The following is a 72,089-nucleotide window of genomic DNA, read 5'->3' on the forward strand; positions in this document are numbered from 1 at the left end:
GAAAATAGTGCAGATAGCCAAAATGGTGGTGATGCAGCAAACTATGCAGCAGAGTATATGTGTGTACATGCCCACACAGTCCAACCACACCCTTTGAGTACTTAACGGATATACATGGACTCAAATGTGTTAACATTATAAGAAAAGGAGTATCCAGTGGATTAAATGTGATCAAACGAGTGCTTACCGTATTAACCAAATATATACATCTTCTATAATTCTTAAATACAGTTAGAAAAGTTTGAGTTCAAAACTAAGAAAAACCTAGAACAAGCACAGGCTACTAATCTATACAATCAACACGGCATAACTTTTCAAAATATGTAAATACAAAATACTACACAATAGCAGACTTCAGGAAAACTTAGAAGACAGATAAATGAATTTATCCAATACATTGCTCCCACACCCAACCGGTTGTACCTGCAGGGGTATTAAGAAGATAACTAATGGGGGGGAAAATGACCGTTCGTTCTTACCGTGCAGTGCTGCGAAGGTGGTCGGCAGAGGAGAGGTGGGAATGTTCAGAGGTCGTGAAAAAGTGCAGCAGAAGTTTTATAGCCCGGTCACGCCCTAGTCGCTATGAGTCAACCTGTGGTTTGGACACTGCACCCTGTATAAGAAGTGAGGCAGGGCAGGCGCTGGTTGGCGGTAACACCATAATAAACTTGATGACATGGTATGAGGGTTGTTGGATTGACTTCCGTTAATTTTTTAATCACGAGTTTAGAGGGAAACTGTGAATTAAGTAAATACATAGATACATATGATTTACCACTATATATAGAGACTGATGAGAACATGCGACTATAGCATGATCAATAATCGTCTTACAAATAAAATGTTCATGTTCTATAAATCCGTTTTTGACACTGCTGGTCTTTTGCAGCTATTTGTCAATCCTGTGTGTAGACTAATGCTGAATTACATCATTGCAGAAAACTAATAGGCTAAAGAGCAAGTAGAGGATTTCTTACAAGCAAAGAAGCCTGCTGATGTCAACAACAAAAAAACATGATGGAGTTAATGAATGTAATCAGCTGCTCATCCAGCCAGTAGCATTTCACCAAACACTCTCTACTGTCCCTCCTCAGTGACCGACAACAATGCAACCAAGTGACTGGATTTAGGCTAAATGAGCAAACTCAAAATGTTAAATTAAAAGTTGAGAAACTTACAAAAATCAGTACTGAGTGTGCAGTCTTCTATCGTGCTGCTCTGTATGAACTGCTTCAGTAGCTTTAGGAATGTCATAATTTAACTAAACAAACATATTACATTCCAGCACATACTCCTTCATTTCAAAGTCGTGTTTTCTTTGGTGTTCATTTTTGTTATTATTGCATGCTCTTCATTATTGTATTCATCCTAATAGCAGTGTACATTCACTCTAGCCTAAACTATTTCCATTGTCTGCTTCTTTATACTTCTAGCTCTACTCCAATACAATTCAGAGGCAAATATTATACTTTTGACTCCACTACATTTACTTGATAACTTTAGTTACTTTCCAGATTCAGGTTGATTCTACAAAATGTAATCAACAAATAAATTATGATTCTATTATACTAACGAGGCCTCTTTGATATCCAGGGGGAATTCACACGCTCCCCAGTATATATAGGCCTGCTGTATATACAATTAAATAAAAAATGTGCCCCCCTTTTACCAGCTGCAATATTAAAGTGATGTACCCATTAATGCATCAATAATCATTATACAATAAAATAATTAGCAATTATCTGAAAGGAGCTTTTCTGCTAAATTAATTATTTTACTTTTGGTACTACATTTTGATCCCAGTACTGAAGTACACTATTAAAATCATGACTTTTACTTCTAACAGTATTAATATTTCTGCCCACTGTTATTGCTAATTTTACTGAAGTAAAAGCTCGACTGTTTTGGTACGCTCGCTTTAATAAATGAATTGTGCGCCCTCTTGTGGTCGCAATCTGGTATTACAGGCTGACACTTCGTCACCTGGGGATACTGATTTGGTGTGTCTGTTTTTGCTTAATGTTCCCGTCTCATGCTCATGAACTGACTTTGCAGTGGATGATTAAAACAAATTATTTAATTAAAATGTAACTGTAACATTTGGACCTTAACAGTGATGAAAAAGTACCCAGATACTTTACTTAAGAAAAAGTAGCAATCAATACTGCAATATAGAAATCATCCATTACAAATAAAAGTCCTGCATTCAAAAAAGTAAAAGTACATACGTTATCATTTACAGTCATTTAACTATTCCATACAGATAATGTAGAGGAGTAGTAAAAGTTTACATTTCTGATGCAATGGATTGAGCAGATGCCTGACAAGAGCTCTATGTCTACAGTATGTACATCTTGTGGATTTAACTGGTAATGCGCCTGAGGGGCTGCATAATATTTAGTTTCTACTGTAGCTAATCATCATGGTTAATGGATAAGTTTATATATTTATGTGAGAAATGATTTCTTTCTTGGCAGGAAAACACAAATACCCAGAGCTGTTGTTCCTTCTCTGCTATATAAACTCCAGTATTTGAAAGTATTTAAGTACTCAAACCCTGCATTTGGAGGTAGGCCTACCTATTTGATGCTACTTAATACTTCTACTCTAAAGTTCATAGGGAAAATGTACTTTTTATTGCACCACATTCATCTGACAGCAGATTCTTTGTGGATTTAAATGTACGTACAAAACACATGATCAATTTATTGTATTAGTATTCCTTGCTCAAAATATGCCTGTGCTTTTTCCAAGAACAGTTCTGAATGTCAGGAGTCTTGTGATTCTCCTCCTCACTGTGTGCACTTGTCTTGATGCTTGAACTCTTTAAGAATGTATTCCTATACTTGAAGAATTCTTAGCAATTATGTGTTAAACTGCTGCCCGCAGAGTTTTGATTAAAAACCCTGTAGTTGTATGATTTCTGATTTCAGGTACTTGCTTCAGTACGGCTGCTTTACCATCTGAGAGGAGCGTAAAACATTCTTTAAGAGACCTTTTTACATCCAGACATTTTACAATTGTGTTTGTGGTCAATTCAGTTGGTCTGCATTCTTCTTCATCTCATAATTATGACGATAATGATTATCATTGTTATTGATGTTATTATCATCTGTCTAGATCCTCTACAGTCTACACTCTGAAAATGGACGATATAGTTCCAGGCATGAGCGATTTGGAAGTGTCTGTGAGTGCCATGCTCCGAATCTTCGAGTCGATTGAAAAGGATGGAAGACTGAGCAGAGAGACGTTTATCAAAGTGCTGAAGGAACAATTGTCTGATTATTATGCGGTGAGGAGAATTATTGTACTTTGTAACACTGCATCGTTCTGCAAAGTTTATCTCTAGAATGAATTAAATATAGACATTCATTACAACATTTCTCATATTTACTTTGAGATATCTGCAAAGCACCCTACACTAAACGCTTCTGGTAAATAATTCATACAGAAATCATTTAAACTTTTGGCACATAGCAAGAGCAACGTTTCAAACTGATTATTTGATTAACTTCTTTAGGCTTTGAGAAAACAAACAAACACCAAGTCATTATCAATTAGTCATTGTATCTCATTTAAACCATAATGGCTTAATAACAAATAAATAACTCAATTCATTCATTACTTTGTGCATTATGTCACTGTCTGTTAATATGTTCCTTCTTTTCATTCTCGAATGCAACACCTGAAATAGAAGACAGAATAATCAGCATTGCGGACGTTAACAGGGACGAGTCTGTAAACTTTTCTTCATTACCAATACTAACTATTACATTACAGGTCGGCAGACGCTCGTATCCAGAGCGACTTGCACACTAAGTACAGGGACAGTCTCCCTGGTGGCAGCTTGCTATTGAACTCTCGACCTTCTAGTGTTTTGTTTAGAAGGCGTACCACTAGACCATTAGGCCATCACCACCATGGCCTAAACTATGACAGTGTCCATAGGCCCTACACTGGTATGATGTAATTATAGCATTATAATTACCTGTAATAAATATGTAAAACACTATTGAGTACAATCTGACCTATGTAGTTTTACATCACAATAACAAAAGTCCTTTTGATCCAAACTTGCTTGATTGTTGTTTTTGTTTTACATTAGGTTTGTAAATGAGTGTTTCCATTTTATGTTACTCAATCCTGTGTCTCTACTACATCAGAAAGACATTGATTTAACTTTTTACTCCACTACATTTATTTAACAGCGTCAGTTACTTTGCAGATAAGGAGTTTAAATACAAACCCTGTCATCATTTTATACTATATGATGCAATGTTATAAAATAACTGCTTAAACCTTTTTTTAAAGTATCTCCACATCCACCATGTGCAACATTTAAAAGTTGTTTGTTGCATCAGTAGTGAATATTACACTTTCAAAAAGGAGCCATTCTGCATAACAGCTGCTTTTAGGTTTTATATTTTAAGCTGATGGACCTGAATACTTCTTCCACGGCTGTTGAAACATCACAGGTTAATGTTGGCAGTGACATTCTGTGTTCACAACCCAGGGAACAGCGCAACCTAGTGGCCAAAATGTATTTCTTACAAACTCACCTGGTTGTATAGGGTTACCATACTTTTCTGAGGAACCTGAAAAACGTTTATCACAGCTTGTAGATTACTGTAAATGGTCTAAGGTGTTGGTCCACATCATTGAGGAAACAATAAAGCTTGGTTTGAAAACTGCTTTTGTTTTATAATAGAGGATTCAGACCGTTTCCCCCTCCTATGACATCAAGCCTCCACCCTGCTGTGTGCCACATCATTGGAAGGCATCCGGTGCGGGATGGTAAGGGTGGGGGGCGGGATGTCTGGGTGAAGAATAAAGCCACAGGCATCTGTTAGTGTGGATATACATTGACGTTAACAAGAAATATAGAAATCGTTGTGTTTAATTTTGTACTATTGTTTTATTAAATCAGAAAGTTGTTGCTTTTCAGCATTTTTCTTTTTGCGTGCGTAAAAATGTCTAGATCGAGTGTCTTTTGAAAAATCCAAAGAAAACGAAGGAATTACCACCGGCAAATATTTCATTATCCAGAAAGGTTGCACATATTTGAGTTGTTGATATGTACCGTGTGGTGTGTGGCCTAGATACATCGGGATTTATATCCAGATGATGAAATCAGGAGGTAGCTATTTTCTTAAAATGGCAGAGATGGATTTAAAAACAGCCACATCAACGATGGAAGCATTGGTTCGTATCAGTGTGAGTATATGTCTGTGCTTGTGTTGTCACTGGATGCATTTTCATATCAAATAAATGTATTTTTAAATGGAGAACTGAATTAACGGCTTGTACATCTTCATGTTTCACCTGCGGACCATTTCTGTAAAATAGGCCTTCATATCTTTTTTTCCAGCCATATTAAAGGCTGTTGAGCTGCAATGAAATACATGCTAAAATAATCAGAAACATTTGCCATATTAAGATCCTTGCTGTAGAAAATCGTTCGTTATGTATTCTTGATGCTGTTAATGGAGGTCCTAACATGCCTCGGTAAAACAGCAGCGCTAAATGTCCTCCTCAGAAATGGAAGAAAACAATGCTCTTTCTTTAATTAGACACGAGGGTGTTTCTAACATTATCAAATGTCAAAACACTGTGGGGGCAGCCTGAAATTACACATTTATTTTTGGGGGCTTCACGGGATGGTGGTTTCCATGGAGACGGGATGCAGGACTTTCGGTTGCTGCTGAGGCAAGGGAGTGACAAGTGTGTGTGGGTGCAGCTGGTAGTATCGGCCAATATACGGTTAAAACACACACTTTTGCGGAGACAGTTACAATAGGCCATGCTGTGCTGACTAGATGTTTGCGCACTGAGCCTAGCACGTTACAACAGTTCAGGAAATAACATGCAGCATCTTTTGCTGCTGTCGAATCAGCCACCAGTCTTTCCTCCAGACCCCATCTTACCGGCGCGGAGGGCTCATTCCTCGCGATGTAATGCCCCTCCCCTCTTTTGAAGAGACATCGCTCCCTTGATGCTGGAAAAATACACGTAGTCTACTGCCATGGCGCCTAGATTCCAGGTGAAGGTAAGGATGCGCTGTCGCATCGCCTGTTTTACGCCTTCACCACGCCGGGCACATCCTTAGCAATGCGCACTATCCATTTAAGATGGACACAACAGGCCCACAGGCTGTCGTGGTGTAAATAACAAGCTGGAATGGCAATAGCCTGAAAATGCGACAGGCTAAATTGCTCGTGGATGAGAGAAAGGCAGGCCGGAGTTGACATTGGAGAATGACACAGAGAGACTGAGGTGGGCTGATGGAGAAAGTAGGTTATTTAGATTAATCCAATTAATCCAATGTAATTTTCGGTATGGGTCTACTATTTCTTTCCCCCAGCGGCAGCCTAATTCTGTCTCATCTGCAAACGTGTCTGTAGCTATGTTATTTAATTTGACTATATTGCTTTTATCAATCATCTTGTATGTGTGAATCTTCATCCAGCTGCATTAACACTGCGTGAGTTCTTATTACAATTAAGTGGACATGCAGGAATGTACTGATCCCTTGTATATAATCCCTACTGATTCTGCATCCACATCCCCAGAATCAGTGATTTTAACAGTGGTTTCTGGTGTGCTAAACTGTCCTGATGCTGCATCTCATCACACCACGGTGACAAAATCCCCAAAGCCCCTATGCAGCAGTCTTATCTTGACCTGCTTTTGAAGTTAACTCACAGTGTCAGTGATGTAGATGTACTGCCCGCTTGCCCTGCAACAGTTTTAGGTTGAGGTTGTGTGTCAAAGGCATCCATGAAGCAGAAGAGAGCAGGCCATTCTATAGCAAAATGACCAAAAATTTTAATATACTCCTTCTGTGTGCTGCATAAACACATACTGACTGAACACACAGACTGAGCAATTATCACACATACCAGTGTAAAGGAACAGGTCCCTTTGATTATCTCATTGAGGCAGGGTAGTGTTGTGGTTGGACTGTAGCTGTGAAATCTGTGCAGGTTTCTGCAACAGCCAGTGTGTCCTTTTCTGTCAAATCCATGTCCTTGAGCAGCAGGACTATGACACGCTAACTGCTTCAGAGGTGCAGCTTCTCACACCCCCACCATCCGCAGCTCTGGCCCATGTGCTTACAATGAAGGTGCTGGTTCAGCAGAGAAGTATACTTGTGTAGCACTCCTCTAAATACAAGGAAACAAATAATCTGTAGATTATGTGGTGAAACTGATTAAAGAGACTAAAGAGCTCGTGTTCATATGCAGGGCTTCAATTTAAGGGATGCACACTGTGCAGTGGTTGAATAATTAATGGCAATAATGGTCTTTATCCATATTTAATATGAATGATGCCCTATGGCACATGTCTTGGACATCTTTTCACATTACCCTGTTTCTCTCTCAATTCAGTCTCTTTATCTCCTATGATGCTACCGTCTGAAGTGTGTCCATAGTACAGAAAACTGGCTCTGAATACCTGATCCTAATCATTTCCTTATTCTGTTATCAGATAGTTTCTGATTTAAATCAAAATGTCGCAAAATGTGTGTGTTAAGACACCATTTTCAGTTTGAAAGCTTTGGCTACTTTTGTTAAATATGAAGGTTTTAAAAAAGAAAAAGTTTATATTTATTTTTGTCTTGTTTTGCTATCAGAAAACTAAACTCAAGTATTGTATCAGCATTCGTATTCAAAAACTTCAAATGCAAGTTTTACATTTCTTCAATCCCCTTAAAGAATAAATGTGCACGCTTGTTCCTCTCTGTGTGTTACTTGCTCTTACGCAGATCATAACCCCTCCCCCTACTTTGCCTCTGACAGTCTAACATGAAGAGCCTGGAGCATGAGTTGCATTGCACTGTGTGTAAGGACATAGTCAAACAGCCCGTGGTCCTGCCATGCCAGCACAGCGTCTGCCTCATGTGTGCCTCAGAGGTCTTGGTGGCAAACGGCTACCCGCCTCCAGATCTTCCCCCAGAGCCAAACTCCCCGGCCTCCACCCCCAACACCCGCTCACCCCGGCAGGCGCGAAGGCCTACACCTAAAGCAGAGCAGCGTCCTATTGACCGCGTGCTGCGGGCAGGTTTGACATACTTCTTCATCTGCCATACACCTAAACCTTCCCTTGACTCCACTGTCAGATCAATATGCAATATTTAAGTTGGGAGAAGAGATCCTCCTCATGCCCTCTGCTCATAACTGTCTTTCCTTCTTGGTTTGAGGTCCCCACCCGCCTTCGCCATCCATGCCCCGGTCTCCAGGATATGGGACGTATCCAGGGCGGAGGCGTAAGGAGGGCCCACCCCTGGTGATGATGTTCCCCTGTATCCCCTGCGGCCAAGATGTGGAGCTTGGAGAGAAGGGCCTTACTGATTGTCTGCGCAATCTCACCTTGGAGCGCATAGTGGAGAGGTACGTACTACGTGCACACACACACACCCGCACACATTATGTTTGAGGCCAAATGCACACACAGTGATGACTTGGGTGTGAAAAAAGGGGGTGTGGGAACATGTCCAACTCTGATTGTAATTATTCAGCAGCAACTGAGCTGTTGAAGAATCCTGCAGAGCGTGTACTGCATACTGTAGCTACCCAGGCTGACTGTGTGCTTCCATAGTCTAGTAGTTTTGTGCTTACTTTATCACCTATCCGATACTGCTTAGCTCACTCTCTCACAGTAAACCTTTTCTGCTGTCATTTTAAAGGTTTTCACAACCTTTCACTTCTTCTTTGAGTAGAATTTTGCCGTGTTTGTTGGCAGATCCGTCTTGATAAAAAGTCATTCAACCACAATGGAACAAGCCCCATATTAAGGCTAACAACATCTTTCTATTCTTCCTACCCTTGCTGCTCTGCCACCACACCCCCACCAGGTACAGACACACAGTGAGTCTGGGCAGTGTGGCTGTGATGTGTCAGTTTTGTAAGCCTCCTCAAACTCTGGAGGCCACCAAGGGCTGTGCTGACTGCAGGTCCAATTTCTGTAACGAGTGTTTCAAGCTGTATCACCCGTGGGGGACGCCACGGGCACAACATGAACATATCCCGCCTACACTCAACTTCAGACCAAAGGTACAAAAGCACAATTACTATTGATCTTTATAATAAGATATAATAAAGTTCCTCATACTGGATTTACAGAGATTAAACCAATTATTTTAAAAAATCACAACATTTAAAAAATGTTGGAGCAACTCTTTATATAAAATGTATAAGTCGTAACTAATGGCTTCATTAATGGTCAATACATCCTTAATTAATGCTTTATAGTCTAGTTATTAGCCAATCATAATGTTTTCGGGTTGCTAGGTTATGAAAACAACTCATGGATATCTCACTTTCTAATAAACCATTAAGCCTGAAGTATTAAAGGTAATAAGTTAATAATAAAGTGTATTTACAAGAGAGAATTAACTTCTAAGTGATTCATAAATTGAGCTCTTAATAAATGTTCCAGTTCTGTGGAGAGTCTCACTGATTAATTAAAGAGATGAAACAACAAACAGTAACAGACATATGTGTGTGTTTATGCATTTAAAATAAAGAAGTAAAACTTGCCTTTACATTTGCTTCATAACTGTTTTTCTGGAGCTTCTGACTGCTGTTGGATAAAGATCAGCAGACTATGTGGCACTGTGATGTTTCATAAATATACACACATCCTCATAATGATCCACTCCCTCTCCCTTGAGGTAAAATGTGCTTCAGATAAATGAGTTTATTTAATTTGGCTCTCATTCTCAGGTTCTGACCTGTCCGGAGCACGACCAGGAGAAACTACAGTTCTATTGTCGGTCCTGTCAGCGGCTGCTCTGCCCTCTCTGCAAACTGCGCCGCATCCACACCGGACACAAAATCCTGCCAGTGGCCCACGCATACCAAGCCCTGAAGGTACGAGTCTGAATCTGACATAGGATGGACTGGTCGTCTCTAAATGTCAGGCAAAATAAAGGTTTAATACACAGGATAGTTCTGAAAAACACACGTTTACATATCAATAAACCTGGAAGATTGAGAATAGTTTTCGTATGAATGAAATGAAGGCTTTGAGATTCATACATTACTGCGTTTATATTGGAACACTTTAATATCAGTATTTTTATTGCAAGTAATATTGTTATCGCGATTTTGACGCATATTTTCCTCATATCGTGCAGCCCTTAGTTTACATTGTTTAAAATGAAAATGTTATGTTAGTAAAGGACGGTATAACAATTTCGTTATAAAAGTATGCATGCTTGATGTTTGTTTCTTTAGTATTAAAAGATGAATTACTCAGTGAATGAACTTTAATATTTAGTAAACACAGTTGCATTATTTAGAAATGTTAAAAAGAAGCAGCTTTCACTGAGACTAGCACAACATACAGTCGTATAGAGCAGTACAGTAAACGAGTTAATGTCCGGCTGTGTGTAACAGTTAAGCTGTCTGGTGTGTGTTTGTTGTCTGTATGTTGTGTTTCTGCTGTTTATTTGACAGGAGAAGATTACGAAGGAGATGAACTACATTCTGTCCAACCAGGACACAGTTCTGTCTCAGGTTACCCAGCTGGAGAGTTCCATCACTCAGACTGAGGTGATTAATACTTTGTTGATAATAAAATGAACACCAGTCAACAGCTAAACATCATAAAACTGTCGATGTTCCTGTCAACAGTGTTGTTTTTACAAGCTGCGCTCACACTAAAAACTAAAAATATTGCTGTTAACAATTCATTTCATGCATCCCAATATTAACCATTTAAAAGCAGAATATACAGGATTGTAATGCAGTTGTAATCACATATATTATCTTTATTATTGTATTAATCGACAGCTATGCTATAACTCCTGTAAATCATCCATAACTGGTGTATAAACAGTTAACAAATGATTGATAACACCATATTTACCAATTTGCAAAAACATTATAGGCCGTTTAATACTTTTTATAAAAGTTTGCAAAACTCAAGAAGACATTAACAAGATTCTGATAAAGTCACATTTATTTAACATTTAGTCCATGCAGATGAAGAATATTATGTTCAAGTGTTATTGAGTCCAATAACACTTTAATCCATTATAACATTCTCGTTTGTAAACTGCCACATGCACACGCACACACAGTCTTGTTTTCCTTATTTTAATCTGTAAAACTGTTTCTATAAAAGGCTTTCTGAATTGAACATAACTTAAAGGCTAGTATCAGCTGGGTGTTTCCAAATATTTGAAATTGCCCACCTGTGTTTCACTCATCACCAGGTAAACAGTGTGTCTGCCAGAGAGCAGCTGGCTCAGAGCATCAGGGATCTGACGGTTGCTCTGGCCGAGCGCCACGCTTCGCTCACCCACGCTCTAGAGGCGGCACGGAAGAAACGAGGCGAGGCGTTGTCAGCTCAAGTAGCGGAGAGACGGGGTTTGATGGAACACGCAGGGCTCATGGCGTTTACACAGGAACTGCTGAAAGAGACAGACCAGCCCTGCTTTGTGCAAGCTGCGCGCCAGACTCATAACAGGTTTTCTATTTGTTTATTTTTGGTTTCTTCATGTTTCTTCTCTCAGTAGAACTGGCTTTAGTTTTAATTAGATGCTGTTCTTTCTGCATTCATAACAAGAGTGAGAATTTGATTAGTCCTTAGCAAGTGGATCTGTGGGAAGGAATGTGAATATTTTTCCTTTGAAAATGTGTAGCCAAAGAGTCATGTAGCTTATATACCTCTCCATTATTGTCCAAAAACACATCAATGAGTCACATGGTGACATGTTCCTTTATTAAGATGCAATCCCACATAGAGTGCATTGTCCTGGTCCCATAATGACTTCCTAGTGCACCAAAGGTGTATTCACCCGCAGCTAAAAGTAGTCCCCAAGAAATGCACAATTTACTTCTGTTTGAGTAACAATTGCTAAAAACTACAGTGCTGAGCTGTGTGTAGCGTTTTTACAAATAAAACAATATATTTGTAGTAGAATTGAACGGCTTGGGGCCGAGTGACAAAGTAGGGAAGTCTGAAAGTATTGTCAGACCAATGGTTGTTTTTTGTCCTTTCATGTGATTTGTTGAAAATAAGAAAAAAAACACAGAATGACGGCAGCATTATCTTTTAACGATGACTATACACTCCTCCCCCCTCATCAGTCTGTCTCACCCTCCCACCCGTCTTGATGGAGACATCACGTAAACACTGTTCCTCTTTCACTCTCACACGGTTTTCCCTGTTTTCCTCTGCTCAAGGTTCAGCAAAGCAATTGAGAATCTCCAGCATTTCACTCTGGCTGCTGATCCATCCTTCAGACACTTCCAGCTGGACGTCTCCAAAGAACTCAAACTCCTGACAGATTTGAACTTTATCCAGGGTGAGAAGGGGAGTGATGGAAGAAAAGGGGAAGGAAGGGAAAGGGTGGAGATAGTGGAAGGGAACACGATAAGGGAGTGAGGAGGAGGAGAAAAAAGAAGACAGGAGCATTTTGATGACTTTCTTATCTCCCTTATACTGTCTTATGAAGCAGAAATGCCATGAAACACAGAAAGTGAATGTTAGCCAGTGATAGAAGTGAAGGTGGTAGTAAATAAAAGGTGGATGTTACACTTCTAGATTTGAGTTATTCATGTACATTAAAACCTTTTCTGTCACAGCTCCACTGGCTCCAGTGATTGATACCCAGCATACCCTGGCCTATGACCAGCTCTTCCTGTGCTGGCGACTGCCCCTGGACTCTGCCCCCGCCTGGCACTTCTCCGTCGAGTATCGCCGTCGGGGTGTGGTACCAGGAGGAGCGTCTAGAGGTGGGAATCAGAGGAGGATTGGCTGCCGCCCGCTGGGGCTGGCAGCGAATGGATGAAGTGAGTGGGACCAGCGCTGTGATTGACAGGTTGGAGATGGACAGCGTGTACGTGCTGCGGGTGAGAGGCTGCAACAAGGCGGGCTACGGGGAGTACAGCGAGGAGGTGTACCTGCACACCCCGCCTGCACCAGGTGAGAGTAAACACGGTCTCCTCATTAACAAGTGACTTTGACTTTGCAACAGGGAAACCACACCCAAACAACAGAGGTGTAAAAAAGTGTCCAACTCTGTGCTCGTAAAGTTTCATTATACTTAGACACATGGTTCATGGATTGTAGGAAAACACACCTTGATTCATGATCATGAATCATACATGCAATACATGAAAGAGCGTCACAATTACGACTCAGTAAATGCAGTTTACAGCCAGTGGCTGGGATAATGCTGTGGGACTCCGGGTCGATATTACAAAGTCACAGAGTAGCTCTTTGAACAAAAAACACAAAAAAGGGGTCAGGTGTGTTGGAGCATTACCAAGATTGTAGAGTTTCTGAGGTTTACGAGGGTGGTGATCACAAACATGTACAATCAATGCACCCCAACTGCAATCCTCTCATCAAAACATTCTCCCTCTGGAGGCCGACCTTGGTAGATGAACATGAGGTAACTCATAACAATAGCAACTTTCAACAAGACAGATATAAACACTACAATTATACACAAGTACAAAATATATAAAAAGAGTAAAATGGAAGATAAAAATAAGCTAAAATAGTTGAAAAAAACTGGACAATATGGACGATGTCTGTTCTTCATGTACTGAAAATGTGTCAGTGCCAGTCTTGTTGTTGCACACTGGCATAATTTACTGGCACAAAGTCGGCATTTCCATTGTGTGATCGTAACAGACATTTTCAATTTATGTCTGGATGTAGAGCGTAGTTTGTAATGCACATACATAATGATCTGGCCAAGACTCGAGAGAAAAACACTTTGTAAACACTGTCAACACAGATTATCTGCAGCACCTTGTTCGGAGGCCAAACCGAAAATGAGTTCACCAAAAATGTTGCTGATTTTACAGAACATCTGACAGCTATGGTAAGTACAGTAGGACAAAGATGCTTTGTTTTGATGACAGTTTGCCTTCTTCCAAATCACTTTTGCTAACCTGAGGGTATTATTTAAAACTTGTACGGTTCTCTGAATGCACACGTTTCTCGCCTCATTGGACTTCATTGCATTCCCAGATCTCAGCAGTTAACTCTGAAAATAAGACCTAACTAGCAGTAAACGTGAGGATGTCAGAAGGATCATCCCCCACCTGCACAAAGTGTCCAGAATGTGTCTCTTTCATACATTTATTTTTGTTTCTCCCACTCAACTATGCAAGCTTCATTCTACTATTTTTGGCTAATGACTTATGCCACTTAAATCAGTGACAAGTGTATGACAGCTACAAAAGAATCTCATTATATCCACACAGCAAGCGGTAGTTGCTGTCACCCAGGAGCCATTCATCACTTCACACCTACTATTATTTAAAAGCATGTGGGATGGTTTCCATGAGCAGTTAATAATTCAGTCTCTGTCTTTTTTGCCCATTCCCTTCCACTTTCATCACATCCTCACTTTCTTTCTGTCATTTATTATTTCCTTTTCACAGCTGTGCACTCATCTTCTGCGCTCCTTCCAAGCCGCCAAACTACTTGCCTCCTACGGAACGTAAGAAGTGCATTCATATCTCTTGAACACCCCTCTTTACCCCCATACTATTCTCCTCTTTCTCTTTGTGCTCATCCCATCCTCTGTTCTTCCACCCCCATCTAGACATGCACTCACCCCTCTGCCTCCCACTCTTCCTCCTATAACAAGATCTGTCCGAGCGCTGATGAGGTTTGCAGTTTGTTAAGACGTGAAGCTTAACAACATGGATCGGATTCAGATCTGAGACTTTAAATGGTTGAGTTGAGTGATTGATGAATTCCTTGTGTCCCTGTAGGCTGTCTTTCCTTCCTGCTATTGCGTATGTTCCCTCAGTGAATTGTACTTCCTTTGGAAAAATGTGCACTCCCCACAGCCAGAGCTTCTTTGTGATCATACCTTCAGTATTTTTCTCCCTGAGTCATCAGTTTATATACGAGTGTCCTTTTTTTCTTCCAGTGCTGCGGGGAGGAGGTGCATGACTGCTCTCTGTTCCTCTCCCGCTGGTCTCTCCTCTCTCGTATTCTCCTGATTTCTCTTCTCCTTGCTGCTTTCTGACTGTAAATCTGAACCACTTTCCCTCTGTTGCCTCCCAAACCTGTCCTGCTGCGACTAAAACCCCTATATGTCATTTTTGAATGCACCTGTCTCTTTGTCCTCCCTTCTCTTTCTGCTTTTCGCCTCCTTTTCCCTTTCTCCGCTGTGTCCTCTCTCCCTGTCTACTCATAGTTCTCAATTTCTACCTGGACTCTCGCTGGGGTCTCCATGCCGACCGGCTGGTGGTCAGTAAAGAGCAGCGCTGTGCTCGCAGTGTCCCTGGTCTCTCTCTGCTGCAGGCCGCTGACCAAGCCCTCACTTCCTGTCACCTGACCTCAGACCTCTTGGTGGGGGATGTGGCTATTACGCAGGGACGGCACTACTGGGCATGCTCAGTAGAGCCTGGGTCTTACCTGGTGAAGGTTAGTAAAGTCTAGTAAAAGATCTGCATTCAAAATGTTATTTAAGTAAAAGTACTAGCATCAAAATGTAATAAAAGTATCAAAAAGTAAAAGTACTCATTCTGCACAAAGGCGCATTTCAGAAAAATATATATTATATTATTGAATTATTATTAATATTATTATTGATGCATTATGTGTGCATCACTTTAATGTTGCAGCTGGTAAAGGAGGAGTAGTTTTTTACGATATATATATATATATATATATATATATATATATATATTGGCAGGTAGCTTGTGAATTTCACCAATGGAGCAATAACCTTTATATAATATAATATATATAATAACACATGACTAATTATTTGTTGATTATATCTTGTATTATTAATCTGAATTTGAATCCTCTAAGTTACTAAACCTGTTAGATAAATGTAATGGAGTAGAAGTATGATGTAGGAAATTGCACCTCAAAACTTTACAGTACAGTACTAAGGTAAATGTACTTAGTTACTGTCCACCACTGAATACTACATACTATTAGTGCATACTGCCCAGTATGTGGAATGCTTGGTTTTGTGTCTCGATTATGATCAATATTTCTGACTGAAGCAACAATCATTGTTAGCCTTTTAAACAAAACATCCTTTGATATTAGAATTAGAATAAAATGGATGTGCTTCATCAGGGCTGTGTGGTTGTAGTTAGATCACATTTGATTGACAGGATCATTACAACACATACAGCCTGCATTGTAATACTACACATTCTACACACATAAAATCTGTGGTTGTATTACTATGTATTATGAAACGTTTGGACTTAGTGATTACAGATGACCACAATTCTTTTTCATGAGATTGCATCAGAAATGATGACCAGAGAAAGGACTTTACAAATGTGTTGTTTTTTTTCTACAGGTGGGAGTTGGTCTGGAATCTAAACTGCAGGAGTGGTTTCACCTTCCACAAGACATGGCCAGTCCCCGGTGAGTAGCTAGAATATGAAATGGAAACGATCTGTTTGGTTATATCTATTCCTCCACCATATTAGTTACTTTTCAAATTACGGAACGCAAACATTGGATGAAATACAAGTTTTTGTACAGCAAGCAGCTCGGGGATCTATTTACCAGATTAAGCAAACAAGAGCCAGGCAACGTCAAAACTAGAAAGGCAAGTCCAAACAGAAAGCAATTCCAAGGGGGGGGTTTAAAAACGGTAAGATAACAAGTCTTAGGTAAAAGATTACAGATGACAGAGGCTGGCAAGCAAAGGCACAAAGCACATGACTACTTTGATGATCTGGCAGCATGCTGGTGGAAATGAAGCGGTATATAAGTACTACTGGGAGAAGGAATGGCAATGAATGGGTTTGAGGAAGTGGGAATACGACTGGAGGGAGGGGCAGAATGTGAAACAAATTATTGTTATTTAAACAATATAAAACAATAATTATTGTTATGAAACCAGCGCTTCCTAACCCCTGTGGCTTGTGACTCCTTGTCACATTTCAGATGTCTAGAAGTTGTAATTAAAAGTGTTACTTTTATTTGGACTATTTTTACTTTGTTGTATCTGCATATTTCATCTGTTACTATATGTAAAATTAGATAAAGAAAATTAATCAGAGCAAAATCCTCGTTTTTTCAAACTGCGCTTTCACTCCAGCTACGACCCCGACAGTGGTCATGACAGTGGAGCAGAGGATGCTCTGGACTCTGCTCCACCCTTCTGCTTCCTCACTATGGGGATGGGCAAGATCTACTTGCCCCAGCACAACTACAACCACAACCACCACCACAGTAGCCATGGGAACGGTATCCGAGACCCCATCACCAACGGCAACGGCTCCTCCTCACCCACGGGCCTCACCTACCCGCTGCCGCCCCGGCTCGGCGTGTGCCTTGACTTTGAGAAGGGTCGCGTCACCTTCTACGATGCCCACTCTTTGCGACCTTTGTGGGAAGGTCATGTGGATTGCTCCGGCCCCGTGTGCCCAGCTTTCTGTTTTATTGGTGGAGGGGCTCTGCAGCTGCAGGAGCTGGTAGCCAATCGAAATGCAGATCAGACTCCGGTCAGAAGGGTAACCATCCAAGCCCGTGTCTCTAATTGAAATAACAACTGACGGCTGATCTGAGGTCTTATGGTAATTTGGAATGTATTGGTAATTGTGAAGTATTTACTCAGCTAGAGCGAAAAGTTAGACATCTCAGCGATTTTGTTTTGTATTTAATTTTCTTTGTATAAGAAAAATGTTTCTATAGCAACAAATATGCAATGTAATTAAGTTTCTTACATTTTTGTTATATGCAGTTTTGCAAGAGTTATTGCTTAAGTAGTGTTTGGTGTATCCAGCACTTAATATGTAATTATATCTTTGATGCTTGCACTTGTAGCCAGGCTATATTGCATACATTTATAAAGCTATTGTAGATACAGCGCCACACAACGTCGTCCTTCCTGTAGAAGCTTTTACTCTGTTATTTCATGGCTTTAATGTTAAAAGGTTTACAACCTTTGTGTTTTAGAGATATGCGAGTAAAATAAAATAAAAAATGGCCTCGTCTATTTAATTGCATCTATAACTGAACTTGTGTTTATCCACATAGATTTATTTGCTAGCGGTAAACACTTTGCAGTCATTCGCCCATTATGATCCCAACCAAAGTTGTTGTTTTTCTGGGATGTAAATGTGGTAATTTAGAGATAGAGAGGAACAATGAGGCAATACTGTAATTAGGACCTCCAATTATACCTCTGCTGCACAGCTAATCACTAGTTTCCACGGTTCTGTTTGTGCATCGCTGTTTTGTATTTCAAATACATGAGTCTGATGTCTGTGCGTGTGCGTGTGCGTGTGTGTGTGTGTGTGTGTGGTCTGACTGATAACAGCATTGATTCATTGGCTGACGGTAAAAAGTTGTTTTCTCACAAACAATTATTTTTTTTCTTTTAACCTTGCCTGATTGTACGTTAATGAGCAGTGCTTCTTATGAAACTATTAGCAGATTAAATCCATGTAAACGTCACCTGCAGTCAGAATATTTGCAAAAGAAAAATGGATTAAGGAAATAAAAACTGAATAAATACAAATTGTTTGAATTAAAAAAATACTTTCTGCTTCCTTTCTTTTAATCTGTTTAATTCGAATTCTGCTCCATCCTTTTTTTCAACCGTTCATAATTACCTACTTCTCTGAGAGGATGACTCTTTACTGTTTCGCCACTAGAGTGCAGCAAGACATAGTAGAACACCAGATATCTCCGACCTCATCTCAACACACTGCAGCTATAGAAATGGTCAGAATATTTTTTTTTTTGGAAAGGAGAATAATTGGACCCATTTTCCATACAAATAGCCGTTCTTTATAGGATAATGGGAAGCACAGATTCTGAAATGTGTCTGTTGAAAATTGGAAACTGGAAAAATTGGCATCATTTTCAAAACTCTCCTCCTAAAACTCTCACAGATTTGCTTTTAATGGATTTCTTACATTTATAGAATCTCACCTGACTTTCTTTGTTAGTATGTTCCCAATTAACAGTGCAGTTTCTGGCTTTGCTTTTGAAAGGTACTGTGTATGATTTACAAGGTGCTATGAGACAATTTAAAATAGAGAATTTAGAATCATCGACAAAATATGTTTTTAACCATAACCATATTTGCATTGACACACTGATTGATTGTCATTGATCGCCATGATAATAAATTACTCGTATTACAGCACACAAACCCTTACACATGTTGGCCCATAAAATAAAATATGTCATGCCAAGTTTTGTTCTCTCCATTAAAGCATGGTCTTTTATATGCATGTATGAATTTATGTGTAGTAATAACTATGAAGTTATTGTTTACACACATGCAATAAAAACTTCACCTGATAACAGCCATAATATATGTGTCATTCAGTCCTTCATGACCTCTGATACACCGAATATGACATGACTTTAGTTCTATTGCACAAAGGGCGCCACCTATTGGCACATCACAATTTAAAATGAATGAAACACCCTGGATAAGAATAATAAATAGTGATGACCATCTGCTTTTGATAGAGATATTAACACCTCACATGTGTAGGTACTTAGCATTCCTTATGTAAATGTAATGTAAATCGCTGGTGTTTACCTTTTATGAGCTTCAATATGAAAATCCACATGTGTGTTTAATTGGACCAACATCCAAGGGGAAACTGAAGGGGGATTTGGGTTTGCCTCAACCACAAAGGGAAAATAAAAATGTAGAAAAAAAGAGAATCTAGGGGAAAAAAATGATAAAGCGCACAGCCTTGACACAAGCCAAGGTTCTTTTTTAACGTTTTAATACACATAGATAAAAATACTGCCTCTAAAGGGAGGTTTAGCTCTGATCCCCCATGATATAGAAGAAGTGGAATGTACTGTAAAGCACGGATACATCACGGCACAGCCCTCCACCTTCCACCCACCCCCTTGTACTTGCTGCACCTTCTCTGCTTTAGTTCAAATCTCTAACAGATTGGGTTTAGTCTGACTGGAGGTATGCAGCCACAACACCACATGTAGGGGTCTGCATAATCCCTCCACTGAGTATTAAGCACACAGCATGGGCATTCTTTTAAAAACCTGCTGGAATTACCAATACATAATCTCCATGATCATCATTTACTATAGTTCAGTGGGAGAGGATGCATGGGGGTGTGGGGGATCTGAATTTATGAAGGATCTAAGAGATATATGCAATCTGTAAGAGACAGTGTGCGCTGCCATCTGGAGAACACATAGGACCGAGTCTGTTGGAATCTGCTAACACAACTGTCTTAAACTACATGAAGCTAAACCACATGTCCACAAAAGACCTGGTTTGTTTGTTAAACCCGGTATGTGGTTTCTATAGACTGAAGTATAATACGTTGTTTATGGGGAACCTGCTTAAAACTATTTTGCTGAATCGTGGATCTCTGTGATGAAGGACTGCAGTAGGATTTAAGTAGGCAAGGGGTGAAATACATGTAAAAAAAATACATGAATATAATGTGTTTCTGCTGCAAGCTCAGTTTCTGACAGCTGCTACCGATACTTTATAGCTGTGGACTTTTCATTTGATTGAAGATTCATTATTCATCTTTATAAGCACAAACCTCTACATTACGATCACAAGAGGTGACGACTCTTAATTTTCCATCTCCCTCTTCATATGTAACAGTTTATTTATTGAAGGGATTAAATCACACTCACGTCATTCATTTCTTTTACTCAGTTTTCTCTGCCTTTAAATTCAATAACGTCGCCTTGATATTATTCATCCAGACGTGGCCACTGCTGAAACATTTATGTTTCCCTTTCTCGTCCATCCATCCCCCCATGAGACTGAACTGCATTAATAATATACAACTTCCTGCTTTTATCACATTGATAATCTGAATGGAGGAAGAAGAACAAAAACAATCAGCTAAATGTTGGCTAAGAGGATTTGAGGGGCATAGTGGAGCCATCTTCCCTCACTATAATAAATGAGGGGTGACAGTAATGCTACACAGAGCCCATATGGCCACATACTGTTAACTAGTGCACTGCAAGGAGACACAGGGCTAATTCAGTTTAACATTTACACTCCAGTGGCATGTCCTCCAGTATTGGATTTGTGTACTGCCCTTTGTTTTCTCAGTTTAATGATGCAATGAGTAATATGCAATGCCTAAGTAGTTTATTGCATATATAAAATTGCATACAGTGCACAGTTGGACGTTTAGAGTGCCCTGTGACGTGAAAGGCTACATTACAGGTATAGTTTGACCTTATAAAAAATATGCGTATTTGCTTTCTTTCTTACGTTATATGTTGTTTGTTTAATCCGTACAAAAGCCAAAGTGTAAAAACTGCAAGTTATGTTTTTATTGGAGGCGATGTGGTGTGAAAAATGTCACTGTTCCTCGATGTTTCCCCCGTTTCTCCATGTTTATGCTAAGCTAACCTCCTGCCGGCTTCAGCTTCATATTTACCGGACAGATATGAGAGTGGTGTCAATATATTTCAGATATTTCCCTCAAGAGTTGTTAGAGACCAAAAACAGAGCTAAAAGATAAATAATATTAGACTTAAATTCTTCTGGTGGCCAGAAACACGACTTCAAATGATTGATAATGTTTCTCTCCAACTGCTGGATTTTAACTTAATTTCTAAACTGTTACGATAATTGTTATAAAGCATTATATATATTTATAATACAAATAGAAATTATATATATATATAATTTCTATTTGTATTATAAATATATATAATGCTTTATAACAATTATCGCAACACTTTATAAATGTTATGTTTTTATGATCATAGTTATATAACTATATATATATATATATATATATATATATATATATATATATATATATATATATATATATATATATATATATATAGTTATAGTTATACTCTATACCAATGTCTATAATGCATTTTTTTCATATAATTTTTTTTATTATAGACATGGGTATAGAGTTATTGCAGGTTTACAGTCTGAAATGTGGGGATCCTATCCTTTAGAAACAATTTCATTCTGAACCCAAAGTAATGGTTCACTTGCTTGAACCATTAAAATCTGTCTTTTGGATCACGAGTGTGAGGTGGACCAAACCATATTACATAGCATGTGGCCCTACAGTGTAACTTTAAGGCTGGCGTAACTTCAGATATACGTCTTTACACTGAAACTGGGATATTATCGTTTCCATAAAACCGAGATGTGGAATAGCATTTTAGCGAGACTAATGATACAAAATTCTTTGTAACAAATGGTGTGAGCAGGTGTGGGATCATTGCACGTGTGGTAAGAAACCATGAATTTGGATTGAGCTTTATGTACTATGTGACATATTCATTCAGTGAGCAAGTCAGTCAGGATGCAGCGTATTTTGAGTGGTTTTCCACCGTGGTCAAACATGCTGATTCGGACCTCAATAGCCCCTGCACTGTTAAAATTCCAGGTTTCTGAAAAGTGAAAGGCTAGTCAAATCAGTATGTCAACAGGGGATCTGTAAACCACACGTTTCCTGGACGGTTCTGTCAAGACCAGCTGTGCATACATCATAGCATGCATGATCTGTGTGTACAGTTGAAGAAAGAAATAAAAGACGGACAGAGGGAAAGACAGACGTAAAGAATGAAACAGGCAGAAAAAGACACAGACGTGAAACAATAGATACCAACTGACATTTACAGAACATGAGGCGGAGGACGGGAGAGTTGGTATTTGATCTTTGAAAAGAGAAATACAGTCTGACAATCTCTCTGATGTCTGACAACTCCATAGTCCTATCTGTTACCATGTCAATACTTTACAACAGCCCACCCTGGCTTCCTCGTCTGTCCGTCTTCACCTTCCAGATGCTCACCCAGTGAAGGGGTGAAAGGTTGGCAGGTGCCTGGGGGAGCAGCAAGGAGCCTCAGGGTCAGATTTCTGAGAGGTCAGGCAGTCGCAGTCGTTGAACACGGGGGTGGAGGGGCGGGGGGACGACAATATGGCTAGTGTCCAGAGCAGGAGATAGACGGGACCACAGAGCAGCAGTCTCACCTAATCAACTTCATTTACGAGCATTGACAGACAGACAGCCACGCCTTACTGAGGCGGCCACAATCAGCTTTCAGGGTATTACCCACTGCACACCACAAATCCATAATCCTTGAGTCCTTGACCTTTTGCATTTCAAACATAAAGTCAATGACAGTCACGATGGCATCGACAAAACGTACAGTGCATTTGTGTCATTACAATTCCAAAACTCATCTGTACTTGTGAAATAAATAAAGTATCTGCACCGTTAAGTGGCAATTATTGATTACATGTGACAGACATACTACCCTATAATTGAACTCTGTGGTGTGTTTAATTGCAAACTGCACTGTAATTAGTCTGTAGAATTAATCGACAGCATATTGATGTGTGTTTTCTCTAATCATGCAAAGCAGCATGACTTCAGCCCTGAACGCTGGACATAATCTGGTGGAGCAGGAAAAGGACATTGTCTGTATAATGAGAGACCAAAGGCAATATATTGACATCGACTGGACGTAATGCGTATCTAACTTCATGTTCAGTTTGGCGTGTTCGGCTATCTAATCGTGCCCCAGTTTTATCAGAGCCCCTTCATTGCATCAGTGAAATGAGGTGATACATTTTGCAACGTCCGCCCTGAAATCAATGTTGTCTTCCTGATGGTTTACAGCTGTATACGTCTGTCAGATTCCCCAACACAGTATCTACTTCTCCCTAACATCCGTGTGCAACACATATAAAAGTAAAACGAAGTAGTGAGCAGATAAAACTACCCCCTCTTCCTCTCATTACCATCCATTATGTAAACACAAGATGAAGTCAGTTTGTTTTAGTCTAGACATGTAGCCTCACATCATCCGCCCCTTGCTGAGTACACAGCACTGACCCACATTAATACATTTATAATCAATACCTCCTCAGGTCCTGTGCGCGGACTCGCCGATTGGATGTTGAAGGAAATTGTGCCGTCCAATTTAAAATGGCCCAGGGGGAACTTTCATAACCATGTGCCAATTAGTTCCACTGTCAATAATGGTAATGCTAAAGGACATTGTGTTCCAGGGTGAACAGAGAGGATAGATAGAGGGAGGAGGGAGACATCATCAAGCTTATGCCCGTTGTTCATTGTTAATGGCTGTTACACTGACAAGAAGAATTTGATCGGACACACACACACACATTGTGTGCTGTGGACGTGGTTGAGGGGGTTGTGTTATGGGGCAGAATTACACAACCCATGAAGATAATAAGTAATGACGTCTTATAAAGGTCAACAAACAAAGCACTAGTGGGACAAACACAGGCCGGGTGATGAGATTCATTAGGACAGCATTGAGAGCGTGTAGAGAGAGAAAGAGGGGATGGGGGGGCTAGGGGGGCATTCCTTTGCAAATCCACTGTGGCCGACAAAGCAGCAGCTGAAACAGGTGCGTGTCTTTACTCGGGGCACCCAGGGCAAGACAAGTGCTATTCTCACATGGTTCAGACTGGTCACACTTGACCACACTTTGACCTTACACCCACTTGAGTTGCCCAAGACTTCATTATGTAGGCCCTAAGTAACGCAGGGGTCTCACAACTATTATCTCAGCAATTTAAAACAGATTCTCCCTGTCCGTAAATGATCTTGGCTCAAGGATATTTATGAGTAGTGTGCTTATCAACGTCAAAACCTTCAGCAGCCCTGCTTTGAATCTGGGACCCCTGATGCGCTGTATCATGGGGCTCTCAACCCTGATGCATCTACTTTGATTCGTGGTCACCTCACCTGTCTGAGGAGACTCTTGCAAAGTCATCCCACAAACTTTGCTGCACTCAATAAGGTCTGTCCAGGCACAAAATGAATCTGCAAGGGGCAGGTGACTCTTGGAAGTTCAATCAAGTATTGAGTAGTACTCTCGTTCAAGGAGACAACAAAAAACAACAATCTCCGAACCCATCGGCTGTCGGCCGGACGACAATAACTCTCTGGTGGCAGGGGGCTATATTTCTGGGGTTCTGGTGTTGCCAGCGGATATCAAGGCCAAGGCTTCCTTTTCTGTGCGTCAGTTGTTTACAGTCTGGTTAGCAACTTGAGATACGACAACTTCTACGACCAGATTGTTTGACAAGTAGTCAGTTAACATGCTAATTTTAAACTAATAAAAAGCGAAATCATCGACGTACGATAGCCGATGGGTTACGAGATTACATTTCGGCCAATGCGTTCCGCTCTTTTGCTCTCCACACGGACTGTTTGCTTCCATTCAACCAAAGCTCACTCAAACGTGATTGGTCAAAACTACTTAGACTACAAGCAGAAACCAAAACGTTGTCCCGTGGCATACAGAATCGGTTAAAAGAGATGAACAGAAACCCAACCCTTGATTGGGGAGAACAAACAACTTGCTGGGCCATCACTAGTCAAAGCTTGAGACTGTCAGACTTCAGTCACAAACATCAACACTTGGACTTCACTTATTTAAGATTTGACTTGAAACAAGCAAAGACAATAAAGTCTAACGTTTTGATGTCGTGAAAGCAGCAGACAGCAGCAGCAGGCAGAACTGATAGCTACACCTCCTGCAGAATTATGCAAGATGTGCATATTTAATTATGCATAGGCTAATATTAGGCCTATGCATTCTCAGCTATGTAACACAGCTTTGAAGGAAATATTTCATATGATGTGTCATTTTCATGTTCAGCATTCAGAGAGTTGCCAAACCTTCTTATGAATATTATATTGTTATATATTATATATTTCTTCTGGTGTATTGTCTAAGTGTCTATATAAGGAGTAAGAAGTACTTTATTAATCCCTCATTGGGGAAATAAAATGTTTACACTCGGTTGTTATTATTCATTGGACACACATACAGTAGGTCGGAAATGCACACATGCACACACGGGACCCATAGACATGCATTAGTTATAGAGCCTGTCACATTAGTTGTCTACCTTGGTGAAGACGGCACAAGGCGTCTTTTTGAAAAATGATGCCCGACAAAATAAAGGCTTTTAACATTTATAACTTTTTCTGCTTTCTCAGCCAATTCTGTACCTTTGTAAAAATAATGCTTTATTTGTAATCAACCATGTGTAGTTTTAAATCATTTTTTAACAAGGTCTAAACGTTTTGAGAGGTTGACAGGCAATATCCCTGGAACGTGGACATGGTGACGCACTTTTAGTCACTCTTTCCTTTTCCCAAACACATCTACACACACATCTAATGACAACATAACACACAGCTATGGACTCCAGCTCAGGAAACAGAGGGTTCCTGTTTTTGACTCCAAGCTCTATTGTTATCTTAAACAGCCTTTAGACTAGAGTGCATGCTCTCTCTCTCTCTCTCTCTCTCCCTCGCTCTCAACATTACACAATTATTATCTAGCAAAATCTTGATTCCTACATGGCTCTTTAGTAGCACACATTCTTACCTTTCACTCTACTAATATTGACAAAGCCAGAGAGAGAGAGAGAGAGAGAGAGAGAGAGAGAGAGAGAGAGAGAGCGAGAGTCAACACAACTCTCTATTAACACTTTTCCTGTTTTATCTATGCCTCTCATCTTTGCTCGGTGTCACTCCTATTTCTGCACTTGAGGATCAAGTATCTCTTCTGCCATTTCACTGCCGATCCCTCTCACACACTATATTCATGCTTTTCTTCTCATTCCTTCAGCCTCCGCTGCTATACCCACTCTCCATTGTGGGAACCAAGGTGCTGCATGCACTCTATTGCGCAGTTGAAGGTGTTAGGGGGATTGAAGAAAAGTCTGGATAAGCAACAGCTGGGTTTAATGCACCGTTAAGGTCAGTGGTTGTTCAAGCTGCACCTGCAAATCCCCTGATTTCACCCCCCCCTGTCTAAAGCTCTCTCCCCTGTCTGCTCCCTCCACTCCTCTTTTCTCTGTTGCCCTCTCTTCTTTCGTCCATATACTCAGTCACCCTTTCTTTTCATTCCTGGCCCTCTCAGTTTTCTCGCCCCCCCCCCACACACACTCACTTTTCTAGTTCTTTATCGAAAGAAACTGCTGCCACTGCTTCACCCCTCTCTCACTTTGCTTCCCTGTCTCTTTTTCTGTCTCACTCTGCATGTCCCCCTCCTACTCTCTTTCTCTATGTCTCTTTCTCATTCTCTCTGTTTCAATGCCCCTCCCGCTCACAGGCTGTTGTGTTGTGTCTGCCAGGCCTTCTCGGCCTGAGCGCAGGTTTCCTGAGTACTGGAACGGAACAGGAGCTGGCAGGGAGATACACTGAGAAAAGCCAGCTCGACTGTTCCCACTGAGCGTCACACGGCTGCTCTCAGTGATGCAACACAGGCAGGACAGAGCACACGCTATGATGTATGTAATGATGCAGCATGTTATGGGTAATCCCACCCAGATTCAGTTTATTCCATCGATGCAATGAAAAGAACCTTCCCTTTACAGTCTGACATGTATCACATCTTATTACTGTAGCAAGTAGCTCCAGGCTAGACAATTAGGGGACGATTATCATCATTTGTTTATTTACCAGGAACAGTGCACATTTTAGTTTCCACCCCAATGTAAAGATGCCAAAGTTAGTTAATGAGCTAATTTCCATCTGTAGTCCCTGGGCAGGTTATTACAAATAGTGGCCTAATGTCTTTGGGTATTGGATTTGTGTGAATGGAAAGATGTTGCCTTGGGAAATTTCTCAGATGAAATAATTAAATGATCAAAAGCTTAATAAAACATAGTCAACTAATCAATAATAAAAGTAATCATTAGATGCAGCTCCTTGTGAGGAAAACCAAACTCAATTAACACTGGCAGACATTTAGACAATAGCAGATATCATGACTGTTATTCAAAGCCACAAAGCTATTCATGAAATAAACCATCCTCAAACTATAGCAGACTTGGAAATATGTGCAGACATAAACCCTGACTATCTTCCAGTCTTGCATAGAACAGTCTCCATAAACAGAAGAAACAGGCTTTACCCCTCTGGCAGACAGACGCGCAGATCGTCACTTACACTATTGACACTGGTGCAGACAAACATAAATACCACCGTCCTAAGAATAACTCCATTTTCCCCCAAAGAATGATGTTTATTTCTCAATAGCTCTTTACTGAATGATGTTTACATCTCCCGCTCCTCCTGATTTCACCCTGGAGAGGTCTGTGCCCTCTGCACCTGGAGAGTTCACCTCCCGGAATGAACAGACGTGCCCCATAGCACCTAAAAGGACACTGAGATCAAACAACAGTGTCCTCCCTGAGGCCCCTAATGAAATTGTTGTTGCATTCCCCGCTTTGGAATAACATTAGTATTTATGGATAGCTTTCAGCGTGTACTAATGGCAAACTAATTTTCAAAATGGCTTTTCTAAATTAAGAGGATGGCACAGAGAAACAGTTAAAGGTCTAATGTGTGTTAAAGCCTGACTGGGGGCCTCATTATGGACTCAGTTGAAATAAATTGTTTTCTGTCTCTCAGCTGACAGGGTGCTGGTGTTGTTAATACATCAGATAACAGTTCAGGGCAGCATTTTAATGAAAAACATAGACAGCGACAACATTGAGATTTATTGAGAAGTATAATGAGGGAATGTAGTAATTAATCTTTCTGACCACTGTCTTCTCACAGGAAACAAAAAAAACAAAGAATGTTACTCTCTTATACTTGTATAATTGAGATGCAACAATAAAGGAATCTTGAATCTTACACATTAGTGGATCATTACAACAACAACACAGGACATATCGGCCTAGAATATAGTATAAATTCAACAACAATAGTAAAATAAATACATTACTAAATATGTGGATAGATAGATAAATAGTTCAGAGTTTACATACAAATAGCTTTATGCTTTAAATAGATCTCTAAGATTGTATTTTAAATCTTAATAATGAAAAATATTTAAACTTTTAACAAAAATTCATTTTGCGAAAATTATGACATGTACAAAAATGAAGAAGAAAATGAATCAATAATTCAGTAGATTTGTTGGAATCAAGGAATCATTAAGGTGAAACCAACACCATCACTTAATATATTTATTGTTAAATAATCCGGCACTGTCATGATGTTATTGATGGATTTACATGAAAAACACAATCCATTTGCTTTTAGAGATTTTAAGATGCATAATTGTTGTTTATTGTTGTGTATGATTTGTGTTTTCTTATTATTGCCAAAGACAAATGTCCATGTCGTGCAAATCTAATAGACAATAAAATAATCTGAATCTCTATCTCAGCATTGACTACATTTCCCACACGGCGTTTCGGTTTACGTCATAAACCTGCGCAGAGCTGAGGTGGCGTTAGAGAGGAGGTAAACACATCGGATTATTTATTCTAAACCTGTTTATTGAACGAAATGACATTCAAACGAATGAATACTTTTCTGTAGTTGCTTTTGTTTGGTTTCTTGCTGTTGCCTACATGCTGTTGTCTTCTTCGTGAGTTGTAGCAATATAGCTAACACGGTGCTACTTCGGTGTGCTAAAGCTAAGCTAATTGAATAAATAGCATTTCAATCGTTCGTCTCTTCTTTAGGTTGTTTTCCGGCTTCTCACCTGAAATCCCCGCGCCTGCTTTCATCATGACAAAACTTCTGGAGTGGCTGTTCGGCGTGTCGGTGGTGGGAGCAGCCTGGGCTTTGGTCTCTTTCGACCTGTTGGACCTGAGCCTGCCGCAGACTTACAGGGAGGTTGCCTGGCCGATGCCTCTGTACCTGCTGGTTTCATTTGGCTGTTACTCCCTGGCCACGGTGGGATACAGGGTGGCCACCTTCAATGACTGTGATGAGGCGTCAAACGAGCTGCAGGAGCAGATAAAAGAAGCCAAAGAGGACTTGAGGAAAAAGGGCTTAAAGATGTAGAAAAGACTTATGTAGAAACTTTTGAGAGACTGAAAGCAATGCACGGACTACTTTCACACACAACCTAGTGTCTGCGGAATTTGTTTTCTTGTTTAGCATGTGGGAAATGTGTTATATGAAACTCAACTTTGAACTGGTACCCTCTTTGTTTTGTTTCCAGCAGATATGATCTGAACATCAATCATAATGACCCTGTATTCAGCAGTGTTTTTTGTAGTGTCATAGTTTTTCAGATTTAGATATTGATCGGATGTGCTTCAGGAAATTAGAAATTACCGGCATGATGGGTGATTTCTGCGTTCCTCATAAGTGACAACACAGCAGTTTGCACCTTGAGAAAAATGTCATCATTCTCACCATGTTTAAAGACCCCTTTTCTGAAGCAACTGAATATTTAACAACACTAGTTTCTGTTTTAATTACTTTGTAGCAGGTGGTTTTTACTCATTAACACACATCAGACCAGATAAAAGAAGCTAAACCGTGAATGGGGCTTTCTTTGGATGCAAACTACACAACATTAAACACCCCTGGTTTGCTGAATAATCAACAAGTTGCTGATAACGGAAATGTCAACAAATCAAACCAAGAATTCACACTGGAACAATCACATTAAAGATGGTTACGACTGGGAATACTACAATCTGTGTCAAATCCAAACTAGCACTACACAGTGTGGACCTTGTTGTGTGTGTCTGGAGATTGTTGCTTGTCTGTATAGATGGACTAGATTTTATCTGTAAAGAAGTGTACATTCCATTGTCCAATTTCAGACTAGTGCCCTGCAGCTATTGCTGGAACTAAATTAAATTGGAGTCTATTTTTCTTCAGGTTTTCTTCCCATAAGTGTCTGTGTGTGTTTGTGGGTTGGGGGTTCAAATAGGGCCAGGAGGTATGCGAGTATGTGCATGAGTGCTTGCATATATGATGCATTCCTTCTCCATGAATAGCCCACATGACCCGACTACTTTATATCAACTTCTCAATGCCTCTCTCTGTGCAGGACACACATCTCTTTTGTCCCATTGTGCAGTTAACAACATAAAATTCTACATGTACATCATTTCGTTTTCTACTCTCACAGAGGTTTGTTCAAATCAGAGAATGTAAACTAAGTATGTGGTTCTGAACTAATCTGATGTTGGCAAGTGCAATTCTTTTGTGTGAGCCTCAAAAGGCTGCCTATGCTCATTTTCAGTGAGTTCCCGCTGGGCACAAAGCATAGCCTGGCCAAAGGCATCATTATAGGGTTTCAAAAAGCTCCCGTAACTTCAGAACAAATGCAAAGGAGTTGGCAATTTTGTGTGAGCAAGCACGGCCTGTTGTGCCGTTTGGCTGCAGCCCCATTATGCATTGCAACTTCACCCCCCATGAATGTCTGCAAGCTGTTGCAAGAGCAGACTGGATGAAAGGCAACCTGTTATTTACCAGCAAATCTTCTACTTTGGCAATTACACCAAAGGCTTCACTTGGTAGGCAGTTATGTTCTTACTCGTAACCACATGTGAAATAGTTAATCGCTTTCTCTTTGTCATCATTCTCCCCAAAGATACACTTTGAAGACATCCATCTGTTCATTTTTATTCTGCAGGCTCAGACAAAAGTATAAATCAGATTAGGCCAAACATTTTTACAGACCATATAGTGTGTGTGTATACACAGATGTATACAAAACAGTTTTGTGCCTTTTTCCTTTTAATGGAAAAAATAATTTTTTCCAAACATCCAGTACATAAACTTCATCCCAGACATAGCCCTTTACTTGTAATCTGAAGCTTTTTTCTTTTTTTTAAATCTCCATGCATTTCATTTGCGGCACACAGAGAGACGACAGATTTAGAAAGTCAAGATTTTGACTTATGAGTATTATTATTTTTATGATGATAATGAGCTTTCATATATAGCTGAAGGAATTAACCTTCACACAGCCCCTTTATTCATTATGTAATTACTCATATCATTTAGATTACTTTAAGCTAAAAGATGACCTAAACTTGACCTGAAATAATACAAAACCAAAGTTGAGATTCAGTTGTTTTTCACATTAAAGATGTTAAGCTGCTTTGTTATGAATTATATAAATTATTTATTTGTTTGTGTATCACAAAGTAGTAAATTCTGTATACTTGACTCATGTGTCGAAGTAATGTAAAATATCTCAGCGATGTCACACGTCTAAGTAGCAACTTCAAAATCCTCTCGCTTCAATTATTCCTTTTTTTCCGGTTTTTGGGTATGAGATCCACTTAGTTTTTTTCATGATTGCTCTGTCTGTCTTCGACAGGAGAGGATTTTGACAGTGAAGGAGGCTGAGAAAGATGACAAATGTGCACCGAATGTTCTTCACTTTCTGCTCCAAAGTGGCAATGTGAGAGGCATCAGATAAATTGGGAGATGAGCTACAAAATAGGAAGAAAACCTAATGGGGATAGAGACAGTGAGAGGCCAGGCCACAGGGTTGTGCATGGCCCCACTGAGACCTTAAAACACTATTAAAAAAACATTTCTAGAGACACTCAGTGACACTGCTGGGAGAAAATCCATCTCGACAGGCTGAAAAACCAAGACTGAAAAATGATAGGTTATCATTTTTCTGCAGAGAAAATACTTTTTTTCCTCACCCACACATTTCACAGCAAAACCTCAAACCCATCTAGAGACACACAGAAAGAGAGATGGAGTTAGTAATCCAGGCCCAGAGCTGAAAGAGATGGAGATTTGATACAGATACAGAAAAGGGTGAACAACAGTAATGACGAGATGAGGGAGTGGGATCAAAACAGGAGATAGAGGCAGAGAGTGAATGTTTTAAAGCGGTAGAACAAAAAAAAGTGTGGATGTGGGAATGAATATTTAAAAAAGGAAAGTGACTAAGTGACACGAACAGGAAACCAAAGCATGAGCTGGAACAAGACAGATGACCCTGGCAGACAATGTGTGTGACAGGACTTTTTCGGGAAGAGGAGACCACACCCCGACCGCTGGCGATGGCAGGGAACCAAAATGTGCCCTGATTGGCCCAGAGCCTCCGATTTAGACTGTATAACCAAGGTGTTTCCTTCCCATCACCCCCATCTGACCCTGCTGTCATCTACAGCTTTTACAGGCACTAAAGCAGGACTAATAAATAAATAAAGGAGCTTCCAAACATGCCGCTACAATAAAAATGACATTTAATCCGAGCATGCAGTGCATTATCGCTGAATAAAAATAATGTGAATGAGGTTAAAAAGTCACTCATGGGATAACCTATTGTTCTTTCACTGCTCATAAACAGCTGCCTTGATACTTACAGGACACCAGGTTCCCATTTTAGGGCAGCATGGAGGCTTATAAATGCTACAAATAGCTACAAAAACATTAGGTAACCTCCCAAAGGCCCTGTAAGGCAGATACTCCTGGCTCTTCCGAGTAGTAACATACGCTAGCAGACAGACAGGGACTGGTCGTCATGTGTCCTGCTGATAGTGAGGTATGAGTCAGTCCGGAGATGCAGAGATACACCAGCTGGCTATGCCAAACCTACTGAATTGTGGATTTTTCTTGCTCTAACTCATGGCCTCCTGGCTGTTTTTTGTTACACAGTTAAACACTGATTGATAAATGCCTCGTTTTTCTGCTTGTTGGGAAATATTTAATTTAATAGAGCCCCAGTTTGTGCCTCTCATGTATTGCCATTACATTCGAGTCACAGAGCTGGGCATTCGTTTTTCAGAAAACATACTCATAATGACAAGGTTAAAATGCCGATGTTTAGCAGGAATGTTTACCATCTTCACAATCTTAATGAATTTCAGTAGTTGTGCAGGTATTTAGTCATAAACCAAAGCATTGAACAAATTACATTTTGACCTGACGATGGCGCTAGATGAAATGTCAGGGAATCACCACAGTTATTACAATTCATCCTCAGGGAACCATGAACGTCTGTACAAAATGTAATGGCAGTCCATCCACTTGTTAGAGACATTTCATGCTAAACCACAAATGTCAACCTCGTGGTGGCGCGAGTGGAAAAGCTACCCATCAAAGTCCATCGGATTCATCCTCTGGTCACCATGAATGTGGTGCCAATCCATCCAGTAGATGTTGAGTTCAGTCTGGACCAAAGTGGTGGACCGATGGACCAAAATTACCATCCATAGCCAGACCCAATGAAGTTTCTTTCACAACATTTACTGCTGTTTCGGGAAACCTTAAAAACTCTTCTCACCATCTGGATAGAAGATCTTCCGTCTGCTCCGCGATAAAAAAGATTTCTACCTGTTCCTCAAGCTGGGCTGCAGTTAAATCCAAACAAAGGTAAATTACATACTGTATGCCAATACTCAAATTGTACAGAATGAAACAGTCACAGTTATATTTGTCTATATTCATGTTACACTGTATCATTTTATACTTTAAAATACAAAATAATGTGTTTATGTTTGTCTTGTATTGTACAAGAAGAGGAGAAAACAAAGAGATATTTCATTTCTGGTTAGTAAATATAATAGCAGCTTGAGAAATGGGAGACCAATGTTTTTCATCATGCAGCAGGCATAATTTCCTTTCATCCAGATGATTGAAACACTCTTTGAGGATTCTGGAAATACCTTCAGAACAGCTGTAGATGATGTAAAACCATCTTATAAGAGAATTTATGTATATATATATATTTTGAACTAGATGTTTAGCTCTGTGAATATAATGTAATGTTAATACATGACAGGCACAAACTGACGCTAGATTTAATATACACTCTATATACAGGATGTTGCCTTGAAGCATTTCCAACTTCTTTGATCATATTCTCAATATTCAGAGATTTAGATTCATGCTGTCCTTGCTACATCTGTGGTATCATCTATGAATTTGGGCTTTAAAATTTTAAGCAAACAATATGTAGACATTGTTCTTTTTTTTATGCCTGAGAAGACGTTGCCCTCAGGATGTTCTGTGTTCCAAGTTTGTTCTGGTTTTCTACTGACTGCCCTTAACATTTACTACAGCGTTAAAGGTTTCACACTTGCTGTTCACATTTACTCAAGCTGGTACGCAGAACGAGTGAGCAAATAAAAAGAATTGTCTCCTTGACAAGCTACTACTCAGTGGAGCCTCTTCTCGGGGTCGGGCGGTTAAGGGGCCTGTCTGCCGGCCCTAATTTATGACTGTCCCTTTGAAAACATTGGGGAGTTGTGAAGCCGTGGCACCAGTTTTTGGTGCTACAGCTGTTTTTACTGTCACGGCCGTAAAGCTCCCCTGGGAAGGGAGAGACAAGAGAAGCAGAGACAAGAACAATGGCTTGTCATGCAACTTGTAGACGAGCGAAGACTGGAGAAAAGAGGAGGTGTGTGTATGTTGGGAGGGGTGTTGTAGCTCAGGGTGGAGGTTCACCAGAAGGTTGAGATAAAGACAGTTGAGGGATCACACCTGTGTGTTTAGTCTTCATGCCAAAAGGCAACCTTAATGGTAATGTTAAACAGGCTCCTCGTTTTTCCTTTATCTCTCTATTGAAGCTGCTCTCCGGCGACCTTGGCCTCAATTCTATTCAACTCCTGTCACATCAGTGTGTGGGAGTCATTATCTGAGTTATTGACTCCTTCTGTGGAGATCTTTCGGGTGTAATCAAAAGTAGAAATGGGCTGGGTTTCCTGAAAGCTTTTTAGCACCAAAATCACCTTAGTTCCAAGGAGAAAAGTGATCTTTAATTAAGGATGATGCTGGGTTGTTGGTTTTTTCTTAGGGTAGATAATTAAACCTTTACCCAAAATCATGTACATGCAAGACTCCTAGTGCTGTTAGCGGCTGTGTGAGGCTGTACTTTGGCACTGCGTTGCTGTGAGCTATAAATGCTTAAACTAGCATGGCAACATATTGTTAACAATGTTAACATGATAATGTTTAGCAGGTATACTGTTTACCATGTTCACCATCTTAGTTTAGCGGGTTAGCATGCTAACATTTGCTAGTTAGTACTGAACACAAAGCACACCTGATGGGAATTGCCTTTAGTTTTGCAGATGGCATCGATCCAATAGTTGTCGAGACACCCAGCAAGACCAACATTGCCACACCTAGAGCCAAACAAGCCATACCATGCATAGACATGCAAAAAGCTTTGGCTAAAAATAACCCCAACAACACAGTTATGGTTTTCCAAAAATATCTTTTTTATTTCACATGAATTTCACATTTAGCATATTTATCAAACAGGTCTTTTTATATAATCTTCTATATATATATATTTATATATATATAAATATATACATATTATACACTTTTCTTACTTACACATGTACAAAATTGGGTAACAAGAATTCAGATTAAAAAAAGACTGACTTCAATGGTAGTCATACACTGTTGTGCTTTGTTGATCAAGCCAGCCTGTCAGGTGAAGATGTGCTTGGCAACTCGGTTTGATGCCGTGTCTTGTCGGTTGTGAACTGGTGACTATAGCATTTTTAAATCATCCAGAACAGAGTTAATTATTCTGAAAGATAACTTCACTTTGCGTTTAGAAGTATATGCATGTGTTGAACTATGAAAGGAAAGCACCATGACACACAGGGTTGGGTCCTGTAGTAATAAAAGATACCAGCACTTCATGTCAGGCAGTTTAACCAATACAGCGGCAAAGATTCCAACAAACAGAGAATTCCAGCCTCTCTGCGATACACACAACATCTCAGTGTTTGCTTTTGGCAGAAAAACGTTTCGTCTCATCACCTCTTTCAAATCAATCGCTCCCTTTTCTTACTCTCACACATTTTCCCTTTCACACAATGTACTAACTCTAGCAGGAGAGGAAAAAAAAAAAATCTCCCCCGGTTGCCAACAGTAAACAATTATTTTCTTGAGAACATGGTATATACAGTAAAACTTTTCAGCTGCAAATGTTATAAATAATCTTCACAGAATGTACACATAACACAGTTCAATGTAGTGTGTTTTCGTGTCTTATGTCATCCGATGTCCGTGTGTGTGTATGTGTGTGTCTGTGTGTAACACTGTTGTGGAGTGTATGTTGGTGTGTCTGTACTGTGCGGTATTAGTGCTACAGTATAAGCACATGGTTGAGTTTGCAAAGGAATGGTGGTCATGAGAAGAGCCCCCGTGTCAATGCTACATTTAGAGAAAGTAATCACTTGGGATATCAATGCCACTCAATACCATTACGATAACAATACAACAAATAGTACACAATACTCAAGGGTGGAATAGTGTACAAGTTGGAGAGATGACTGATCTTTGGCTCAAAAAGGTAGGAGATTACTTTTCCATTGAACATGGATTCATCCCATCTAAATTTGTATAATTCAAAACAGAGTTGGTGTCTTTGCTCTAGATTGCTCTTCTGGTTCCTCTTCAACTTCTTCATATTGTCTTCTAGGGTTATCATCCAAAGAGGTTCATGGTTTTTTGGAATGAGCCCTAAAAAAAAAAAAAATCAATGGGAGCTTGGTCTATCCAAGAAAGAAATACTGTCACCTTTTGAAAAATAAGACAAAGCACACATACTTTGTCTCAAATGCTCAGGAGTTACTCAGCACGTGTAAGTGCAGTCCATCTGTACTTTACACGCTTCAAAAGTCTCTCCCCGTGGCCAGCACTGGGCATGGAAAACTGTCTGTTTGAGTCAGTGGTTTCATCCCCACAGACTGTCTTCATTGTAGTCCCTGAAAAAAAGTCTGCCAACAGCAGTCCTTTCATGTACTCTCAGTGCAACAATAGCAGTAATGAAAATGGGACTAGCAATGAGAGGATTGAGAGGGATGTAGCCGTCACTGCAGAGTTTGACCGTACACTCTTTTGGACGTCTGGCAGGATCACCACTGGGTCGTCTGCTTGAAAATGGGAGATAAAGAGGACACATTAGCACCACATATTTACACCCTAATGTGATGCTGAAAGTGGCTGGATTGTTTAAAGGTCAAGGATAATTAGAAAGGACGCAGGGTTGGTCAACATACCTGCAGGCAGTCTGTTGGACGGGTTGTGAACCCCACCCCCAGCTCCAACTACAGCCCCACCTGTGCCTCCTTTAGCCACTCTGGCCTCTTGAGAGCCTGAAAGAAAAGAAAAATACCATCAATTACTCTGCTTGAGTCTCACCATAGCCTAAAACGACTATCAGAAGTGACTGTGCTGCTCTCCTTACTGCCAGAAGGGCGGTTAAACTCACCATCAGCCGCTACGACGTCCACCCTGAGCCTGAGGCACTCCTGTCCATGGTGGTGCAAAGGTTTGGCTGCCAGGGAAGAAACAACACAGACGTTAATATCTTAACTAATGCACTTATCCTCCATTGGCCCCTTAATTCACCTTCATGCATGCGCCCACACACACAAACACTTGGCAACAGACAGACACAGGGACAAAGCTTAAGAGGCCATCTGTGACCAGGCGAAGTGTGTCACTGCCTGGTCTTTGTGGTTACCATCTAGCAGGGGATTGTATAAACTTGGCAAACTGCACCGACACCCCAGTTACCGTCCATGTGAAACTTAAAAGAGCTGGCCACCAAGCACCAGCATGTCATGCTTATTAGCTAAACTGCAGAACTTTGCCCTCACTTCCTTCAGTGGGTCAGTTTATCACCAGACTGAAATAACATGAAATAACTGAATAACTATTCTTAGATTGATTGCCATGAAATGTCCCCATAGGATGAATCCTAACCATTGGATATGAATATTGATTGGAAAATAATACTAACTGTCAAACAGTGACAACTTTGAAAGAACGCTATAGTGACACTTACAGATATAATAGTAGCTTTCTCCTTGGCGGAACTCCTTTCCCAGAGTAAACGGAGTAAAACGTTGGAACTTTTCCGAGAACTTCTCTGCGGCGTGAGGGGCAAACGGGTGGCCACACTCCCAACGCATCTGGTCATATGACTGGGGCTTGCAGGATTCGTAGTCCTCACGCTCCACCATAGTAGAGCACATACCGCTCAGCATCCAGCAATGGCACCTCACCCTGGGGGTAATGGGGGCACACTATGTCCAGGTAGTCATTGAGCTTCACCTCCACGGTGTAGTCGTCCCATAGAAACCTGCGGAGAGAAGGCAGAAGGGGACGGTTATGCAAGTGGCAGGAGACTGATAAGCGTGGTTATAGCATCGGAGCGGTGATAAATATAAGCCTCAAAACCTGTGATTATATATTGATCGGCTACACGCCCTGTACAACAGGGAAATCAGAGGAAAGACTGAGAGGCCTGGGATTGAGAGATAGAGAGCAGGAGTAAGATAGTGTTTGTGAGAGAGGATATGTGTGTGTTGGAGTGGAATAAAGAGGGAAAACGCAATAAGGGGAAGAATGATCTGTAGAGAACATGTGCATAAATATGGATGAACGTGAGGCCACTGTAGCATGATGCTTCTTGCTACTGTGTGGAGAGTTAGCACTGAGTGCACATTGATCCCACGTCCCCCAGGAGTTGAATGATGTTTACAGAGAAACATTAGCAGTCAGTTAGCCCGTCAAGACCGGAGATGAGTATTGACATCTGCAGGGCTACACACAAACACACACACCCAAGAGGTAGAATGCGTGATGACAATTTCCCTTTAACAGAAGCAGTCCCACACCTGAGTTTACTAAAGATAGGGATAAAAATAATAAGGTCACATATTTTTCAAGCCATTCATTAGGGTCAGAGAGACAGGCAGACACATAGAAAATGGGTCTGGTGACGGCCTGTAACCGTCTCCCACCACACTCCCTCTCATTACAAATACAGAGACACAGTCAGACTGTCTGCCTCCCCTCCGTTCCTCCCTGCATCCCTCCCTTCACTCCTCCACCCTCTTTACGAGTACACTAAACTCTCTCTTTCTCCGCTTGGACGTGGGTCAAAAGAGCACTCGCATAAAAACTTTTTAGCATTTTTGCTTCAAATTTCCCTACAAACACTATTTAATTATTACAGAAATACTTCAAACAACATACTCCACAGTAGTTTAGATTGACCTCATCTCAACTGTCCTTGATTCCTCCTGGTTTTCTCCTTTAGAGATATTATGGGGTTATCTCCAGGGAATTGCCATTAAAACGGTATTTCAGCTTTGTCCTCCTTCCCCCTGACTGAGTGACTGCTCCAGGGGCGGCTCACAGCTAATGCTCACTTCTCAGCCAAAGCCATCTATCACCGGCCTGGAGCGGTAGCTGGCCACTGGCAACACACACAAACGCTTCCCAGTAATTCCCATCTATCAACAACCTAAAGCAGAAGCTACCTACCATTTGCACACACACACACACACACACACACACACACACCCCCCCCCCCCCCCCGGTATTGAGCTCCAAAGTGATGCCTATCAGTTTACCGTCTCCTACTGTTCTGCATCACCAGGGGTTCTCGGAGAATGGAGGAAATTTGACAGACTTATATATTTTCACAACACACAAGGAGAATGTGTGTCTAATATAGGGTTTTGTTGCCTTTGCAATGAATACATGGTTGGTTCATCGGGCTTTCAACAACCAAAAAAAAAAAGAGGCAGGGAGCCAGTTTGAGTTACTGACTGCTATTTGATCTACAGATCTCAAAGAGTAATTATGAGTTGCCAAAAGCCTCCAGGGTGCTAAATTGGACACCTTTAGCACGAAAAAAGGCTCTCCACTGGAGTAGATTTTTCTTTGAGAATTCTGTCGTTTTCTCATAAAACCCCCCTAAATGTAACAAGCCGCATTTGGGGAGTTTGTGTTTGTGTGACAAGGTCCATATGTGTGACTAACGATCAAAGTGTTCAGACACAGCCAGCCCCCCCCCCCCCGCTCATTAGCTGCTGTTGTTGTTTTTGGCCAGGGGTCTCCCTGGTACCCATTGGTAAAAGAACAGGACAGGGCTCTAACTCCTGCTCCCCCTCTGACTCCCCCCACCCGCCTGACTGCATTCCCTCAATGCTGATGATCAGATTAGCCGGCAACACCATTACAACAGCAGCACGGGCCCGTTAGAAAACAAGCACCTTTTCAGTATACTGATGAAACTTCCATCTAACTATGTCGATAATAGTGTGCCCCAGCCAACTTTCAGGGGGGAGAGCAATAATTATCATTTTGCCATGGTACAGACAGTTTAGTGCTTATCTGCAGTTTGCCTGCCACGCTCTGTTTACCAGACTGGCGCTAAAGTGTTTTTTCCCCCTGCCACTTTCAATTCCAGTCGAATCGATAACACTATTGAACAAACAATGTTGTCTGCTTTTGCCTGACAGAGTTATCATCCCCCTGCAAACACTGGAAACACACACAAACAAACTCCCTATACCCAAACCCTCCCTCCCTCACTACGAGCCCGGATTACAAACCGGTTGTGGTATGCTCCCAATGTGTTCATCAAAAGGGGGTCGAAGGGGGGTGCAATTAAAACACAAAAAAGGGTATTAAAGTTGCCCCGAGGGGGGTAATTATGCCCTCCTGTTCCCCACTTCCCAGCCCCTTTAGGCTGAGAGTTTAGGGGGAGGCAGAGGGCATGAATAGGCGTGGGCAGGGGGGGGGGGGGGGTCAAAGGGCTTGAGTTGGAAATGGCTTTTGAAGTTTCTCTCAGAGTATGTATGAGAGTGCTACAGTTGCTTTATCAATGCGACTGTTTCATACAGTGTCTCTATTCACAATGTGCCCGCGCTGATTGAATACTTCACTTAGCAGAGAGAAAAGTGGCTGAATACGCACCCGGGGAGGCTGGCTAGCCCCTTTTATTAATGCCAAATAGTTTTAATTATCCTGCTGCCTTTTGTTCCCCTCCAACGCCTCGGTATTGAAACGTTCCACATCATCCGCTTAATTAACTGATTGGAGTACCTCACTTCAAAAGAGAGTTTAGGCCTCTGTGTGAAAAGGTTTAACTAACAGAGTCAAATCATGCCACCTTCACTTTAGCAGACACAATCCTCCTCAGTCTCCCCCAGTGTGTGTCGCTTGTTATTTTGCTCAGCGAGACTGTTTCCCTCTCACTGTCAATAGGTTGCCGTGATTTATTCCCATTGTTTATCCCAGGATGCTCTCTTTTAATGACAGTGGCGCTTGGAGCTTCAGCAGAAGTAACAGCATGGAGGAGTTGTATTCTCTACTTAAGGATGATTTGTAGCGCTATGGCAGAAATGCAGCGAGGATTGTGTGCATATGTGTCCGTCTCAGCCTGAGACATTTAAATGTGTGATTGTTTGTGTTGAAGTATGCGTGTGTGTTGCGTCTGTAGAGCTCTGAGAAATGTGGAAGTGTGTTTCAGTCATGATAAGGTGGAAAATAATGCCGATAATGAACACCGATGATAGCAGGGAGGGAAAGTCGAGTTGTCAAATGTGCGTGTGTGTATGCACATAGAATCTGGTGAAAAATAGACCGCAGGATGTTCCCGGCCACTCTTCCTCCCATCCTAAGAAGGAATTTCTGATTTATTGGAGCCTCTTCAGGAGCATGTGTCTAATCTCTCTTCTTTAATCTCTCTGGCCAGCATTTTGCTTTCTTCTCCACCTCTACCCCCTCCTTTCATCCATCCATCACCCTCTCATCTCTGCACTCTATCGCCCTGTGGAATGCTGGACCTCTCAGACGAAGAGGCCGCAAAGTGGATCAAAGGTCGGACAATCGCCAAGTCAGCACCGAAGAATTTTATACATGAACAGTCAGCAAGAAGGGGCCTTGTGCATTTTAAATTCTATAGACAAGTGCTACGACAGGAATTGCTCACTTAAAAAAATTGATTCAGATCTATTTCAAGGTCCATAAGGCCATTGTACGACAAACTACATCACTACTTTATGGATTAATCTGTATATTATTTTCTCGATTAATAATTTGGTCTATAAAATGTCAAAAAGAAATTGAAAAAAATTCCATCTTTAAATGTCTTTTTTTGCCAGTTCAAAACAGATTAATATGATATAAAACTGAGAAAAGCAGGAAATCCCAATATGGGAGCCATTTTTTGCATGAAATATTATGATTAAATCCATGATTAAAAAGGTTAGCGATCATCTTTGTGTTGACTTATTGTAGCAGCTCTACTGACCACTACATCTTAAAACAGGAGCTGTCGTCTACTTAACCTGTGCCGTCACCTTAACCACATAAACATGATTATTTTCCTCCCGGGTTTTACACACACCATTATGCGACCCAATGAGGTGGCTGGCCTGCGTCACAGTTGAGTGAGCCGGAATGTGGGACCACCTAATCGGCTCGTCCAAGCCTGGATTATTGGGTGGAGCAGAGGCTGAGCTTTGGTCCATTCATCAGCACCAGACCCTGCTTAATACAGGGGCTTAGAGAGTGGACAGTGAGGGCCAGAGCAGGGGCTGAGGGGCTGGGGAAAGAGTAAGGGGTGAGATAGGCAGCGTAGAGCTGTTTTTTTCCCCCATCCCCATTGTTGTCACACAGAGAAGCGGTATTACTCCTTTACACTGGAGTTTTGGAGTTCAAAAATAGACACACCGACTATGAATGTGTGTGCGTGTGTCCAAGGTCGCAGAGGGGAAAGTGAGAGGTGTTAACAGAGTAATGAAAGACACTGGACACAAGGGAGCCATTTCTTTCAAGATATATCTGTGAAAGCCATACTCCACGAGGGAGGTGGCACATCAGATAGAGGTGAAGCCTTTCGGAGGTGCATCGTGACTTTATTTAAGCGGCAGTTTAACGTCATTGCTCAAACTCTATTTGTTTCATCTGTCTATCTATTCATCCATCAATGTCAGCCGTCCCCTCCCACTCTCTGTCCGTCTTTCATCACTCAATATGCAAACCAGATCCTCATGTCAACTTTGTCCCTCCCCCCACCACAGACTTGCTGAACCAATCACAAAACTGTTTTCTGGTGGTATTCCAAATATGCAACTTTCTGACCCACCGTTTGCAGAGCACAATGCAGCGTGGGTATGCTTGGGTCGTCATAGAAACAAATATGGTCCAACTCATTCAGCTCCTCCTTTTTAAACATAATATTTCAGCCTTCATTCTTTGCGCCGTTTGACTTTTTGTCATCCATCTCAATCGGTTTTCTCCTGTCTTTCATTCAACCTTTGTCTGTCTGGATCATTGGTCATTCTGCCGGCGTTCCAGGAATGAACTCGTCAAGCTCCTTGTGCCACAGAGCAAAGCGACAAAGCTTTAAGTCCAGAAGAGAAATAATTGGCTGATTCCACCGCACTAGGAGGCTTCAATAAATACATATGCTCTTTCCAACTGTCTCACGTTGTCCTTTGAGCCATTTGTATCTTATAAAGGCCAACACACAAAGGTCACCACTGACATCACATTTCTCAGGAGGCAAATATCTGTACAAGATTGATTTTTCTGGATTGATTTCCACGGGGCAAAACGTGTTTTGTTGTCTGCAAACACAGTCTGAGCTTGTGGCCTAATGCATTCTATGGGGAAATAATATGAGAGTAAATGGAGTTTTTATAAGTTAGTCACAGTAGTTCTTGCTCACATGGTAGTAATAATGGTAGTACTACAACTGACCCCTAGGGGGTGGCAGTATTTGCTGTAGAGACATGTTTACTAAACCCAGACATCCAACAAACAGGAGAAAAAAAGGCAAGAGAAAAACAAAAGTTATACAATGAGCCCTATTTACACAACAAAACAAACACAATGGCTCATTGTCATAGATAATATCTGACTCTTGCTGGGTAATTCTTCCTCATCTAAACACAATGTCACCAAGACTTGACACACAAGTCTGGAGGACAAACACATTCTATCTCTGCCTCACATATACCATGAAAAACTGAGTGAAGGCTCCACTCATAAATCATAAATCTGTGTATTAATTAAGTTTTTCTTCCTCTATGATCTTTGTGTGGGGTTGAAGAGTTGTAAAAACTGCACAGAGAGGAGGAACAGAATTGAAAAGAGCAGGGGTAGTCTGCTGCGAAGATAAAGAGGAGGCACGAGGATGGGCAGGGGGCAGAGAAACACTGGCGGGGTTGACCGGGGTGACAAGGATCAGAGGAGAATCCCAAATAGAGACACAAAGATTTGACAGCAGCGCAGGCGTACGCATCCACAAGGCTTCGACAGTAGAGCACATCACTCATTAGAACAATTCAATCCCTGCTAATCTACTTATTCTCTGATTGTAAAACATATTCCTCAAACAAGCCTGGGAAATTCAATCAACTCCCAGATCCAGACTTTTACAGTCTTGCGTGTGTTGGGTGTGAGAACTGTATTGTTTGTTGTGCAGACAGGATACGCTGTTTTCCCGGGAAAAGACGTAGCCAGGAAGTGCAGCACTTCATAGGGAAACACGCAGCAGACAGCGTGCAGACTCTAGTAATGCCGAAAGCTCGCCGGAGGGAAGGTAAAACCTTTGGCCCGATTCTCTATCTAGTACAGTCAATAAAACAAGCCCTCTTGCCACTGACACTGCAACAACAAGTTGGAAATGTAAAGTCTTCTTACAGACGATTACAGACTGTAAAGATAGGAAACGTCGACACACTTCAATGAGCATTTGAGCCTATAAGAGGCGATTACCATCCGTTTGACAATCTCTCAGTATTTTCCCCAGATTGAATTCCCCAGACAGATTACAAAACCAGATTAAGGGTGGTGGGAGGGGACAATTGATGCGAGAAAAAGATGGGATATAGACGTAGGAATTCACTGAAGAAAAGGAGTGTGTGGGGGGGTGAGAAATCTGGATGTTCTTAAGGAAAGTAGCTTCAGATTACTTGGAAATCGCATAAATCCCATATCTATTGTGTGCACCTAATCACAGCCGCTGACTACCCAATCTTATCTTCCATCTCTCAAACATGTATGCGCTCACATGCACGGGAGGCAAACAGACACGTTAACCTACGCCTACGTGTACACCTTTGTTTTCTTCCTTCATTGAAAGTCCTGTGCTTTCCTGGTTTGAGTTCTCAGACTGGCTCTACCACTTCCACTGCTTCAGCAGCAAGACACTCAAGAGGGGAGAAACACAAACGGACAGACAAGTGGAAAAATAGAAACAGGTTTGCTGGGAAGACTCGAGTGGCCTTTCATAGGGGAGGTAGAAGAAGGAAGCTTTAAGAAAGAGAGCTGAGGGGGGAAAAAAAAGCGTGAAGGAAAGGGCAAAGTGCCTTGTGACGGATCGCCATTGGGTGCCAAGAACGATAAAAAATGTCCACACCTCTTCGCATGCTTCCCTCCTTCCCCCCTTCTCCAAGAGCCAGAGTTGGAGGTGAGGAAATAATAGACTGAAAAGGGACAGCTTGTAAAGTTGAGATAAAAGCTGGGGAAGGAGAGAAGGGGACCGAAAAGACAGGAGGGGGAAGAACGAGAGTTTCCCAGAGGCAGAGCCACGGCCGTGTGAAGAGGGGCCGGGGTGAGTGGCAGCCAGTATTCAGGGACCACCGACGTGACAGAATGACTGACAGATTGATAGAGGCCGTGCCACTTCATCACATAGCGAACTATGACCCCCAATCAGTCACACCAGTTACTATTCTCTTTCTGTGGCTCACTGTGAAGACCGTTTGCCAATTTGTATAGGAAGCATCACAAAACACCCATATTGACTGGATAACTACCAAAAGAATCCTCCATGTGGGTGAAACATACCTTAAATAACTCCCTTATCAGAAGTAGAATCGAGTTTAATGCCATGTTGGTTTTCATTGCTTTGGTGTAATAGTGCATAACAAACATTGTGAGAGAAAATCTAAATAAAAAGGAAGTATTCCAAAAATCAAGAAACATTAAACAAAAGAAGAAAAATACCAGAATATGAAATAATACTATACAAATGTGCACTTAAAACATAAATACAGAAAAGAAGAAAGAAATGCTATAAACCATATGTACAATATTAAACCACTGTGCTAGCAATGGTAAACTAAAACAATGTGGAAGTGTGCTTTGCGGGTTTAACAAAATCAAAACAGCTCAGTCGAAAAGCATAGCAAAACAAAGACGTCTGAGTAAGAACAGATCAGCTCAAAAATGTGTTATTATCATAACAGAAAAGGTGATGATGAATATGATGTTAAAATAAACAAGCGGATCAAACATGTGCGTGGAGAAAGCCATGAAACAGTTAACACACTCGCAGAAGTGGAGACCACAGAACCAAGTTGAAAAGGGATCCAGGCCAAGAAGAGGGGGAGGGAGGTGCTGGAGAGAGGGAGAGACAGGTACAAAGCAGAGGAGGAGGGGGGAGGAGGAGCGGGTGGTGGTCTACTCATGCTCTGTCAGCAGGGGAAAAGGGGGAAAGGGAGGAAGAAGCAGTGAATGAGCAGATTATTGCCTCACATTGGAGTTGTGGAGTCCAGGGGGCTCCAGGGACGATGTTAACATCAATCACAACTGTGGGGGCACATGTGTGTATGTGTGGAGGTTAATGTGTATGAGAGTGTGTGAGTCACTCAAATCTGGTAATGTTGTGAGAGAGCACACACACACAGACACTCCCTTCACAAAAGACACGTACACCCACTGGCATGCAGGAACCCGAACTGACTAGGCATACTGGTGATCCTCTTTCTGGGAATCAAGCGGTACTGGTGATTAAGCTGTTGCTAAATCAGACACAAAAGGTTACACAAACAACTAACAAGTAAAAGGTCAGAAAAAGCTGAAAGACACATTATAAGGAATAGGTTTCAGTCATGCTGAAACAAAGTAGTCGGTAAAGTTCAGGCAGATACAACCTTGGAAGTCATTCAAAGGCGCACTCTGCTCACACACATGCACATACACATCAGTGTAGAGTAGGGCAACTGTGCATGGATGAGTGTGTGTTGCTAAATCCTTCAACAAACACACCGAGACAAAGGGAAATTAGCATTCACATCATAGGCCAAAGTGATCAATCCGAGATCAATTTGAATAACGACAGCTTTCTGACCAGCGGGATGGAACAATAAACCGAGGCCATAACAAAAAAAGAAAGAAGGAAAAACAGTTCTCATGAACGCAAAGATGGACGTCAACACACTGTATCAAGTAACAGGTCAAAGGGGAGAGCTGATTGCTCGGAATGATGAAAAGTACCAAATGAAAACGACTCAGAGCCTCTGCTTTTTCTGAGAATACAGGATTAAGAGTAGCCAACGGGAGAGATTTAGCACAGTCATCCGGAAAAAAATAGCAAGTGCAAAAGGACGGATTACAAGTATATATACAGGAATGGTCACACAGCAGGGAAACAACAACACGCTTTTCCATCTGGGACTTCTGATTTTCAGGCTTTGTCGCTATAATTTTGACCTTTCTGGCAACAGTCAATTCTGTAGTTTTAACCACAGGGGAGATCCGGAGGGAAACAGTGGTGGCCTGGAGGCTTGTGGGAGATTATTTGAATATCTGGGTGTTTGTAACCAAGACAAGACATGTGTTTGCACAGCAGAGAGAGAGAGCGAGAGAGAGAGAGAGCGAATCTAACACTGATTGATTTAGTTGGTGTGATTGAGTGTCCTAGTTTGTGATTGAGTGATTGTCTGCCAGGAGTCCCTGTTTGTGCTTGCCCGTCTCAGTGGGTGTGTTTGTGTGCAAGTAGAAGTTTGTTTGTGGTGTGTAAAACTAACCCTCTTTGTACCCAGAGCCATTTTACCCCGGCCATCATCAAACATAATTCTCATTGACCCCCACTTATTGTGAATGGCCCCTAACCCCGACAATTTCAGCTCCAATTTCTCCTCCCTGAGCAATCCATCTCTCTCCCACAGCATGACCTACTGGCCAGGCCTCAAGTTACCTCCTCCGTCTCTGTCATACACCATTATTACTCCGTCTTACCACCTGAAATATGAACACCCCTATGTCTCCCTGACAGCCATGCAAACCCCTTGTGATATCTCTTGATTTAGGAGACACTGCAGCCTCCCGATCCACACAGAGGTTAGGACTCTGTCAGATGGGGAGGATATTGCAACTGATGTTTCAACACATTGTGCTGTGAGTCAGACTTGTAAAACCAACACAACACATAACTCTTACCTGGGGAAAAAATCCTCCCCTATAGGATTTCAGCTCATTGGATGAAGATGCAACAGCACCAAAATAACACAAATTCACTGATTTAAAACAATGAAAGTGCTAAATTATTGCTGCACTCCCATAATACATAAACTCACATGTGTGTACATAAAGAGTTAAAATAAGAAAACATATTTTCCATATTCATAGATCATACTTGATCATGTCCTGGAATGAAGAAGAACAAACATATCCTTGCAATACTCTGTCCATGAAACACATAAATTAATCAATTTAAAAAGGAGCTATCTTCCCTCAAAAAGTACGCGCTGTTAGCTCATGTCAGTTCAAAAAGATAAAGCGGACATAACCTTCTGTAACTAATACCGCAACATGAACATATTGCGAAACGGAGTAAATCTGAACAGGTTAGGCAAAGTATTACAGATAAACAGACCCATAATAACAGGTTCGAGCCCAGGAAAGGGGGGGAGGGGGAGGGAGAGAGACTCCCAACTGTCTTGCATTATCATGACAACAGCAGCCAGTTGCTTCCATCACAAATTCATCACAACAACCTCGCTGAATATGCACGAGTTGCAACTATTCAAATGCATTAGTATGGATCGTAATGATGTGATCTGCACTATGAATAAGGTTTAAAAGTTATTTTATGTTTTAGAGTCCAGGCAATCTTGTTTTTGCATTGATACATAAAGAAGGGAGTGCAAGGCTGGGTCCTAGAGCATTGCATTAACATGGGAAAACACCATTTAAAAGAGATATTTACTTTGGGTTCGTGCTGTTCCAGTAGACGCTGTGCCGCTCCGCTGAAGCAAACCAGGCGCAGACGCTCACAACGAAGCCCACAATCCAAACCAAATCCATGGTGGAGAGAAGTGGAGGCGTGCAGCGAGGAAACACAACTCAGGTAGGTTGTGCAAAAAAAACAAAAAGTTTACCGAGAAGAGCTCGTCCGTGCACCTGGAGACTGCACGCTTAAAAAAACACTTTACGCATGCAGTGGTTATAAAAGAAAAAAGAAAGAAGATTCGTAAAGCAATAAAAATCGTAGAGAGATCAGTTTAACTCGACAAATCCGTAGTGAATGAAATCCCGTGCTGCTTGGTCGCTGATTTTGTGAAACGCCCACAGCCGCGAGCCCCGCCTCTGTCCTGAGGGGACCAATCAGAGGGCGGTCCGAGAGACGCGAGCTCTGCAGAGTTCTCTGTATGTAGCCTACTGTATGTTTACGTGTTGTACACCTCCAGTATGTACAGTATGTCTGAATAAGCCTACAACACAACATTTTAAATATATCATTCTGGATTTTTATGCTGGCATTTTGAAATCCACACACCATTGCATGTGTGCTTAACCTTACCTTACTTCATGGTATTTGGTATGTAATAATAACGTTTCACTTTTTGCAGATTTTATAGCTTCTATAGTACCCTATACTTTTAAAGCTTTTCTTATAGCTCTAGAAAGGTTATCAGATCATGCTTTCAGAATAGCTGCAGTTATAAACCACCAGGTGAGTCATTGCCTTTATTATGTTGCAAGTAGGTTATGTTGCAAGTAGGTTATAAACAAGTGTTGAAATCACTCATCATTTTTTAATATGATATATTTTTAATCTTACTCGCTTGCATGTAACATAATTATTTCTAAAAAGGACCAGAGAGTTAATTAAGCAGCTATTATTGCATTAAGTTGTACAGTTGATCCAGTTGTTTTTGTCCAAATTCGAATGCATTCAAACTGTTAGGTTGTTCTCCTGAGCTCTTATCTCTGAAGTGCATCACCCTTGCTTGAGTATTTGTTGAGCAAGATCTGGTGTACAGTGATACAGTGTGAAGCTGTTTTTTTTATCGAACAGGCTTGCTATGACTCTTTTTCACTATATGTGAATCTTGCATTTATTCCAAGAGTGCTCATTTGCAATATTAACATGCAAGTAAAATCCACCTTAACTTTAAATATAGTTTCCGAGCCTTTGAAATCATATATAAAATGCTAAATTTCGGTAGTCAAATATAATTACTACTGGAAGCATATACCTCCATGCTGTCAGATACATTGCAAATCCGGATTCTCATTTTCTGTTCCATTGACATGGATAATCTGGACTGCGAGCTGCTTGTTCAGCCTAGTGAGTCATATTGCCAGAGGGGGTTTTCAAGCCTGCTTCTGCTTGACATGGCACTTTATTTACTATGCCTGCTTAGCAGAATTCAAAGGTATCACAGCAAACAACAAATACAAAAGAGGGGCAATCATTGTGGACAATATATTTAAACAGCTAATTACACAGAGTTTGCAGGATTAACTCCATTTCAGGACCTAGATAAGATACAGGGATGTGATCAGATGAACTCTGCAGGGATTTGGTCCATATTTAAGAAAGCAGTGAAGGAATGCGTAGAGTGCAGGATACACTCCTAATATAACCAGAATGTAACACTTAATCTGAAAGGTATCCTATCGCACAGAAATAAAGGATGAAATAAACCGTGCATTATTACAGGCTCTGTGCAGCCATGAAATGGAGCCTTTAAGATTTAACATTTTAGCTTAAAGTCATCTAAATTGAGTTGGCCATAGGAGACAGTGCATGAAATTTTAGAAGGTTGCGGCTGTCACAGAAGGCCCAACAGGTTTGCAAGACGATTAAACTGTCAGGTAGACTGATGATTGCAAAACAACATTTTATCTGACAGTTTAATTGTCACAGTGCAATTACATCCCACTCATCTGGTGCTCCAAGCAGATTAAAGCTCCTACTAATATCTCTTTACATCTCATGTAAACCCAGTCCCACTCAGTGCAGTGTTGTCCTCATCTTTGAATAATCACCTCAATGAGACACCTACACTATTTTGTCAAGCATTATACGTAAAGTCTTTATTTTAAGTATTTGCTTTACGCAGCAAAAGATCCAGACTCAAGTGGAGTCCTCTGCATATTACAGACAATATTCCATGTTCAGTGGTTCTGAGTATTCACAGTTCAGGCAATCTGCACTTAAAAATTCAGTCCAAACTGAAAAACCATTTCAGATCTAACAGTGCAAATGCAGAAAGGCACATATATATGGTAATTGTGTGCTATTCAGTGTCAAGCAGGTCGTCCCAAATAATGTGTTTTGTATTCATGAAGAGCGCTCATCCCCGAGGATCCATTTTTGAGAGTCCAATTGTTTTTTCTGGCTTGGTGGGAAGATAAAAGGGTGAGAGGGACTGCCAACATAATTGTCATTTGCATTGCAATCGAAAACTGTTGTGGAAAAGCTTTCGCCACGCCACAGACATTTATGTCAAAACTCTATCAGGAGCCAAATGAGTAGACCTTTAATTTCAAACCAACCTGAAATGCTGAATGAGTAAATAGAAAGATGAAGTGGAACAAAACTGCAGCTTAGCCCAGATATATATATTTTCTACAGCAGACAGACACACAGACACGGACGCATAGATCTCGGCAGGCTTCACATAGACAAAAACACAGTGGCACGTACACACATAAACACAACCCTGTCCACCTCAAATCCTGACAGAATTTGCACTGAGCCTGTTATGCGGCATGAAAATACGATATATGAAAATGATAGGGGAAACGGTTTCATGTAGGCATGGGAACTTGACTGTCCATAATTTGTTTTTGTCAACCATTTCGACCAGAGTAATTAGATGATGTCATAGAGATGCACTTTCTGTGATCCTGAAAAGAGGAATCAAAACACAGAGGATTTTTCCCTCTAAACTGTCTGAAAATGATAAAGAATATACCCCTGCATGGGAACAACCTACGCTCTGCATGATTAGAGAAGTTCTTATAACCTGCTGCATGATCTTAGTTGGTTAACCTGTTCACAAATCATGTGCAGCGAGTCGTCTTGTTGTTGTCACTTTCTTCCTTCTTGCTCTCCAGCATGTCAATTAAAAGAGAAGTGTTTGTGTGTCCCTTCACTGTGAATACAAATGTTGGCTTTAATGACAGACTATCATCATGTTCCCATCCCCAAATGACACGCCACCATCTATTTACATAAGACAACTGTGTTGGTGTGAACTGTCCAGCAGCTCAGAAGTGCTCGGCCCAGTGTGCGTCTTATTTCTTCGGCCTCCGTTGATTTGTGTCCTCCATTGTTAGTCAATGCAGCTCTTCTGCAGGAGTTGTTCCTGAACCTGGGAGCTCTTTCTTTGCAAACAATGTAAGTTAAGTGTTTCCTGTAATTAGCATTGCGGAGGTCTACCTCCTCTTATGAAATAGAGATTAAATAAAGATAGCATCCTTCCATCAATGGTTTGAATGCGAAGAACAAGTTTGATCACGGTGTTGATTTTGCCTGCTCTGACACAAATGTTGTTTTTCCTGAGGCAATAGGAGCAAAGTTAATTATTAGGTGAAGCAATTTTAAAGCAAAACAAAGATAATCAGTGAGTAACCATAGCGTTAAAGCAAATGGATGAAGTGGTAAATGCCATTTCTTAATTAGAGGTGGTTGAATATGCGTAGCCGTAGCCAATGATCAGGTCGGCTGAGAGATTGTAGTTCAGGTAAGACTATTACGATGACATTGTAGTGAGTGGCCTTGCATCCAGGAAGTCGCCGTGCTTACACATTCAGGAAAGACACACTCAGACGCACAAATATGTGCGCCTGCATACCTACCATACAAGCCAAACGGATAGACAAAGAGCAGCTGAGAAGTAGGCGGATGAGGAGGTGGAGGAATGAGGAGAAATGCAAACACAATGTTAGATAACGAGAGCGTAAGACCAAGAATGAAAGCAAAATTGAGGAGGCGTGCCGAGATGAGAGTGAAGAGCTTAAAAAAGATGCACTTAAAAAGGACAATATGCAAAGTAAAACAGAGCAAAGGAGGCATATACCATAAGGTAACAATAAACATGTTTTCACCTATAAGTGATGCAGGGAAACCTTTGTGCCGGTAATTAGCGAACATGTTACCTTTACTGATCTGTAATTATGGCTCCCTCCCATGGGCACGTTTAAATTTTGGAGGTGCGATGCATCATTTCCCTTAGACTGTCGAAACCTAGTAAGTTGTGTCTGAGATATTGCAGGAAATGGAGGGAGTCCACCTCAGCCTGCCCGTGCAGCTTCAAGCAGTGCAAAAACACCAGAACATCCTACAATTGAAACAGAAATCTACAGGAAGTTTAATAACCAGGAGGAGATATGAAGGAGGAAGGTTTAAAATAAAGGTGAAAAGAGACTTAATGTGTAAACATAAATATATTTGAGGCGAAAGTGAGTGCAGAGGAGAAGCGGAAGCAGGGACGCGTGCCAAATGAATAAGAGGGGGCCGGCGAGAGAGTGAGAAAGATAGAAATAGACAGGAAACAAACAAGAAGGACAGAAGGAGAGAGGAGAGGCACAAGATGTAATAAGATGTTCAGATGAGGAATAACATACAAATACAAAGATAGGGAAGCAGGAAACGAGAGTGAGGCTGAAAGGATGGAACAAGATAATAAAGAGGGATGGGGAGAGGAATGAGTAAGATTTAGAAAGGCGGAAATAGATTATTACTGTATTTACCGAAGGATATTTGAAGCAGAGAGACATTCTTGGAAAAATAGCAAGGCCTGAAACATCTGAAAGAAAGGGTTCGAAAGAGACATAAAAAGTATAGTCTTTAAGTAATATTCTTCAGGAGAAAGACAGAGATATACAGAAATAAACTGTTGGGGTGAGATATTTTAGAAAGAAAGATGGAGAGGAGTGTGAGAGTTAAGGTAGGGAGGCTTTGAGAGATGCACACAAGTGTTTTGATCTACAAAACAAAAGCCAAAGAAATTTAGGCAGAGAGAGAAATTTAGAGCTAAGTGCTGTGAGAAAGGGAGGGGGGCTTGCATCAAAGTAGGCAGGTGGGAAAGAGTGAGAAAAACAGAAATTGAATAGTGGAATGCAAAAGTACTTCTGTAGAGAGATACAGACTGACGCAGAAAGAAAAAGAAGGAGAGATTGACACTCCAATGTAAATAGGGGAGAAGAGGGTAGGCTGGATGAAAAAGGCTCACACTGGTGGATTCCTCAAAAGCCCCTTCAATATGTATGAGGGGCAGTTCCATAGACTCCGGCAGCCACAAACAGCGACAGAACAGAAAGGAGAGGAGAGGAGAGCAGCAACGCAGGTTGTGTTGAAAAGAAATAGTTTTTTTCCTGTCAGCAGACTTTACAGTGTGTCCAGGGTGTCTGAGTCCAGAGAAAGGGGACCACCCAGAGCCTGTGTTTACCATCTCCTGACACAACAACACAACAGCCTGGCGGTGTATAGGAGGCTCAGCGTGAATAACCTGCCTGCGAAATTACAACTACACACCATAGCACAATTACATCATTGCAACACATACAAAACTGGAGTGAAAGGGAAACCAAAATCATATCGCTCTGTAAACAACCCAGCGCCACATTACACTCTTGCAATGGCGTTTTAAACAGAAAGCTCTCACGGGCCAGCTGAGCACCTTTCTCCAGAGGAAAATAGGTGGAAGGGAAGCTAAATAGTGATGACAAGGTTTGCAGAGCCATGGTTTTTTTTGGAAGAAGCTGTAGGCTTGATGCACCTGATCCCAGAGAAGAGTCAACATGACCAGATTTGAGAGAGAACAGTGTGTACGCATGCTGTCAATCCCAAAGATCCCCAATCTTTGGGATTGACAGCATGACTACATGTTTGCTCATTACCCTGTGAGATATGCTGAAATGAAAGTGACATGCTTTGCCTGCCCCTGAAGAGCAGCGATCTGTCCAAAGTGCCCAGACCTTCCCAGCACTGAAAGGCCCTGGGGAGCCTCGAGGGAGAGAGGTGATATCGGCAGTTGGCATGTCCAGAATAGTGCCATCCTGACTGTTACGCTGACAGCAACAGCAAGTGACACCATTGCTAGCAAGAGGGTTATACTTTACACGCACGCTCACTCAACGGCTGCAGTGGCATCGCTGATGACTCCTGATGACAGATTGGAAGTAGTGTTCATGCAAGTTTCTGCTTTTTGCAACTTGTTTTGCTGATAGCGTGAAAGATGAGAGAAAAGAAATCATGTATAAAGCGTTATATAATTGAAGATGGTTTGGGGCTTTGCAGCTGAAGCAGCAATAGATTGTGTGAGAAATATGTAGTGAAGAGGTCTGGATGTATACACACTGAGCGACAGTGTGGTAAATAGATGGCCTCGGGCTCTTCAGCTGGAACGAGATAGTGTGAAAAAAAAAAGCTGCTGCTCCAAAGTCTGGAGGACCACAGAGATAGCGTTAAATCCTACTGACACGAATGCTGTGCCTGTGTGTGCATGCTGAAGATGTGTTTACAGAAGTCTGTTTATGAATGAGCGAAGAGTATGCATATGTGGTCCAGGGCTCTAAAGGGAGGGAAAAAATCTGCTTAATAGCAATTACTCCACCCTCCATTCAAACTGGCACATGCTACCACTCTGCCTTATTACTCCAGGAAACAAGTGACTTTTACAGCCTCTGACCTCGCTTCCTTTTTTCCATATGAAAAGCCGTCCCTCTGCCACGGCACACTCCCCAAGTCAAACCGCTCTCTTTCTTAAGAAAATACGGAGTGGGGAAATTCATTTTATTGCCCCATTTTCCCTCACTCTGCTTATTGACAAAGGCACCACACTCACCCTCAGCGACTTCTGCTCTCCCATTATTTAAAGAGAGGAGGGGAAAATGAATTTTACAGCCTTTGGTCCTATCTGTCTCCTCAGGCACCCCCCTGCCTCTCATCTGAAGTGGCACACTCCGCCACTATCCCTCTTTCTCATTACTTAACACAAAGATTGGAAATGAATTTTACTGCCCATGCCCTTTCTTCTCTCCTCAGCACCTTCCTATAGTTGCTCATCCACATTGTCTCTCTCCTTTTCAACCTTAAAGAAGGAGAAAATCAATTTTACAGCACCCTCTCCACCATAAAGTGGCTCACTTCAACATTTTTCTTGTTTCTTCTCTTTATACTTCTTTTAAAAAAGCAGGTCCAAAATCAATTTTTTGGCCTCTACATCCATTTTACGGGCCCCGGGCCTTCTCCGAAGGAACGGCACACTTCATCCTTCTGCTTATTCAGCGCTGCTCTCTCTGAAAGCCTCACAATGCATTAGCATACAGGTGGTGTCTTTTGTCTCCTTCTGAGGCACACTTCTGCTCCATATATTGCCCATGTCTCCACTTTGAACGCCCGCCAGTGGAGGTATTGTGAAAGGGCCGAGGGTATTAAAAGGTCACTTAAGATAACTGGCCCTTCTGTTGCCACACCTCCTCCAACACCTCCCATAGATAAAGTGAAGCCATTAGTCTGGAGCTGAGCTACCCTTTCCCTGCAACAGCCCCACTTCTGTGTGGGCCCATTCAGCAATACGGGGAGTGTGCGGGGTTACTGACTTTATCTGGATTTTTGATCTTGTTAATACAATGTTAAATGTTTGAGCTTAAAATGTGAGCACTCACGTGTGAGCACCTTCCAGAGAATTTATTTTGACAAAGAAACATTATTGTGATTATGGGTATTATTTGCATTTGCCACACTCACAGAGTGCGTTTTCTACCAGGCAGGTCACAGAGAGCACTGGCTTCCAAACACATCTTTTGATTCCTCTCCTCCCCCAAGACGTGCACTGTTACCACAACCCTTTTTTACATGACTACACACATATCTGCTGCCCAGATGCTACCCAGCCCCCCATCCCTCCCTGCCTCCACCACACCTCCCTCCTCCAGCTGCCTTGCTCCACTTGTGGCTGCTGCTCCAGCACCCTATTCATTAACAGCTTCTTAATGCTCCCAGATGGGACGACTGTAATTTACGGTGGCCTCTGTGTGTTTACGTTTGTGTGTATGGGAGAGTGTGTGTATGAGGAGGTGTGTTTATCCATAAAATCTATGCATAGCAGGCAGAATTGTTTATATGTGCAACTGTTTGGAACCAATGGAGAAAAAAGCGTTATCTTAATTAGACTGCACTTATTATTATTTGGATCCATTTTTCACACAATATTTGCACTCGCTCAAAAGTAAACTGTGAGCATATGCAAATATGTTTGTTCTGATTTCCCTCTTCGTCCTTTGTTTGACTCCAGCAGGAGCACGTATCGCTGGAGGGCAGAGTGAGGACAGCGATTAAGGCACATATTTAAGGTTTTTACTTTGCTCACTCATCAAGGGGTTTGTCTCCAAAACTGACCTCAGCTGGAGCAATACACTTTTTCCATTCCGTTTTTTCCTCTCCACTGTGCACCACTTTGCACTTGGTGCTGCTGAATTAAGATGTCATAAGCTCGTGTGGGAAGTCCCCATGTCCACGCAAACACTAACATGTGTGCGCAGTGTGTGCGCGTGCATACGTGTGTGTTTACGTGTAATTGTTTGGCTGCTCACGTGCACGTGTATATCTGACTGATGTTGCATGCCCAAAACCTCAGTTTACGGATGCTGGCACGCTCACTCCCTCAGATTGTGGAGTATCGATTCCCAGCTTCTTTCCTGGAGGGTGAGGAAGGGTGGAGGTGGTGGTGATGGTTGTGGTGGGTGGGGGTTACAGAGGTTACAGCAGATTTGCTGGCTTTGCCAAGGAAGGCCTGTTTCCTAGAAATGGAGAGAAAAACACACACAACACTCGTACAAACAAACACACGGGCAGTTCTCCTTGCCTAAACAAAGCGCATACATACCGTAAAAGCCCACCCGCATTTGGTTACAGTGTAATGTACACACACACACACACACACACACACACACACACACACACACACAATCATACACACAAAGCCACAGATACACATAAACACAACCATGTGCACTACACACACGCTGAATGAAACACAGACATGACAAACTGCTGCGTTAAGAGGGAAATTTCCCTTCCTTGACTCTTTGACCATGCTGCATTTCTTGCACCTCTCTCTGCTGCCAGTCTAACAGAACTCCACGCACTGTAAAAATAACCTCTCCGAGGGCCAGTCAGCACTCGCTGGGGCCCGCTCTGAAAACATAGGGTGCCCACATTGCCTGTTAGCAGCACCATTTCTATTTGCAGAGACGTGTGCGTTGGGTAACAGTCAGGCTCCAGTGGTGGGAACTGCAGGCCTGAGAATGCGGCAAAGGATTGTGGGAAAGGATCTTTGGGGGGTTGCGGGGTCTAACAGTTGCACCTTTGAGCACTTATTCCTAATTACTCCGTTTGTGCTCGACATTGCTAATGGTTTGCAGACGTAACACACATGTGGAGACACAGTGAAGAGGCTGAGATGATGGAGTGGTACATGGGGACACTCTACACACCAATATCCTGCCCGCTCAGGCTGCTGAGCAAGAAAAACAGATGGAAATGAGCACCAGCACACTCAAGCAGACGTGTAAATATACGTATACACACACAGATGTGCATACAGGTTCAGGGACATGAGCACAAAGGCACAAAGGCTGGAAGGAAAAACAAACACAGACGGTAGGATTTTTGGTAGCGTCCACACTCTCTTTAGCACGCACGGATAGGCTGTCACATTCAAACACACACATGCATACATGCCAAGTATGTCCTCATCGCCAGCATGCGTAGATAAGTATATGTGTGAGCAAGTGTGTCCTCTCTGAATCGACCACAATGCACAGCTGGCAAGGAGAGAGAGACCCGAGTGTGTCGGTGTGGTCAGGTCAGGGGCCCTGTCTCTCTACACTTTCTCCACCGTCCAAGTCCTCTCTGCCTTTTCTTCCTCCTGTCCTCCCTTGTTTTTAACACTGCCTTCCTCTTTCTTGGTCACATATTGGCAAGTTCATCCTTCTGTCTGTCTGGTTTGTCCAGACACTAGCCCTTCCCAGGTTTCTCCCAATGCAAATACACAAACACACGCAGATGGAAATTTAGGAAAAAGGAGAAGAGAGAAAGAAAGCAGGAGAAGACTTCCCCAGAGTTACAGAGATGCATGCATTTTGGAAAAACCTAAGCACAAAAATGCAGATATTGTTATTCAGTTTTACAGTAGTAGCCCGCTCAGTTCCCAGGCTCACAAACGTCACCCATCCACCCTCTCCTGGACATGTCTCTCGTGTGAGTGCTGACCACATTACAAATGCTCAAACAAAACACACTCTGAACACTCACTGTGTTGTACCAAACACAGAAGACCACAACACACTGACAAACCAACTTATCTAAATACAGTCATGGGTCAGGAAACAAAATGACTTGGTTTATCGTCAACAACAAAGACATGGGGGTGTCACTAGGAGACAAAACACAAACTAAATCTCCTGGGATATCATTGGAGAGTCCATGTTCAGTCTTCTTGGAAAACCCAGGTCGATATGCTTTTACATGAACAATAGCCCAAAGAAAATTCTGTACATGTTTTATGGATGAGGAATCAATTAAAAATACTCTTTCGTAGAATCTCTGGCACAGAAGACGCCCCAAGGCATGCCAGGATGTGATTTATTCTTTAAACCCTTTAACAACTTTATTGACATGACAGAGATACTAATCAGATTTAAAAGTACTCAGCATCGCCAGTGGCAGGGAATGGATGGCAATTCAAAAACCGGTTCAATTCATTAGTGAGAGTGTTGTGTGTGAGTGCAGCCAACAGTTACACGCAGCAGGACAGGACCAGACACAAGCAACTGACATGACCTTTGAGCACAGATTGGCTATGTTGCATTGTTTTGTGGCAAAATGAGGGGAGTTATGTATTTTTGCCAAGAATAATGAACTTTTTTCTGTGAGGACCAGCTGAACAGTTTGAGCAAACGTGCTATTTGAAACTGAAAAGTATATTTGTTGATGTTATCATGAGCGTTGATCATTAATCATGTGTCTCTATGTAATGTAGACAGAGTGCATGAGGTGTACAGGCATGTGTATGAACATGTGTGCATCTCGTGTTATTAAACTTTCTTTGTGTGCATGTGTGCACGTGAGCACGTTTGATAGGTGTGTGTATTGCCTGCAGCACCTTTGCATGAAGAACAAACACACCTGAGCACATTGAGCTTGGTGATAAAAATCTTTCATCAAGCCCTATTCACTTCATTTTTTGAGGAAGAGCAGAGAAACGTGTGATGAGGAGATCCCTGGATCAAATATAATTAGTCTGGACATTTGGCTCAAAGCTGCATGAAAGCCACTAAAAGATCCTAACTGTCAGAGTTCACTATTAGAATGATTTATTCACATCCAAGCGTGGTTTAGAGCTTGCCAAGAATGTTTTTATTTCTGGATTGAAGAATGAAATGACCTTGGGAACTGAAATAATTGGTTATATATGGGGAACTTGCTTTAACTGGAGTACAAAATGTCATTGCATTCACAGACAGCAAAATAATGTGGTCAACTCTACATGAAGAGAGTGACGTCCCGCATGGAAACTAAATGTCCTCAACAATAAGAGTGCATGTCACCACTGTTAAATGCACAATGATGTTTAAATGACTAACAGAGAGCCAATATGATTGACCTTGCACCGCCCCCCACTCATCTTGGCATCACGGAAAAAGAGCAATCATGGTAGAAATGCAAAACCAAACCGGAGAACGAAAAAAATCACATAATATTTTTTCATTAAACATTTTGGCTGATGATGCCCCACGCAATGTGCAAAAACAATGCCATCAAGTCCATTTCCATGACTTGTCGTGACAGCCAAGATTTTTTTCCCCCACTGATGTCAAGTGTGCCCTCCAGCTCGTTTACTGCTGGTAAGAAATTCTATCTCGCATCAAATCAAACCAAACAAGTGAAGTCATGTCTTTGTGGTTTAGCCCTGACACTCTACCTTTAGGTTGTTTGCTTTACCTAATGAAGGATGAAAATCACAGATGTGTTGAATGTCTTTCAAAATCTGGAAGCATCATGAAGGACAGCCACAGAGCTATGAAAGGAATGTCAGGGTATACATAATGACACGTGGCTGTGGGTGATACTGGTTTTCTCTGATGGGCTGACTCATTTCAGCAGTGAGTCGCACTCTGGGCTGCTTTTTCAGAAACCATAGAGAAGAAGAACATTGTGGTAATAACACACCCTCCGAGCCAATAAAATCACAAATGTGTTTAAGCAAGTGAATACTATCCCACAGGAAGGAAGGCTTTCCTCTGTGGTTGAACTTACTGATTAATGAAGTAGTACATCTGAACAACCTGAACGGCAGAGAAAATACTTTACTGCTCAGAGCTCAAGCCTTACACTGTCCAGATAATCATTTAAAACCTTCCTTTAGCATTTGTGTTACAGTTAAGGATATAAATGTATATGCATTCTTGTTGAAAGTTAGATGAGAAGATTGATACCCATCTCATGTCTGTACAGCAGCCTGTTAGCTTATCTTAGCATAAAGACTGGAAACAGGGTTAAACAGATAACCTGGCTTAGTCAAAACAAAATACGCCTACCAGCACCTCTAAAGTTCACTAAAATGTTATATCTTGTTTGTTTAATCTGTACAAAAACATGGTTACTACCTGTGGACAGTGCCATGCTAGCTATGTCCCCCTATTTACAGTCTTAGTGCTAAACTAAGCTAACAGGCTGCTTCATATGTATGCACAGACTTATCTCATATAACGTCCAATGTCTTAATTCGTCCAATAAAGAAATTAAGACATTTTAAACAATTTCTTTAACCTATTTTTAGGATCAGATGGAATATTGTGTGTAAATTCATAATAGAGAGTTTATTTTCATTCATATGATCCCTGCACATGAAAACATGTAAACACAGCACTACTCAGCCCTGTCATACAATAGTATTGCGAGGAACTACGATTGGCTGCATATTATTTGGCTGATTTAGGAATTGAAGCTTATTCTAGTGCTTCTGCTAAATGCCTAAAATCGAAAAATGTAAATGAACTTTAATCTCTTTCCCTCCTCGAGCAAGTCTCTCGTTTCGACAGTCAAAATGACACTTAGGTTAAGTCATCAAGTAGGATCATAGGGTGATAATCCTGGAGTGAACATTATTGTTTGTTAATGAGGGCAGCGTACATTTAATACCCATACTGGCTGGCCCAAGGGCCTTCAGCAATAGGCCAAGCTGACCCAGTTTCAATCAACATCTGACCTACTTCTTCCGCTTGACCTGCTGTATGGTTTGGAGGGCTGACGGCATCGCCGCAGTCTGAGTGAGCTTTGTTCACTGTTTTAATTCTCTGTCCAAACTAGCGATAAGATGTTAATGCACAGTAAGTCAGGCAAGGTGAAAATAAATAAAAAAGATAGATAGATACTTTATTGATCCCAAGTGAAATTTAGGCATCCAGTAGCTTAAAAGACATATAACATATATCATTACACATCTGCCCCCCCCCCCCCTCCATTAAAAAGCACGTACACATACAAATAAAATAAAATATAAAGGCTGTACATTATAAATACAAAAGTAAAAATACAGGCTGTTAAGTGTTTGAAGTGTTTGAATCGTTTGAATCGTTTGAATCGTTTGAATCGTTTGAATCGTATGAATTGTTTGAATCCCTTTTGAATGAAAAGGTTGTACTCCAGAGAAAGCACAGCAGTGTAAATGTCATGTGAGAAACCAACACATACATTGAAAATAGATAAGCAAGATTCATCTTAAACAATGTAGGTTATCACTTGTATGGTACACATGTGGAGATCTCAATACAAATGTACAATTAACCTTATGCTCAAGAATAGGGATCTTCACGACTGGAATGAAGGCATTTAGTTACTCTGTGACTGTAGTTGTTCAGGACTGATTTTGTTTTAAAAGAATATCTTTTTTTGCTTACTAATCAGTCTAAATTTAGATGTCATAAACTGGCAATTAAAAAAAAAAGTTATTTACGTTACTATGTTCCAAAGAAATGTACTCTATGTTTGACAAAAGATCAAGATCACAAGAATCATCATATATAAGTCTGTCTTGGTTTTTAAAGATACAGATTTGTTTAACGGTAGTATAGGACTGTTTACTTATCATTTTCTTCCTTCTATACCCATTACTGGGTAACAATCGTTGCTTTTGTACTTTAATCCTGATTCTATAGTTTTTTCATGTGTAACTTTGTCTGCGTACAACCTTGAGAGGTCACCGTCGAACAAAGGAAAAAAAAGTATTCAGACTGCACAGTGAAACACTAACGCAGCATTTTCCTTTACTTCTTTGTCAGGGGGCGCAAAGCTTGCTACTGTTTTGCTGCCTTGCTTCAAGTACACAGCTGCCTCAATCACTCACAACATACCACTGTTAAAACATTGCTCAAGGGCACGTTGGCTGCAGTTACTGAAATTAGAGTGAGCCGTTTTTATTAGTTTTTAATTCTTCCACATTAAGATTTTTCCTGCAGGGCCAGAATTAAAACCAGCTATCTTCCAGTAAGAATTGGACTATTATAACTTCCACTTCCTACATGGTAATGAAGTAAAGCTGCATATAAAACAGATATGGCTTGATATATTAGAACTGATATTTCAGTTTCTTTCAGTGCTGTGTGGTGAATGACACTTTGTTTATACTTCTCTGCAGTCCTTGCCGTTATTGTTTTAGACAGCTTGTCAGATCCTGCAGAGCTTTTCCCAACATCTGTGTCCAGTTATACTGAATGCATGTATATTTTAAACTATCGGCAACTAAGTTTGATAGACAGCTGCTGGAAGCCACGCATGTCTGTGCATTGTCTGCACAACTGACACGCAGCTGAAAGAGTCTTGACGAGGACATAACCTCCGCAGAGATGGATATCTTACTATATGGAGAGCTCACTTTGCAGGCCTGTGTGGAAGTGTTAAACGCAAAGTCATAAATCAGCCATGACACTACCACTGCTGATGAGATCATTGGTTTCAGCTGTTTTTCGGACGTACCAGAAGTATTAATTACTTGTAGAAGTGCCGTGATCGGTCACAGAGACATGTGTCTCAGTAAAAAACAACAATGACCACAGCAAAAAAAAACTAAGAAAACAGGAGGGGGGGGGGGGATTGAAGAATAAATTAATTGTGTTCTTAGCTTAACTGCTAACTTAAACTCCACTGGTGGCTAAATTATATTATTATATTATTATAATAAATAAGGCTGGAATTATGGAGTTGAAGCTGACAAGTTCAACTCTCAAATCTCCAGACGTTGTGCAGACCTGAGTATCAAGCATATTGTTTCGTTGATCCAAACCCCTGATGGGAGTTCGAACCAGAAAAGAGAAAACATTTAAAACATTAAAGGAATAGTTTCACATGTACGAAAATACGCTTGTTAAGTTTTGTGGCTAGAGTTGAGAAGATTGATACCATTCTCTCATGTCTGCTCATTAAGTAGAAAGCCAACCCAGCAGCAGGTTAGCTTAGCTTAGCATAAAGACTGGAAACAGGGAGAAACAGCTTGCCGGGTTCTGTTTAAAGGTAACAAAATGTGCTTGGGTTTAAACTGGCTTTCGAGGGAAGAAATGCTCGATGGCCGATTTTGTTACCTTTTGACAAACCACATAAACTATTTCCTAGTTTCTTTTTGCTAAGCTAAGCTAACTGGCTTCTGGCTGTAGCTTCATATTCAACATACAGACATGAGAGGTCTTATACATTACCTGTACATTTGTCAACTTCCTAAAACTAACCTACGCACATTTATTTTTCAAATACCTACAAAACATTGGGTTGAAGAAAAAGTCCGAAGACACTTTCCCAGATATCTCACGAGAAACTCTTCTTGAAACAAACTCTCACAGCTTTCACTGTGTATATAAATACGCGTTTCGCTTCTTTTTTGTTTCTTTTTAAAATGTTAAATATGTAATTATCACTATTTCATTTGAATGTATATGTTAAAAGTACATTTATATGTATCTATCCTTTCGTTTAAATACATGTTATGCACAAATGGAAAACCTTTTGTATCTAACATATTGTAATTGCACTGCAAATGAAGCATCTTCTGATCTACACAAACACTGTTTCTGCGCTTGTACATGCAACTTTGTAATCATCATCCATTTGGTGGTATGTCTACATATAAGTACAGTGGTGTACGCATTGCCTTTATGTATTCCACTATATACATGAGTGTGTGTGTGTGTGTGAGATATATGATGGCTGTCCTGGGGAGTGTGTTGTTGTTGTGCGTGTTGCGTGCTGCTAAAGAGTTTATGTTATTCTGTTCCTCCTCTCTCCCTCGTTTGGCTATTCTGGGAAAATCCAAATTACAGTCTTTCAGCATGTGGTTGGCTTGTGTGGTTCCAAATTTGTACTTAACCTACCCCTCCTGCTCCGTCCCTCTCCCTCTGCCTTCCTTAACTTCTCCCATCTCGCTATACCTCCCTTGCTCAAATGACATTAATCTTTCTGCCTTTCTGTTGCATTGATTCAAACTTTTTGGTAATTGAATTCATATACACTTTGAATGTTATGACTTAAAAGGATTTTATTTAAATCCCAATTACCATCCAGTACCACATGTCAGGATGACATATTTAATAACATAAGTTCTTCATGCTCTTCTCAGTCTTTTTTCTTTTCCTCTATCTCCTTTTTCCTTTCCTCCCTTCACATTTCTTGTTTTCTCTTCTTGTTGATTTGTCCCAGTGCCTGTTGCTGTGCGGATGGAAGTCCTGAACACATCCACGTCTCCTCTAAAAAACATATCCTCCCTGCGGCTTTACTCGCTGCTCAGTTTCAGAGCTTCCTGTCTCCCCATCTAGCATGCCTGTAATTACCATCGTAACCTATGGATCTGCAACCCCCTCTCCATTCACAAAACGGCTATTTTTATCTGAAGCTGACCGACAGCGATTTTTATTTTTTTTAGAAGATGTCTATTTGTGTAAGGATTTATGCAAATGCTCATTTAGTGGGTGTCTTTGCTTTATATAATTGCGCTGCTCTATTCCTGATACCTGTTAAATCTATTATGGCCCTCTGTATGACCCCTGAGATATCAGACATGTAATGTGTGCAGTCACTGGATTAAAATGACAGAATGAAAATAAATTCAAACTCTACGGACACTGCACCTCTGAAATGGTTCATTGCTCTGGCACACTAATGCGCCCTCTGAGGCTTTTGGCAGTGCTTTGTAATCATCACTGAATATTTTTAACGTTTCAGAAAGTTCACTTTTTATTCTGACCTTAAATGCCATGAATTACCAGGCTGCTTTGAAGTTCCTCTGATGAGGATATGCAAAGCAATTTGTTAGTTTTCTCTCACAGATGTGGTGAACATTTAAGCTTTAAAAAGTCCAAATGAGAGTTCTCAACTTGTCAATCTGAGTCACTAGCTTTAAATGTATCTTTTCTTCTGTATCTAGGAGGGCATCTTCATTTATGTGTTGACACAGACCAGCTTTCTCTCAGAGGACTCTTCCACTTCTCTCTACTTTTCATTTGAGTAAGTTTATATGGCCAGACATAATAATCAACGCCTGATGCCTCACTCTAAGTTATTGCACTTTGACATGGAGCGTTCTCGACAGGCTCAGTACAGATTATGTTATGATGACCACCTCCGCTGCAGTGCATCACGTCACAAGGATTTAACTAAAAATAGTACACAGAATCAGTTTGACGCATTCCCATCATTAAGGCAACTATTTTTAGATTATTGCTTTTCAGGGCAGATAAATGGACTTCCTGGTGGAAAGATCTCATTAAATCTTCAGGGCAAATCTGCTTTAATATCTCTTAAATCTGTTATTTCTGGTCTCTTGCCTTTTAGTGTGAAAGCCGTCTGGATCATTAACCGTCTGAAGTGACCAGCTGCCTGCTCTTTCCTTCTATGGCCTGTGGCCCCAATCCATGTCATCCTGTGGTACTTGACCACTGTTAACTTCTTCTGGATGCTTTCTGTATGTGCTTTTTCCCTGTGCAAGCTTGTGTACCATGATGAGTGCTCACCACTCACCCCTCTAATCCTGTGGAGGAGAAAGGGGAGAGGCTGCCTCAAGGCCAAGCCCTGCTGGTAGGACCAAACACTGTGTGACATTCTCAGCAGCATCCCTTCCGGCTCTGCATGACAGCGAAAGCGGTCGCTTTTTTTGGCCTTCTTGCAGCCCCCCCCCGCTTCTCCAAGCAAAAAAAAAAAAACCTCATGTTTTGTTCAGTTGCATGGTTACACACAATAAATAAATAAATCTGCATAATTACGTAATCGGTGTTTCGCTAAGCTGCAGCCAAGAGAGTCAAGCCCTGATGTTAGCTCTCATTAAGGGTGGTTCAAAGCCCTCCTCAAAGTTCAGGAAAAAAATCTTGGATGGAAAAGCATTCAGAGTCATGCAATGCACACTGGACATGTGCTGATTTTGACAGCACAGTGTGTGATCTAACAGGCTGGAAACAACTAGAGCGACACAAGATTCTGTTCGCCTAATGGCTATTCACAGATCAGCAGATAAGGAGCCAGTTTTTATCCACCTTCAAATACTCCACTTCAATCCAGTTATTCTTTTGTTCTTTTCTTTTTCTAACTCTGGCTGTTTTTTAGCCCAGCTTCTCAAAAATCTCACCATTCTTGCTCACCCTTCCAGAACTCTCTCTTCCATCACAATCCTTTCTTTCCTGCCTTTAACCCTCTATCTGCTCCTCGCTGCATTTCTCCGTCCCATCTCCTTTGCCTTTCCACACTTCCATCACTGCCTTTCTCTCCCTTTCTCCTCTTCCCCTCCTTGTTCCCCTGCTTCGGGTTTGTGAAAGGGGGCTTTATCAGCCGGCCTGAATGGTGCAGGTCCACTGGAAGCACGGACAATGGGCCCATCATCAGAGGGAAGCAGAGCCCATGAAAGAGGAACAAAGACCCTCGCCCAAGAGGGGCCCCCCTCTGCACCTCACACCAACGCAGCAACAACCTCCACTGGCCCTGCATGCTGTGTGTGTGTGTGTGTGTGTGTGTGTGTGTGTGTGTGTGTGTGTGTGTGTGTGTGTGTGTGTGTGTGTGTGTGTGTGCTTGGGAAAGAAACATGTGTGTTCTTGCCTGTATGAGCAGGCAGGTGCTGCCCCTTGGGACTTCTGCATTATGGATCTGCTCCACTAAAATGGCTTGGCTTTCAGCTATCATTCTTAAACAGGCTGCATTCTCCTGCTAACACCACACATCCATTATTGTGGGAATCTATCTTTCTGCATGGCCTCCTGTGCATCATGCACACAGGTCTTGTTAGCGTGTAGAAGACCTTAGCGATTCACCCGAGCAAGGTTAGAAAGTACATGCTTTCCTGTCTTTAGCTGTAACATGACAATACATGCTCCCTTCATAAATATGTATGCTCACCTCAGGGGAGTAGGAGACTCTTTAAAAAGAAACATGTTGTTGCAGGGAAAGATGTTTGTGTTAGCGAAGTGTGAGACAAGTCTTGTCTGTTGAACAGGTTTTTCTGCAGAAAGCGACTGGACATAACAGAGTTGACAAAGAGCTCATCTGTTCCTCCATTTGTCATTTCTGTTGATGAGGTGTTTTCCCATATGCTGTACACCTTTTGGAAAAAAACATGACCTGATTTTGATAAATAAAACAACTCATTGTGTATATACAGAAGCATTTCACAGAAAAAAAACATATTTCCCTTGCTTTCTGAATTAATTACATTATTATCTCAGAATTCCAAGAAAAGTTTTTCATGGTGAAACAAATTGCTTTTTTTTTCTGAATGAATCAAATAAATGCTATATTTTAATATCAACATGCTAACATGGTCATAACTTAACATAACTTTTTTAACCATAGCACACGATCCCCACCAGGAGTGTGTTCAGTTGTAATGGAGATATATCTGTATCATGGATACATTTTTTTATTTCAAAGGTCAAAAAATGAAGTTTGATATTTGACTTTTAAGCCAACATTGATAAAATGATATTGATTAAATCATAACAACTGCAGATCCATCTCTATGACAACCAGGGACTATCCCATCCACAAGAGCAAAAAAGCTAGTGAACGAACGTTGAGCCATGATTGTTTTACTTTTGGCAAAAGACAATTGATCCTTCTTAGCATTCTGGATGTGTTCAGGACATAAACAAACCAATCATTGAATCCTCAAGCTGAACCGAGAATACTGAATCAGTAACTTTAAGCATTGAAGCACATCACCGGCGAGGAAAATGACAAAAACAATCAAAGGTGGTTGCTGAGCTAAAGCAGGGATTGATTGGAATGAATGCTGTCAGTGTTAATGTGATAAATGGGTAGTGTCACACTAATCTAACGGCTCTATTTTTAACTAAATACCGCTAACTGCAGATACTATCATTATCAAGATGTGGTCAGTTAAGTGTTCATTTTGGTGCACAAATGATATTATGAAAGAAGATGTTCCATTGAAGCAGGACATGTCTTATTCTAGGTCTAGATTTGGCTTTTGCTGTAGCCTTTTACAGCTTTGAACTCCAAAGGTACATTACAGGCCTGTATGGATTTCTCTGAGCTCTGGACCAGAGGAGTTTTACTATGAATATATCAAATAGTTGCTGCGGCTCCTGCGGAGAAAGATTATTCTTTCCGGTCTGTTGATATTGTGCAAAAGCATTTAATATTTGACGAGAGTTAAGGTCATATTCATCGGTTACCTTCAGGGGCTGAGCTGTACTCATACATAAGAACACCCAGTAATTTCCATTGTGCCAGTAAACACCTCTTATGACCTAGTGCAAAATGTACATTTGATCCAGTGCATGTAAGGTCACTCTCCACCTTTCTTGCTCATCAAAAGAGGAAGAACGGTGCACATTATGATCTGTATATTGTATATATGTGAGTTTGTGCGTGTACCTGCTTGTTTGTGCATGTGATCTGCACCGCATGTATTAGTTAGCCTGGCATTGGTGGTGGTGTGGCGGCGGGCGCCAACCCGGACCAAAAGATCTTTCTATTTCTGAATGCAGACAGGATACAGGGAGCATATTATGCCGCCCACAGAACAGGACACATGCAATCGACCTTTGACCGTGGGCCATTTCGAATCATTATCTCCAGGTTTAAGAGCAGGGGCTAATCCTTGCTGTGTTCCCCACACAACTGGCATAACAGCTGGATGGGCTGTTTGCAGCCTCTCCTGGACCTTTTGGTCGGCTGATACATATGGATACTATCTGGGGTGATGTGCCCTCGATTTGGATGTCCACCAATGGGCTTCAAGGAAATATTAGGATGCACAGTAATCTATGTTCATCTGAAGAGATATGAAGGGCTCAGCCCAGTTGGGTGCTCTAAATCATCCCATTGCTATTGGCAAATTCCTCTGTTCCAGTGAAAAATCGTATTAGTGAAGGATTAATTGGAGTGTTCATGTTGGCCAGTGGGTGAGTGGGTACTATGAAGCTTTGATATAGACCTTCCTTGCTGGTGATCTGCCATAAATGGATTGGTGATTTTACTGCAGCAGAGCCTGTTGTCTGCAGCAGCAGGGTAAAGCGTGTGGAAAGCGGAGTAAGTGCCAAGTAACATCTGAAAGTGGCACAGCAAAATGAATGCTCATGTGGTGCTGGAAGCTTGGTGATGTATTGACTATACTTGCGGGTCATGGGACACAAATAATATCTTACCTTCTTCAATTCACTCTGTTCCCTATAAGGGCAGTAATAAAGAGATATTTTGCAGTTGGTAAACTGGCGTAAAACCAATGTTAAAAGAATAGTTTGACTGATTAGATGAGAAGATTTATGCCCCTATAATAGGGAAATAGGGGGGAACAGCTACCCTGTTATAAATGCTGGTATGACCAAGCTCTAAGGACACTGAACCACAACATCTGGGTTAAAGCAACAATGACACCAAGTCCTTCACAGCTGAAATGCCTTTTTGCAATACATTGAACTGCTACCGGTTGTTGGTAATGTTGTTTTGTCGCTAAATCTGTAGTCTGGCTGCCTTCAAAATGAACTTGTGGGTCCCATTTGACATGAGAAGTGAAGTTCACATTTGTCCTGGAATTCAAGAGAACACTGTAGCTACTGTATATGGGAATCTTTTTTGATTTTTTAAGATTTGGTGTTCTTTGCTTTTTATCATCAAGTTGAGGAACAACAAACTAGATAATAATGACAATGAGTATTAAAGAAAACTTCCATTACCTTTAGCACTTGTGTATGTCACAATTTGGAGCTAACAGAAAGTTTCCACTTACGAAATTGTGAATCGCACCTCAGTGAGTAGTTCAAATGTAGGTGTAAGTCTTCACATTAAAACAATAAACATCAGCTGCAGCTGTGTGGCAATGCATGACGAATTAACCTCAAAAAGACAAATAACCTACGACAAAGTACAATGCAAAGAGGGACAAAATTACCACTGCCAGTGGTGACCATTTAATACTCATTGTCATTATTATCTAGTTTGTTGTTCCTCAAGTAAGAAAGATATAATATGAATAAAACTGACTTATTATTACAGTTATTACAGTTATTACATTTGTATTGTACTTC

The 72,089-nt window shown here is 41.2% G+C and overlaps 4 protein-coding genes across 5 annotated transcripts in view; 2 read left to right on the forward strand and 2 right to left on the reverse strand.

Annotated features, from left to right (window-relative positions):
* s100a10a (S100 calcium binding protein A10a) overlaps window positions 1–636 on the reverse strand; it is a 1,871-nt gene extending 1,235 nt beyond the window's left edge. The window contains exon 1 of the mRNA XM_029443105.1: window positions 480–636. The gene's annotated coding sequence lies outside the window, so the exon portion shown is untranslated. The remainder of the gene's footprint in view (window positions 1–479) is intronic.
* Window positions 637–5,957: 5,321 nt separating this feature from the next.
* On the forward strand, window positions 5,958–18,521 carry LOC115015967 (tripartite motif-containing protein 46-like). Its single transcript, XM_029443628.1, is given in 13 exon segments — window positions 5,958–6,046; window positions 7,800–8,061; window positions 8,201–8,390; window positions 8,855–9,053; window positions 9,726–9,872; window positions 10,461–10,556; window positions 11,222–11,475; window positions 12,195–12,316; window positions 12,597–12,748; window positions 12,750–12,936; window positions 15,179–15,408; window positions 16,310–16,377; window positions 17,060–18,521. Coding segments are annotated over 13 exon segments (2,376 nt in total). The 5' UTR covers window positions 5,958–6,022; the 3' UTR covers window positions 17,505–18,521.
* Window positions 18,522–29,139: 10,618 nt separating this feature from the next.
* Window positions 29,140–30,615, forward strand: dpm3 (dolichyl-phosphate mannosyltransferase subunit 3, regulatory). Of its 2 annotated transcripts, none has more exons than XM_029442521.1 (2): window positions 29,140–29,225; window positions 29,450–30,615. In XM_029442521.1, exon 2 carries the CDS (start codon window positions 29,496–29,498, stop codon window positions 29,772–29,774), a length of 279 nt encoding a protein of 92 aa, XP_029298381.1. In that variant the 5' UTR covers window positions 29,140–29,225; window positions 29,450–29,495; the 3' UTR covers window positions 29,775–30,615. The 2 variants fall into 2 exon arrangements, with proteins under 2 accessions (XP_029298381.1, XP_029298380.1); XM_029442520.1 differs by lacking the exon at window positions 29,140–29,225 and adding an exon at window positions 29,227–29,352.
* A 5,305-nt stretch (window positions 30,616–35,920) lies between these two features.
* On the reverse strand, window positions 35,921–49,782 carry efna1a (ephrin-A1a). The gene is given in 6 exon segments (XM_029442464.1): window positions 35,921–37,597; window positions 37,727–37,822; window positions 37,939–38,004; window positions 38,518–38,695; window positions 38,697–38,814; window positions 49,477–49,782. Coding segments are annotated over 6 exon segments (681 nt in total). The 5' UTR covers window positions 49,575–49,782; the 3' UTR covers window positions 35,921–37,472.
* Window positions 49,783–72,089: the final 22,307 nt, after the last annotated feature.

This window comes from Cottoperca gobio, chromosome 11, assembly GCF_900634415.1.
Source record: "Cottoperca gobio chromosome 11, fCotGob3.1, whole genome shotgun sequence".
Classification (NCBI taxonomy): Eukaryota; Metazoa; Chordata; class Actinopteri; order Perciformes; family Bovichtidae; genus Cottoperca; species Cottoperca gobio.